The sequence below is a fragment of the Neoarius graeffei genome, chromosome 17, assembly GCF_027579695.1.
Source record: "Neoarius graeffei isolate fNeoGra1 chromosome 17, fNeoGra1.pri, whole genome shotgun sequence".
Classification (NCBI taxonomy): domain Eukaryota; kingdom Metazoa; phylum Chordata; class Actinopteri; order Siluriformes; family Ariidae; genus Neoarius; species Neoarius graeffei.
The window spans coordinates 1028849-1100937 of NC_083585.1; the positions used below are offsets into that span (position 1 = coordinate 1028849).

General features: G+C 42.5%; 5 protein-coding genes and 1 long non-coding RNA gene across 7 annotated transcripts; 3 read left to right on the plus strand and 3 right to left on the minus strand.

The window, feature by feature from the left end:
* The first annotated feature begins 12822 nt into the window (after positions 1-12822).
* LOC132901283 (histone H1-like) lies at positions 12823-13525 on the plus strand. The gene has a single exon (XM_060943594.1). The coding sequence runs from the start codon at positions 12868-12870 to the stop codon at positions 13471-13473; it is 606 nt and encodes a 201-aa protein (XP_060799577.1). The 5' UTR covers positions 12823-12867; the 3' UTR covers positions 13474-13525.
* Positions 13526-13599: 74 nt separating this feature from the next.
* LOC132901290 (histone H2A-like) lies at positions 13600-14443 on the plus strand. The gene has a single exon (XM_060943601.1). It carries the CDS (start codon positions 13965-13967, stop codon positions 14346-14348), a length of 384 nt encoding a protein of 127 aa, XP_060799584.1. The 5' UTR covers positions 13600-13964; the 3' UTR covers positions 14349-14443.
* A 373-nt stretch (positions 14444-14816) lies between these two features.
* Positions 14817-18953, plus strand: LOC132901287 (histone H3). 2 transcript variants are annotated; one of them, XM_060943598.1, is made up of 2 exons: positions 14817-15616; positions 18880-18953. In XM_060943598.1, the coding sequence occupies exon 1, from the start codon at positions 14909-14911 to the stop codon at positions 15317-15319; it is 411 nt and encodes a 136-aa protein (XP_060799581.1). In that variant the 5' UTR covers positions 14817-14908; the 3' UTR covers positions 15320-15616; positions 18880-18953. The 2 variants fall into 2 exon arrangements, with proteins under 2 accessions (XP_060799581.1, XP_060799580.1); XM_060943597.1 differs by having other exon boundaries at positions 18861-18929.
* Positions 15701-16445, minus strand: LOC132901295 (histone H2B-like). Its single transcript, XM_060943605.1, has one exon. It carries the CDS (start codon positions 16424-16426, stop codon positions 16052-16054), a length of 375 nt encoding a protein of 124 aa, XP_060799588.1. The 5' UTR covers positions 16427-16445; the 3' UTR covers positions 15701-16051.
* Positions 16790-17380, minus strand: LOC132901297 (histone H4). Its single transcript, XM_060943606.1, has one exon. The coding sequence runs from the start codon at positions 17351-17353 to the stop codon at positions 17042-17044; it is 312 nt and encodes a 103-aa protein (XP_060799589.1). The 5' UTR covers positions 17354-17380; the 3' UTR covers positions 16790-17041.
* A 15088-nt stretch (positions 18954-34041) lies between the features above and the next one.
* Positions 34042-47432, minus strand: LOC132901304 (uncharacterized). Its single transcript, XR_009656836.1, has 3 exons — positions 47351-47432; positions 35068-35207; positions 34042-34264 (listed from the first exon to the last, which is right to left on the minus strand). It is a non-coding gene; the product is annotated as an uncharacterized LOC132901304 (long non-coding RNA).
* Positions 47433-72089: the final 24657 nt, after the last annotated feature.

A 72089-nucleotide genomic window follows, 5' to 3' on the forward strand; every position in this document is an offset into this window, starting at 1 on the left:
ACATGAATCACTTTGTGCAGCTATCAAGCTAACATGAATCACTCGGTCCAGCTATGAAGCTGACATGAATCACTCTGTGCAGCTATGAAGCACTCGCTGCAGCTATGAAGCTAACATGAATCACTTTGTGCAGCTATCAAGCTAACATGAATCACTCTGTGCAGCTATGAAGTTAACATGAATCACTTTTTGCAGCTGTGAAGCTAACATGAATCACTTTGTGCAGCTATGAAGCTGACATGAATCACTTTCTGCAGCTATCAAGCTAACATGAATCACTTTGTGCAGCTATAAAGCTAACATGAATCACTTTGTGCAGCTATAAAGCTAACATGAATCACTTTGTGCCGCTATGAAGCTTACATGTTTCACTTTGGGCAGCTATGAAGCTTAAATGAATCACTTTTTGCAGCTATGATGCTAACATGAATCACTTTGTGCAGCTATGAAGCTGACATGAATCACTTTGTGCAGCCATGAAGCTGACATGAATCACTTTGTGCAGCTATGAAGCTGACATGAATCACTTTCTGCAGCTATCAAGCTAACATGAATCACTTTGTGCAGCTATCAAGCTAACATGAATCACTTTGTGCAGCTATGAAGCTAAGATGAATCACTTTGTGCAGCTATCAAGCTAACATAAATCATTCTGTGCAGCGATGAATTTAACATGAGTCACTTTGTGCAGCTATGAAGCTAACATGAGTCACTTTGTGCAGCTATGAAGCTAACATGAGTCACTTTGTGCAGCTATGAAGCTAACATGAATCACTATGTGCAGCTATGAAGCTAACATGAATCACTTTTTGCAGCTGTGAAGCTAACATGAGTCACTTTGTGCAGCTATGAAGCTAACATGAGTCACTTTGTGCAGCTATCAAGCTAAGATGAATCACTTTGTGCAGCTATCAAGCTAAGATGAATCACTTTGTGCAGCTATGAAGCTTACATGAATCACTTTGGGCAGCTATGAAGCTTAAATGAATCACTTTGTGCAGCTATGAAGCTGACATGAATCACTTTCTGCAGCGATGAAGCTAACATGAATCACTTTGTGCAGGTATGAAGCTAACATGAATCACTTTGTGCAGCTATGAAGCTAACATGAGTCACGTTGTGCAGCTTTGAAGCTAACATGAATCACTTTTTGCATCTATGAAGCTAACATGAGTCACTTTGTGCAGCTATGAAGCTAACATGAGTCACTTTGTGCATCTATGAAGCTAACATGAATCACTTTGTGCAGGTATGAAGCTAACATGAATCACTTTGTGCAGCTATGAAGCTAACATGAGTCATGTTGTGCAGCTATGAAGCTAACATGAATCACTTTGTGCAGCTATGAAGGTAACATGAATCACTTTGTGCAGCTATGAAGCTCACATGAATCACTTTGTGCAGCTATGAAGCTAACATGAATGACTCTGTCCAGCTATGAAGCTGACATGAATCACTCTGTACAGCTATGAAGCACTCGCTGCAGCTATCAAGATAACATGAATCACTTTGTGCAGCTATCAAGCTAACATGAATCACTCTGTGCAGCTATGAAGCACTCGCTGCAGCTATGAAGCTAACATGAATCACTTTGTGCAGCTATCAAGCTAACATGAATCACTCTGTCCAGATATGAAGTTAACATGAATCACTTTGTGCAGCTATCAAGCTAACATAAATCATTCTGTGCAGCGATGAAGCTAACATGAGTCACTTTGTGCAGCTATGAAGCTAACATGAGTCACTTTGTGCAGCTATGAAGCTAACATGAATCACTTTGTGCAGCTATGAAGCAAACATGAATCACTTTTTGCAGCTGTGAAGCTAACATGAGTCACTTTGTGCAGCTATGAAGCTAACATGAGTCACTTTGTGCAGCTATCAAGCTAACATGAATCACTTTGTGCAGCTATCAAGCTAACATGAATCACTTTGTGCAGCTATGAAGCTTACATGAATCACTTTGGGCATCTATGAAGCTTAAATGAATCACTTTGTGCAGCTATGAAGCTGACATGAATCACTTTCTGCAGCGAAGAAGCTAACATGAATCACTTTGTGCAGGTATGAAGCTAACATGAATCACTTTGTGCAGCTATGAAGCTAACATGTGTCACGTTGTGTAGCTTTGAAGCTAACATGAATCACTTTTTGCATCTAAGAAGCTAACATGATTCACTTTGTGCAGCTATGAAGCTAACATGAGTCACTTTGTGCAGCTATGAAGCTAACATGAGTCACTTTGTGCATCTATGAAGCTAACATGAATCACTTTGTGCAGGTATGAAGCTAACATGAATCACTTTGTGCAGCTATGAAGCTAACATGAGTCACGTTGTGCAGCTATGAAGCTAACATGAATCACTCTGTCCAGCTATGAAGCTCACATGAATCACTCTGTGCAGCTATGAAGCACTCGCTGCAGCTATGAAGCTAACATGAATCACTTTGTGCAGCTATCAAGCTAACATGAATCACTCTGTGCAGCTATGAAGTTAACATGAATCACTTTGTGCAGCTATGAAGCTAACATGAATCACTTTTTGCAGCTATGAAGCTAACATGAGTCACTTTGTGCAGCTATGAAGCTAACATGAGTCACTTTGTGCAGCTATCAAGCTAACATGAATCACTTTGTGCAGCTATCAAGCTAACATGAATCACTTTGTGCAGCTATGAAGCTAACATGAGTCACTTTGTGCAGCTATCAAGCTAACATGAATCACTTTGTGCAGCTATCAAGCTAACATGAATCACTTTGTGCAGCTATGAAGCTAACATGAATCACTTTTTGCAGCTGTGAAGCTAACATGAGTCACTTTGTGCAGCTATGAAGCTAACATGAATCACTTTGTGCAGCTATCAAGCTAACATGAATCACTTTGTGCAGCTATGGAGCTTAAATGAATCACTTTGTGCAGCTATGAAGCTAACATGAATCACTTTGTGCAGCAATGAAGCTAACATGAATCACTTTGTGCAGCTATGAAGCTGACATGAATCACTTTGTGTAGCTATGAAGCTGACATGAATCACTTTGTGTAGCTATGAAGCTGACATGAATCACTTTGTGTAGCTATGAAGCTGACATGAATCACTTTGTGCAGCTATGAAGCTAACATGAATCACTTTGTGTAGCTATGAAGCTGACATGAATCACTTTGTGTAGCTATGAAGCTGACATGAATCACTTTGTGCAGCTATGAAGCTGACATGAATCACTTTCTGCAGCTATCAAGCTAACATGAATCACTTTGTGCAGCTATGAAGCTGACATGAATCACTTTGTGCAGCTATGAAGCTGACATGAATCACTTTGTGTAGCTATGAAGCTGACATGAATCACTTTGTGCAGCTATGAAGCTGACATGAATCACTTTCTGCAGCTATCAAGCTAACATGAATCACTTTGTGCAGCTATCAAGCTCACATGAATCACTTTGTGCAGCTATGAAGCTGACATGAATCACTTTGTGCAGCTATTAAGCTGACATGAATCACTTTGTGTAGCTATGAAGCTGACATGAATCACTTTGTGCAGCTATGAAGCTGACATGAATCACTTTCTGCAGCTATCAAGCTAACATGAATCACTTTGTGCAGCTATCAAGCTCACATGAATCACTTTGTGCAGCTATGAAGCTAACATGAATCACTTTGTGCAGCTGTTAAGCTGACATGAATCATTTTCTGCAGCGATGAAGCTAACATGAATCACTTTGTGCAGCTATGAAGCTAACATGAATCACTTTTTGCAGCTATGAAGCTAACATGAGTGACTTTGTGCAGCTATGAAGCTTACATGAATCACTTTGTGCAGCTATGAAGCTTAAATGAATCACTTTGTGCTGCTATCAAGCTCACATGAATCACTTTCTGCTGCTATGAAGTTAAGATGAATCACTTTGTGCAGCTATGAAGCTAACATGAATCACTTTGTGCAGCTATGAAGCTAACATGAGTCACTTTGTGGATCTATGAAGCTAACATGAATCACTCTGTGAGGCTATCAAGCTAACATGAATCACTCTGTCCAGCTATGAAGCTGACATGAATCACTCTGTGCAGCAATGAAGCACTCGCTGCAGCTATGAAGCTAACATGAATCACTTTGTTCAGCTATGAAGCTAACATGAGTCACTTTGTGGATCTATGAAGCTAACATGAATCACTCTGTGAGGCTATCAAGCTAACATGAATCACTCTGTCCAGCTATGAAGCTGACATGAATCACTCTGTGCAGCAATGAAGCACTCGCTGCAGCTATGAAGCTAACATGAATCACTTTGTGCAGCTCTCAAGCTAACATGAATCACTCTGTGCAGATATGAAGTTAACATGAATCACTTTGTGCAGCTGTCAAGCTAACATAAATCATTCTGTGCAGCGATGAAGCTAACATGAGTCACTTTGTGCAGCTATGAAGCTAACATGAGTCACTTTGTGCAGCTATGAAGCTAACATGAGTCACTTTGTGCAGCTATCAAGCTAACATGAATCACTTTGTGCAGCTATCAAGCTTACATGAACCACTTTGGGCAGCTATGAAGCTTAAATGAATCACTTTGTGCAGCTATGAAGCTGACATGAATCACTTTGTGCAGCTGTCAAGCTAACATAAATCATTCTGTGCAGCGATGAAGCTAACATGAGTCACTTTGTGCAGCTATGAAGCTAACATGAGTCACTTTGTGCAGCTATGAAGCTAACATGAATCACTTTGTGCAGCTATGAAGCTAACATGAATCACTTTTTGCAGCTGTGAAGCTAACATGAGTCACTTTGTGCAGCTATCAAGCTTACATGAATCACTTTGTGCAGCTATGAAGCTTACATGAATCACTTTGGGCAGCTATGAAGCTGACATGAATCACTTTCTGCAGCGATGAAGCTAACATGAATCACTTTGTGCAGGTATGAAGCTAACATGAATCACTTTTTGCAGCTGTGAAGCTAACATGAGTCACTTTGTGCAGCTATCAAGCTTACATGAATCACTTTGTGCAGCTATGAAGCTTACATCAATCACTTTGTGCAGCTATGAAGCTGACATGAATCACTTTCTGCAGCGATGAAGCTAACATGAATCACTTTGTGCAGGTATGAAGCTAACATGAATCACTTTGTGCAGCTATGAAGCTAACATGAGTCACGTTGTGCAGCTTTGAAGCTAACATGAATCACTTTTTGCATCTATGAAGCTAACATGAATCACTTTGTGCAGCTATGAAGCTAACATGAGGCACTTTGTGCAGCTATGAAGCTAACATGAGTCACTTTGTGCAGGTATGAAGCTTACATGAATCACTTTGTGCAGCTATGAAGCTGACATGAATCACTTTCTGCAGCGATGAAGCTAACATGAATCACTTTGTGCAGGTATGAAGCTAACATGAATCACTTTGTGCAGCTATGAAGCTAACATGAGTCACGTTGTGCAGCTATGAAGCTAACAAGAATCACTTTGTGCAGCTATGAAGCTAACATGAGTCACTTTGTGCAGCTATGAAGCTAACATGAGTCACTTTGTGCATCTATGAAGCTAACATGAATCACTTTGTGCAGGTATGAAGCTAACATGAATCACTTTGTGCAGCTATGAAGCTAACATGAATCACTTTGTGCAGCTATGAAGCTAACATGAATGACTCTGTCCAGCTATGAAGCTAACATGAATCACTTTGTGCAGCTATCAAGCTAACATGAATCACTCTGTGCAGCTATGAAGCACTCGCTGCAGCTATGAAGCTAACATGAATCACTTTGTGCAGCTATCAAGCTAACATGAATCACTCTGTGCAGATATGAAGTTAACATGAATCACTTTGTGCAGCTATAAAGCTAACATAAATCATTCTGTGCAGCGATGAAGCTAACATGAGTCACTTTGTGCAGCTATGAAGCTAACATGAGTCACTTTGTGCAGCTATGAAGCTAACATGAATAACTTTGTGCAGCTATGAAGCTAACATGAATCACTTTTTGCAGCTGTGAAGCTTACATGAGTCACTTTGTGCAGCTATCAAGCTAACATGAATCACTTTGTGCAGCTATCAAGCTAACATGAATCACTTTGTGCAGCTATGAAGCTTACATGAATCACTTTGGGCAGCTATCAAGCTAACATGAATCACTTTGTGCAGCTATCAAGCTAACATGAGTCACTTTGTGCAGCTATGAAGCTAACATGAGTCACTTTGTGCAGCTATCAAGCTAACATGAATCACTTTGTGCAGCTATCAAGCTAACATGAATCACTTTGTGCAGCTATGAAGCTTACATGAATCACTTTGGGCAGCTATGAAGCTTAAATGAATCACTTTGTGCAGCTATGAAGCTGACATGAATCACTTTCTGCAGCGATGAAGCTAACATGAATCACTTTGTGCAGGTATGAAGCTAACATGAATCACTTTGTGCAGCTCTGAAGCTAACATGAGTCACATTGTGCAGCTTTGAAGCTAACATGAATCACTTTTTGCATCTATGAAGCTAACATGAATCACTTTGTGCAGCTATGAAGCTAACATGAGTCACTTTGTGCAGCTATGAAGCTAACATGAGTCACTTTGTGCAGCTATGAAGCTGACATGAATCACTTTCTGCAGCGATGAAGCTAACATGAATCACTTTGTGCAGGTATGAAGCTAACATGAATCACTGTGCAGCTCTGAAGCTAACATGAGTCACATTGTGCAGCTTTGAAGCTAACATGAATCACTTTGTGCAGGTATGAAGCTAACATGAATCACTTTGTGCAGCTCTGAAGCTAACATGAATCACTTTGTGCAGCTATGAAGCTAACATGAATCACTTTGTGCAGCTATGAAGGTAACATGATTGACTTTGTGCAGCTATGAAGCTCACATGAATCACTTTGTGCAGCTATGAAGTTAACATGAATCACTTTAAGTAGCTATGAAGCTAACATGGATCACTTTGTGCAGCTATGAAGCTAACATGAATCACTCTGTGCAGCTATGAAGGCAAGGCACGTTTATTTATATAGCACATTTCATACACAATGGCAGTTCAATGTGCTTTCCAGAAGTAAAAACAAAAACCGTAAACAATAGAGAAATAAAATTACATAAAATAATTTTATCTTTATTCTAAAAGAATTAATTCAAAGAATTAACAGAATTAAAAGAAAATAATAAGAATTAAACAATAGTAGAAATAAAATATTAAAATGCCAAAAAGAAAAAGGAGAAAAAGAAAGAGAAAGGGGAAAAAAAAACTAGCAGAATAAAATACAATAAAGTTGAAGTAAATTTAAAACATGCAGAGAAAGTAAAGATTATAAAAAATGTAAAAATATTAATTATTTAACAGAAAGCATCTGAAAACAGCTTCGTCTTTAACCTAGATTTGAAGCTGCCAACAGCAGGAGCATTTTTAATGTCCTCTGGCAGTTGGTTCCATAGCTGTACTGCATAGTAGCTAAAAGCTGCTTCACCACACTTTGTTTAAACAACTGGTTTTAATAGTAAATTTTTCTGTTTCGATCTGGTAGATCTGATTGGGTTAGGCCGCTGCAACATATCAGAGAGGTAATTGGGCCCTGTACCATTTAGAGATTTGTATACCAGCAGCAATACTTTAAAGTCAATTCTGTAGCTTACTGGAAGCCAGTGAAGGGACCTTAGAATTGGAGTAATGTGCTCTGTTCTTTTTGTTCGTGTGAGAACCCTCGCCGCTGCATTTTGAACCAGCTGAAATCGTTTGATGGTCTTTTTTGGCAAGCCTGTGAAAAGGCCATTGCAGTAATCAACCCTACTAGAGATGAAGGCATGTATAAGTTTTTCCAGATCATTTTTTGACATAAGTCCTCTTAGTTTGGAAATCTTTTTTAGGTGATAAAATGCCGTTTTAGTGATTGCTTTCATGTGACTGTCAAAGTTTAGCTCGCTGTCAATGAAAACACCAAGATTTTTAACCATTTCTTTAGTTTTAATCCCTTTTGTGTCAAGAATAGTGGTAATCCTGAGTCTTTCATCTTTTTTTCCAAATAGAATTACTTCTGTTTTATCTGTGTTCAGCTGAAGAAAATTTTGTGACATCCAGTTGTTGATTTGATCGATACACTGGTAGAGACATTCAAGGGGGGCATAATCATTTGGTGATAGAGCAAAATAAATTTGGGTATCATCTGCATAGCAGTGATACAAAATTGAATTTTTATGGATAATTTGCCCAAGTGGGAGCATATAAAGGTTGAAAAGTAATGGTCCAAGAATCGACCCCTGGGGGACACCACAGGTCAAGGGCATTGACGTTGAGGAACAATTTCCCAGGGTAACAAAGAAGCTTCTATCTTTTAAGTATGATTTTAACCAATTGATAACTTTACCAGTCAATCCAACCCAGTGTTCAAGTCGATATAGCAGTATGTTGTGATCAACAGTATCAAAAGCTGCACTGAGGTCCAGTAATACCAGGACCGATGTTTTGCCTGCATCAGTATTAAGACGTATGTCATTTATAACTTTAATCAGCGCTGTTTCAGTGCTATGATTGGCACGAAATCCTGACTGAAAATTATCAAAACGGCTGTTTGATATCAAGAAGGCAGTTAATTGATTGAAGACAATTTTTCCAGGATTTTCCCGATGAATGGTAGATTTGATATTGGCCTGTAATTATTTAACACTGAAGGATCCAGATTATTTTTTTTTAAGAAGGGGCTTTACAACAGCTTTTTTTAGGGACACAGGAACAACACCAGTCTCCAAGGATGTATTTATAATTTGAAGCACATCTGTAATTATAAGATGAAGAACAGACTTAAAAAAGTTGGTGGGCAGAATGTCCAGTTCAGATGTCGAGGAACTGAGATTTTGTACAGTTTTTTCAAGAGTCTCATAATCAATTAAACAAAATTCTGACATTGTGTTAAAGTTATCTATCTGTGTCATTGGTGATTGCAGTTTTTCAATTTTTTGCAACTGAGATATATTATGAGAAATATTCTGCCGTAGTTTATCAATTTTACCTTTGAAGAAAGATGCAAACTCATTGCATTTATTAACTGAGAGAAGTTCAGGTGCTAATTGTGGTGGGGGATTAGTTACCGTATTTTCCGGACTATACGTCACTCCGGAGTTTAAGCCGCATCAGCCAAAAAATGCATTATGAAGACGAAAAAAACATATATACGTCGCACCGGACTATAAGTCGCACTTTTTTGAAGGGTTATTCTATCCATAGAATCTGTGATTCTGTCTGATAAGCGGCGCGTGGTTACTGCGCGACTGCATTGTTTATTTAATAAACGAACAGCTGAGCAGTGATCACGTGCCCTTTGCCCTGTAAGTAGCCTCGTCTGATTATTTTAAATATCTACTACTATCTTTAATACTATCACTATCGTTATTACTAATAGCCTATATTATTATTATAACTAATATTAGTAGCCTATTACTGATGCATTAATCAGTTTGCTTTTAGAATATTTTTACCAGTAGGGCTTATTATCGCCCCATGGCTCTTTCATCTTTGTTATTAAAGCTGTAGTCATCATCGAGGAGAGTCATTCTTCATTTTTGTCGAATTTTATTTAATCAAATCAGAGGTCAAGTAGGCTATAGGTATATCATCTCCAAAGACAGGTACGGTAGTAAAAACAACCGTCTAGTGAAAAAAAAAACAACAACCGCTTTTAAATCCCCTACTTAAATCCTTAAAATGAGTCATTTAACTCTTGTCTTGTGTGATCTGATCTCCAATGGTGAAATAAACCGGTTGTGATGAGTACAGTCTGTTATTTTAGAAGATAAATGTAATATATAATTTAATATATAGACTAATAAAAATTAATATTTTATAATATAATATCACGACATATTACTGTCTGTAACTGTTTGTCACTAAAGCATTTTCTAAGATCATAATGTCTGATATTATTATTATTATTATTATTATTATTATTATTTTACACACACAATAAGCGCATGTGCTTTAAGTTATAGTAAACCATCCCCCGCCTTTTTTTTTTTTTTTTTTTTGAGTCGCCGGACCCACCCACCTCCTGGGTTCCAGGACCTCCCACTTCACAAATTAAGCACTGCCTAAAATCACTACATAACTTATTTAAATAACTATAGGCCTATCATTAATAATAAAACACAGGTCAATCAAGTTTATCAAGCTGATGATTTCACTCCAAATCAGCAAATCCATTGAATTCCTCATCCTCGGTGTCGCTTCTGAACAACTCTGCCAACTCCAGCGGCAGATGAAGCGCCGTTTCCTCTTCTTCTGCGTGGCTGTCGTCAGACTCAGCATCAGCTCCAGTTATTCCGCGGTGAAAAAAACAAAACAAAACATATATACGTCGCACCGGAGTATAAGTCGCATTGCCAGCTGAACCATGAAAAAAAGTGCGACTTATAGTCTGAAAAATACGGTAGCTTCTCTACTGTTGAAAATAGCACACGGGCATTGTTCATATTCCTGCTGATGATATTGGAGAAGAAAGACTGTCTTGCTTTACGAATTTCATAATTATAATTACAAAGCATCTCTTTATGGATTTGATAATGGATGTGAAGTTTAGATTTGCGCCATTTTCTTTCAGTCTTTCTACATTCTCTCTTTAGCAGTTTAACAGCCGGGTACTGCTTCCATGGTGCTTTCTGCTTATCATTGACTCATTTTAATTTGAATGGAGCAATATCATCCATAATTTGGGTCATATTTAAATTAAAAAATTCCAGTAAATCATCTACAGAGTCTGACATTTTGGTTGAGTTCTGAGAGAGAGCTTGCTTAAAAAGAGCACGTGTTGTCGTTTATGACTCTCCTGCCTATAGTCGTTGAGCTATTCTGAATGTGAGGAGACATAGAAACTTCAAAGAAAACACAGAAATGGTCAGATAAGGCCAGGTCAACAACAGTATAAGAAACAGTAAGACCCTTTGTGATGACGAGGTCAAGAGTATGACCACGAGAGTGGGTCGGTCCCTGTACATGTTGTACCAGGTTAAAGTTATCAATAATTGCAAATAGTTCTTTGGCATAAATGTTGTCAGTATTATCTACATGCAAGTTAAAATCCCCAGATATAATAAGACAATCAAACTCTAAGCAAATGACTGATAACAATTCACCAAACTCTTCAAGTAAGACTTTGGCTGAATGTCTCGGAGGCCTGTAAATAGTTAATAATAATAATAATATGTTAGGAGAGCATGTAACAAGTGCACATAAGTGTTCAAAGGACGTAAAATCACCAAGTGAGGATTGTTTACATTGAAAAGAGACTTTGAATATATTTGCGATATTTGAAGCACTCGCTGCAGCTATGAAGCTAACATGAATCACTTTGTGCAGCTATCAAGCTAACATGAATCACTTTTTGCAGCAATGAAGCTAACATGAGTCACTTTGTGCAGCTATGAAGCTTACATGAATCACTTTTTGCAGCAATGAAGCTAACATGAATCACTTTGTGCAGCTATGAAGCTAACATGAATCACTTTTTGCAGCTATGAAGCTAACATAAGTGACTTTGTGCAGCTATGAAGCTAACATGAATCACTTTGTGCAGCTATGAAGCTAACATGAGTCACTTTGTGCAGCTATGAAGCTAACATGAGTCACTTTGTGCAGCTATGAAGCTAACATGAATCACTTTGTGCAGCTATCAAGCTAACATGAGTCACTTTGTGCAGCTATGAAGCTAACATGAATCACTTTGTGCAGCTATCAAGCTAACATGAATCACTTTGTGCAGCTATGAAGCTAACATGACTCACTTTGTGCAGCTATCAAACTAACATGACTCACTTTGTGCAGCTATGAAGCTAACATGACTCACTTTGTGCAGCTATGAAGCTAACATGACTCACTTTGTGCAGCTATGAAGCTAACATGACTCACTTTGTGCAGCTATGAAGCTAACATGACTCACTTTGTGCAGCTATCACCCAAATACGAATCACTTTGTGCAGCTATGAAGCTCGCAGGACTCACTTTGGGCAGCTCTGAAGCTAACATGAATCACTTTGTGCTGCTATGAAGCTGAACGATGAAACAACATGAATAATCAGAGTGATTATTTTTAGGGTTGTAGCTGCGCAAAGTGATTCGTGTTAGGATTATAGCATCAGGAAGGAATTCCACAGTAGGGTTCACATCTGTTTTGATGTCGTCCGAGTAGAGCTCCAGGAGTGTGGAATAAAATAACCAAAAGGCTGCAGCAGTCTCCGCCTGGCCTAGTCTTCCTGTTGGCACATCAAATTCCACCAAATCCAACACCACAACTCAGCCACATAGACACACACACACACACACACACCTGACACACACACACACACACACACCTGACCCCCAGGCGCGCGCACACTCACTCCAAAGCTGTGCTTTCCACAGCACAAAAGCGGCTCCGTTTCCAAAACTGCACACTACACTCGGACAGTGGAAATCCATCAGGGTCATTGACAGGGCTCTCCTTCCTTCCACTCAGCCCAGAGCGCTTACAGCGGCCACGCCGTTTCTCAGCCCGTTTTTACACACGGCATCGCACAAAGCGCGCAGCCCGCCGGCTCGAGCCGCACCGTGCTGTTTTATGGCCACTGCGCGACACGCTCGGTCTGTACCTGGGCCTGCTGGAGCTCGGGAGGAACGAGAAAGCCCGTTCTCGCTAAACGTGTGCTCGATCGCTTTGGATCTTGTCTTCCGAGTCTTATTTTCGCCGAGAAACGCCGTGAGAAAACACAAGTGCGAGTGTGTGACGGCAGCGCGCTCACTCAGCGGCAGCGCGGTTGAGTCGCAAACGTTCTCATGAGCGCTTTTAAGCCCCGCCCGCGGCCTCCGTTTCCCACACAGCGTTTCACTCGCTTCCGCTCCGGAGCTCCGAGACAGATGGCAGAAGTCGCTCCCGCCGCCGCGCCGGCCAAAGCGCCCAAGAAGAAAGCAGCTTCAAAGAGCAAGAAATCAGGCCCGAGCGTCGGCGAGCTCATCATCAAAGCGGTTTCTGCGTCGCAGGAGAGGAGCGGCGTGTCCCTCTCCGCCTTGAAGAAAGCTTTACAGGCCGCCGGATACGATGTGGAGAAGAACAACTCCCGCGTTAAAATCGCCGTCAAGAACCTTGTGAGGAAAAGCGTCCTGGTGCAGACCAAAGGGACCGGTGCGTCTGGCTCTTTCAAGCTGAACAAGACGCAGACCGAAGGCAAGAAGCCCGCCAAGAAAGCCGCGCCCAAAGCCAGAAAGGCGGCCGCCGAAAAGCCAACCGCCGCTAAGAAGCCCAAGAAGATAGCGGCCAAGAAACCCGCCGCCAAGAAGTCTCCTAAGAAGGCGAAGAAGCCCCCTGCCGCCGCCAAGAAATCCACCAAGAGCCCGAAGAAGGCGAAAAAACCGTCGACCCCCAAAAAGGCTGCCAAGAGCGCGAAGAAGACAAAAACTGCCAAGCCCAAAGCCGTAAAGCCCAAAACGGCCAAGGCGAAAAAGGCGGCCCCCAAAAAGAAGTAAACATGATTGTTTGACTGTTTTCTTTCCCTAAACGGGTCTTTTAAGAGCCACCCATGTCCTCGTTGAAAGAGCAGTATTCCATATTCACTCAGGATATCAGATGCTGCTGATTGTTGTGGTGGAGTTGATTCCTGCTTTACTAAACGGTGACAGGAGGGCGCTGGGAGAACATGAACTGAGTCAGGGCTGATGGAACTAATAACAATTTACATGTCTTTACATCGATATATAAATTTTATAATATATATGCCTATATTCCCTTCTTTCCTTTTTCATCTCTCTCTCTCACACACACACACACACACACACACACCCGTGGGATGGTTGTCACGCAGACTGACGCTGGAATTTGACGGCATGTTTGTGATTGGTTTTTCAGCTACAACGATCTTAACCAATCAGAGAAGAGCCGTGTTGTCTTTATCACAGAGGGCACGAGCTGTAGCGCTTTTTATTTCAGAGTTGTTCCTGTAACAGATCTGAGCAGCAGAATGAGCGGAAGAGGAAAGACCGGCAAGGCTCGAGCCAAGGCCAAGAGTCGTTCATCCAGAGCCGGACTCCAGTTTCCCGTGGGCCGTGTCCACAGGCTCCTGCGGAAAGGCAACTATGCCGAGCGTGTCGGCGCCGGCGCTCCAGTTTATCTGGCCGCCGTGCTGGAGTACCTGACTGCTGAGATCCTGGAGTTGGCCGGTAACGCCGCTCGTGATAACAAGAAGACTCGCATCATTCCCCGCCACTTACAGCTCGCTGTGCGCAACGATGAGGAGCTGAGCAAACTGCTCGGCGGAGTGACCATCGCTCAGGGTGGTGTGCTGCCGAACATTCAGGCGGTGCTTTTGCCCAAAAAGACTGAGAAGGCCGTCAAGACTAAATAAACTCACCCACTGCTGCGTTCGTCAGTCCCAAAGGCTCTTTTAAGAGCCACCCATCTATGCTGAAAAAGTGCAGTTTTTTTAACCCTTTCACAGGTTTTGGGGTATTTCATAGCTCTAGCACAAAAGGAGTTCATAAACAATATAATCAAGTGTTGTTAGTAGTAATGATGCATTTTATTTATAACGCATTTTAGTCGTAAAAGTATAACACTAATAATAGTAGTGTGCTGGCGATAAAGGAAGGCTGATGGGTGAAAATAGATTATGACGGCGCTGTCCGTGCGGCGATTGAACCTACAAAACGCGCTAAGCTGCGCTGTTGGCTCTGCGGAGCTGCGCGAGCGGCAATAAATTAGGGACGGGTGTGGCTGTGTTTCAAACTGTGTCGGCGGGAAAAGACGGTCCAATAGCGAATAGGTGACGCAGCGCGTTCTCTCCAATGACAGGCGAACGCGTTCAAGACGCCCAATGAGCGCAGGGCGCTGTTAGAGTTGAAAAAGCCAGCGTCCACCGGCGCTGTTTATTCTGTTTCTCAACTGTGAAGTGCAGAGCTCTCCGCCATGGCAAGAACCAAGCAGACGGCCCGTAAATCCACTGGTGGCAAGGCGCCCAGGAAGCAACTCGCCACGAAGGCTGCCCGCAAGAGCGCCCCCGCTACCGGCGGCGTGAAGAAGCCTCACCGTTACAGGCCCGGCACCGTGGCTCTGAGGGAGATCCGCCGTTATCAGAAATCTACTGAGCTGCTCATCCGTAAACTGCCCTTCCAGCGCCTGGTAAGAGAAATCGCTCAGGACTTTAAGACCGATTTGCGCTTCCAGAGCTCGGCTGTCATGGCACTGCAGGAGGCGAGCGAGGCATACTTGGTCGGCCTGTTCGAGGACACTAACCTGTGTGCCATCCACGCCAAGAGAGTGACCATCATGCCCAAGGACATTCAGCTGGCACGCCGTATTCGCGGAGAGCGCGCTTAAACGCGGACTCCGTCTAACGCACACAAAGGCTCTTTTAAGAGCCACCTCACTGTCTCACAGAAACGAGCCCGTCTCCATCCCCTGCACGGAACACCGTTCTGTTTGAGCTCACGGTTCGAGTGGAGTCGGAGCAGTGAAACAGAACAGCTGTTAGGACACAGTGGCCAGAGTTCTAGAACTCCTCGCGGTTTGACTGACAGGTTTTTGTCCTTTTAGATATTGTGGTGTCTGAGCGCCGCTTCAGTAATCAGAAGAGAGAAGCAGAAAGTTTTCTCCGCTGCTTGGAAATGAGCAAAGGTAATGCTGTATTTAATAATTGGTCTATATGTATCAAGGACAAAAGGTGTATCAAGGTGCGTATTTCAATACATTTATCACTTCACACGTTGTGTTTTTAACAATGGACATTGTCACAAGGTAGATTTCCATTTATCCGCACAGACAAAACGTTTTAAATAACTCGGTGCAGCACCCATATAATTTTTACTCGGTTATTTTCGCTTTGTAAGTAAAATAGCTCCTTTATTTACTCATTGATGGAGGTCGGTTTTCTTGATGTGGCAATTTTTCTCGCTGTATCTCCCGTAAATAAATTTTTATTCAATTCCTCATTTATTATAAAACAAGGGAACAACACGAAGAGAGAGACATGAATTTGCTCTTCTATGAGAAAGTGAGTGGCTCTTAAAAGAGCCGTTGGGTTGCTGAAGGCGGCCGCAGCAGCAGCGCGCTTTACTTGGAGCTGGTGTACTTGGTGACGGCCTTTGTGCCCTCGGACACGGCGTGCTTGGCCAGCTCGCCAGGCAGTAAAAGGCGCACAGCGGTCTGGATCTCTCTGGAGGTGATGGTAGAGCGCTTGTTGTAGTGAGCCAGACGAGAGGACTCACCGGCGATACGCTCGAAAATGTCATTGACGAAGGAGTTCATGATGCCCATAGCCTTAGACGAGATGCCGGTGTCGGGATGAACCTGCTTCAGGACCTTGTACACGTAGATAGCGTAGCTCTCCCTCCTGGACTTTCTGCGCTTCTTGCCTCCTTTACCAGCCGCCTTGGTCACGGCTTTCTTGGAGCCCTTCTTGGGCGCGCTTTTAGGTGGCTCGGGCATGGCGCTGCTCCTCGGCTAAACTGTAAGAGAATGAATAAGGCCCGCCTCGCGGCCGCTCTATTTACAGGTCCGCAGTGTAATTAGACACGAGGCAGGAACATATTTTATTGGCCAGAGTTCCAAACCTCCTCATACGGGGCGCCTCCTACCGCTCCGCCCACTTCCTTCCCCTCCGCCTCGCTTTGTCTCCCTTCCCGCCGTTTTATATTCACAGCACTGATGGAAGAATTTTATAGATAAGAATTCATTCCATTCTTATATTTCTATTACCACCATCTGAAGCGTTTCTCTCTCACACAGCTTTCATATAGAAGCGGTTAAGTATTACTGATGTTACTCGTGTCTGCAGTTTCCTGTTCTCTGCTTCATTTTAAATAGACTTTATTTTCATTCAGATTTGCATCAAACAATACACATTAGAACGAGATTTCGTTGCTGTGGCTCAATGTAGTGCAGAACGAAACAGCAAGCATATTACCTGAGAATAAAAAAAATACACAGGCTGCTTTTCTCTTCCCTCTCTCACACACACACTCATGGAGAAAGAGCTCTTTGTGGATGTTTGGGTGGCTCTTAAAAGAGCCGTTGTGTTGGTGCGGTTCAGTGTCGGAGCGTTTAACCGCCGAAGCCGTACAGAGTGCGTCCCTGGCGTTTCAGGGCGTACACCACATCCATAGCGGTGACGGTCTTTCTCTTGGCATGCTCCGTGTAAGTGACGGCGTCGCGGATCACGTTCTCCAGGAACACTTTCAGCACACCGCGGGTCTCTTCGTAGATCAGGCCGGAAATGCGCTTCACACCGCCACGGCGAGCCAGACGGCGAATAGCCGGCTTGGTGATTCCCTGGATGTTGTCGCGAAGAACTTTCCGGTGCCGCTTAGCGCCTCCTTTCCCGAGCCCCTTGCCGCCCTTTCCTCTGCCAGACATCGCGCTGCTCTCTCCAAGTCAAGCTGCTCAGTTCATGTCACTGCGCAGCGCCCACAGCCTTTATACACTCTCTACAGGACCGAGTTGAGACCCGGAGTGGGCGGGCCTCAGGCCTAAGAACAACGGTCCCGCAGTAAAACACATTCAAAAAGAAACAGAACGCCACAGCTTTTCACTGGCGAGCGCATTCTTCATCCTTTCTGTGCACAGAAACATTATCATTCACATTATTTTTTACGCCGTTTTGATCGGCTGAGCGAACTGCAAACAACTGCCGACAGATCATGGTCTGCTCATGCGCAGTTACTCCCTGTCAACAAACAAACAAACAAACAGCCATCACTGTAATGAGGTTAGTAAAAGCACTCTGTGTTTGTGCAACATTGGCGTTCCCTTTTGAGCCCGTCTGTGGCTTCAAGGCCCGGATTCTAAACTCCTCGGTCCACTACAGCTACAGGTCACAGAACGCAGAACATCGCCTTATTACTCGGCCCGGCACTCAGCTCTGATCCACACCGATGTCTGTGTACACTGTTAACAGAGCCGACGCTTCACCACACAAGCACCCTCGAAGAAACGCTGCCTTGTTTTTCTTCCTCCCCCAACCTAAACGCTGGGTCGAGGCTGTGGGGTCATATTCTTGGGTTATTTTAACTCATTCTGAGTTGCTTTCTATAACCCAGCTGCTGGCTTAGTGGTTGAGGACAGTCAGATATGATGCAGTCTACCCAGCAGCTGCGTCCATTTAAATCGGTTGTTATAGTATTTGCGCTACATTACAATTAAAAAAAAAATCTATTCTTCCAACTGTCCTGTCCAGTATCTTTCAAAATGCACTGGAAAAGGGCTGATTTTGGAGGGCAATAAACAAAGTGGTTTCAGCGGATCAGCAGAGTGGCGATCCACAGGCAGAAGGGAACCGACAGGGAAGGGAATGGACAGTCAATGGGACAAGGAGCCGCAAGCCATAACCCGCTGTTTCTAAGCTCCTTCCCCTGCTGATTTTCAGCGATGATTGTGAATGATCTGATTAATTAACGTAAACAAATAATGGTTTGTTTGTGACGACCATGTTGTGTAGTTTTGTGTAGTTTTAACAGCTAGGCATTGTCAAGTGTGCTCAGGCACGGTCACTTCTAACCTTGCACAGCTGTTGGGCTGCTGTTGAGTCGAAACACCCCAGCCGCTGGGTCACACTACATTTAAAAGCACTGTTTTTCCCCCAATGAACAGTCTTTGTGCCCGGGAAGATGACAACTGGCAAGGGGGCAGTTTAAAGCTACACAGATTAAGGGTTGTAATATTATGATGTGCTTATACAAACTCTCCCTGCTGTAAAGGCAGCAAAATTACATGGAAAAATTTATTCACAGTTAGCCAGTTTGCATGGTGATAGAGGTGGTGAATGTCAATCCTTATTCGTATTGACACAGATATCATCAAATGTTATGACATGTTGCTGCTGCTTTTCTTCATTGAGACAGACATGTTGATTTTGTTTTGACAGATGTGTGTTTTTCCTGCAGCCTTTGTATGCATATAAACGGACAGCTGTGTCAAAAACAAACTTGCAAAATAGGAGCTTCACGAGCTCACAGATGGTTTTGGAGGTAAGCGTGTAATTGCTGGAAGTTTCTGCAATGGAAAACTACAATACTTACATTTAATAACAATAGTATACCATATAATACACAGTAAAATGTGTACTGTGTGTCTGTGGATAAGGGCTGGGATGGCAGTGGGTTAGCTGTATAATTTGTCCCATTATAAGACCCACAACGTACAACTACTGTTTTCTGTGTTTCAGGTGAGGCAGTCGATGAGGAGAGTTTTCTTCTTTTAGATGAGGGCCTCATTGCGAGTCTCATTCCCAAAATTGGCCTCCAATCACAATTTCTAAAACACTACAGAGAATTAGTCAGTAACTAATGTCACCACAGCAAATAGCTCTACTGAATATGTGAATAAAACAGCATGTGTTGGTTTTCGCTGCAAAACACGGATGTGCGGTGCACAGTGCCAATTAGGCATCTGAATATTTTCAGTGTTGTGAAAATGGCTGTACCAGAACTTTTACATTGATTAGGTTGTCCAGAAGACACCTTCTTAAGCATCATTCTCAAACTGAACACTGTCTTCATAGGATATCAAATGATCCAGTATCGCCATTTCAGCTCCATGATACTGAGGGTATATACTCCTGTGTTTAGCCAAGATGGGGGAGGGGGTGTCCCTGACACAGATGACCTGGTACAAGGGATTGCACTCGGCTATTCAACCCTGCACATGTGACGTAGTCAGACGGCAATCATAACATGCCAATTTCAATTTCCAAGTGGTGCCGTCCCGCCTGGGACTCGATGCAGCATGCGTTATATGAAATGGAGAGAGCTGTTTCTCCAGCGGTTACAATCCTGCATGCGTCCCTACAGGCCTGTACAAACCAGCCATCAAAAAAAAATTGGAAAGGTCCATTTGTATGTGTTTAATATTCTGTTATTGATTTTAATGTACTTTTTGAAACTGTACTTTTAATATACTCTTCTGTTTTATCTAAATGTTCTGTTGTGAATCTGGTACAATAAAATTAATATCCTGCACAATGTGGTCAGATCATTAGGGGATTTTGGCACAGGCCAGAGTCTCCAATATAGCTGTAAACACATACAGATTGAACACGTTTCATTTGCTAGTGACTGTTAATAATGTATTATTTATTATTAATGATTGTTTAATTATGATTAATCAATAAACAGTGAGAAGAAAATAAGCCAATAATAAATAACTCATTAATTGGCTAATTTTAACTCAGTACTGCAGTCAATATAACCAACATATTGGGTTGAAACAAGAACCCAACCAGGATGTAAATTTAACCTAATGGTCTTTGTTCAAGTAACCCGACATTTCGGTTAAATCTTTAACGCAGCCTGACGGGTTAAATGCATAACACAGCATTGTGTCGGTACAGTATTTATCCAGTGGCTGCGGTAAAACCAGGGTTGTTGTTTTTTTAAATGTGTGTTTTGTGTGTTTTTTTTTTTTTTTTTTTAGTACATGTCACTCAGAAATGCTACTGCCTTGTCTAAGGTACAAGCTGGTGTATCTGTATCAAAGACAAAATATTACCCTTTCTTTATTTTGGTACATTTTTCTCATATATTTATTTTATTTATTTGTTTGGCATTTATGACATTGTTATAAGGGACATTTATATCAAAATATTCAAACATTTTTATGTAATAATGATGATAATAATAATAATAATAATAATAGGTCAATTAAATAAATCATTGGAGGAAGATTAAAAATAATGAATTAAATAAATCTTTTTTTGTTTTGTTTTGTTTTGTTTTTGGGAGTTTACAAGGAATTTGCTTTGGTGGTTGGTGCTTGAACGGTTAAGATAAAATAATTTAAAAATAGACAAAATAGTTATATAAATGTCAGTGAACATGCCACTAATTTATCTAAGTTACCAGCAGCAGCACAGAAAGGAATGCAATAACAAATATCAGACCTTACTTTATCAGCTCTCACAAATGCAACATTTAATACAGAATCTATAAAGTTCTAAATTCGCTGCATTTTCACCAACACTAACCTCATTCTTACACTCCAAGTTTCATTTACAGGGAAATCTTATTCATTTCACCAGTTGGGCAAAATAAACCGACATGCAGAACATCAAACCCATCTGTCAAAATAAAGCCAGCGCTCTAATGAACACACTCAGCACTGTCTACTCCCAGGCCTTTTCTTCTCTATAAACACAATGCTCACAATAAATGGGGGTTTAAGGCCCATCATCTTCCCAATCTGGGTTACAGTAAATGTATATACATCTACACTCTGTTTTGACCAGATCGATGTATTTATTTAGTTTTGTGATTATTTATTTTGATTATTTTTGATCTAACTACTTAATGTATTACATGTCTACAGTATTCCTCAATTCACACTCCAGTGTTGATCAAACTGCCATGCAGTACAGTGGGTTGAACACAGGCATTAATACACAATGGTGACAAATAAACCCACGCTCTTCACATCTCTCATGGATGAATGGGATGGGAGCGGCATGCATCCATATCCTACATTACAATTATTGGATCATTTCATTATTTCAACTGATTTATTGACTGAAAATGCAGCGAGTCAAGTTTCCAAATGTGGCCACATGAGGGAAACCAACAGCCATCCAGTACAAAATCAGTTATTATTATTATTATTATTATTAAATACATTTTCTAACAGGCAACAAGCCTCGCACTGATAAGCCCCCCCCCCCCCCCCCCCCCCGCTGTTTCCTACAGATTTATTGATGAAACGCTGACTTTAATCAACAAAGGGAACGTGCACTTCCTAAACTTGGCCACATGATGGCAGTCAAGAGCCACACAAACAAACAGCGCTAACACACCCATTATTATTTACATTATTCATCAACCTTTAGGGGGCGGCACGGTGGTGTAGTGGTTAGCGCTGTCGCCTCACAGCAAGAAGGTCCTGGGTTCGAGCCCCGGGGCCGGCGAGGGCCTTTCTGTGTGGAGTTTGCATGTTCTCCCCGTGTCCGCGTGGGTTTCCTCCGGGTGCTCCGGTTTCCCCCACAGTCCAAAGACATGCAGGTTAGGTTAACTGGTGACTCTAAATTGACCGTAGGTGTGAATGTGAGTGTGAATGGTTGTCTGTGTCTATGTGTCAGCCCTGTGATGACCTGGCGACTTGTCCAGGGTGTACCCCGCCTTTCGCCCGTAGTCAGCTGGGATAGGCTCCAGCTTGCCTGTGACCCTGTAGAACAGGATAAAGCAGCTAGAGATAATGAGATGAATGAATAATCAATCTTTAGTATTTCCCTACTTAGTTAATTTATTATTATTATTGTTATTATAATTATTATTAGATGTGTTTCTACATTTCTCAGTAAATAGATGTTAAACCAGATTTGTCCTCAGGAGCGAGCTACAACTAGTAGCCGAAGGTCCAAAATAATTTAATTGTTTCTTCATAAGCATCATTTTCATTTTTCCAAAACTTTCCGCAATATTCTCGCTGTTCCTAACAAGGCAGTCTTTTGGAGATGTTCTATTTTAATACTCATGTCGATATTTTTAATCCATTGTCCTAACTTATTCAGTTCATTCTATAAGTAGGGGTACGTCATGTCCACAGGTTGTATTTATCAATTTTATGAAGTATTCACTTCAAAAAATTATCTATTTTACATTGGTACACATTCTTTTTTAATTTATTATAAAACGTCAGCAAGTTCCACTGTTTATTTTGCAGAAATTGCGTACACTACATTGGAATTTTTTTTTGTGCTGTCCGATTTGTTAAAGGTGAAGGTTTGCTCTCCAAATTAACAGTAGGATGCATGTTTTTGTATATTATTTTCATCATTTTTTGTTGAAAATAACCATTAAAACATGATAAAGGTGTATTTGACTCATGACTATATATTCAATTTGCATGTGTCTGAGAAATCTCTGTCAACTGTGTTAGCCACTGGCAAGACCCCTTTAACTCAGCAATGGTTTGCTCCAAAGTCACCTGTCCAACAGCACGTGATGTCACTTCCTTCAGTGGAGGAAATTTTAACTTTGTGTGGTCCGTCTTTTCTCCTCCTCCTCAATATTTCATCAATATTATTGTCTGAACATAGAGTGGGTTAATTGCTCATCAACTGTGTTATCAACATGTTCATGTGCACTTCTTTTAGATATTATATTTACAACACTGTAGAGAAAGATTGTATAAACAGATGTTGATCAAGGTCATGAGGTGACATGTTAGCACGGGCGCAGATAGAGGGTGGGACGGGTGGGATTCGTCCCACCCAGATTTAAATTCACCTCATTCGGTCCCCCCCACTTATAGGGAGGAAAAAACGTCTATGCTGTCTTTCTTTGCATACGGTAAACCTCACGGAAAAATCAAAAGACTAATTAATTACCATTCAGTTTATTGAGGTGCACAGCAGTACATACATAGTTGCAACAACTCACATAAAACAAAACAAAGACTGATATTCAGTTGGTTGAGCTGCGCAGACTGCACAGGTTGCGAGCTCGAGCTTGGTTGCTATGGTTACCCACAACAAGTTTGACAGGCATATCGGGGACAGCTCCTAGTTCAGGACCCCAACACGGCATGATGAAGGGTGCCAAACCAAAAAGGCAGAAAATTATTGCATCGTTTTTTCAAAAAGCAACGACTGTAAGTAAACTGTGCCTTACTTTATCATATCACCTTGCAATTTTTTGATAGTCTGTTCAAAGTAATGTCATAGTGAAAGTAAAATCGTACGGAGTATAGATGCCTTTCTGGTAGCCTCCTCCTTTCGGTGGTAGCCTGTAGATACAGTGCTCAGAAGGCAGTTTTAAGGGCATCAGAGAATATTCCTCGCCCAACACATGTTGGGGTTGGGGGTGGGGTTGGGGTTGGTTTGCTGGCAGCTTTGTCCCCCCCAGTTCAAAAAACGTATCTGCGCCCCTGCACGTTAGCACCTAGCAGCTAGCACAAGGGCCTAAAATGAAAGAAATGTCGTGTTACCCATCAAGTGTCGGTGGAGTGGAAGAACATGTCTGCTTTGGCACAATCAGCTCATCAAAAGAAAAGGGCCCCACAGCCATATGGACCCATCTATCCCCAATACTTGACCTGGTCAAGGCTTCTTCTCCCAATGGGACTGTGGTATACAGTCAGTTTTTCACAGATTACTTAGTTTCGTTGAACTGCTATTTATTTTACTACACGAACTATGTTCAGAACACTCGTGTTTTTTCTGCTTGATTGGGGACTTCTGTTCGTGCTCACATTGGGGCAGCCAGCATATAGCCATGGGGATATTGTTTACACCAGGGAACCGCTGCTAGCACTCAGTAACACCGGATGCTCTTACATGCACAAAAAAAACGCACACCAACATCTGGCTCATAGACACTCCTGCTCTGCAGCTCAGCATTTAATCCACTGTTTGTTTTGGGGTTTTTTGTGGCTACTGCCTCAAAAAGGCGAAGCGAGGCAGTAGCCACTATGTCATCGTGCTGTAAGAATGAGTGTAACAATAGCAAAACTTCGTAACCAATCAGCACTTATCCTGATCAAGTTCGATTACCCGTTCTACTTCTTGATAAACTTAAGAACCAATCAGAACCAGAAACGGAATAAGAGAAACCTCATTATAACTTCATAGTGTCATAAGATAATCGGCAGATAAAAAGATAAACAAAATTCACCTCGTGGTTCACCAAGGCTACTGATTCAATATCGAGTAAGTGGTGTTCATTTTAAGAAAATTTACCTTTTTGATTAACACGGCTTTTGTTTGGTCCTTCTGAAAGGTCAAATGAAAGGTTTTGTAAGTTTTTTTGAGCTTTTTGGCAGATAGATTGAGAAGGCGATATCAAACTTCTGCTATTTGCTTTAATTTGTTAATTGTATTTTTTATTTCAGAGTCTTTACACTCCACTTGTGAAACAAAATGTGCTCAATAGTTCTAAATAATGCTTTGAAGACAATTCATGAACAAGTGCTTTCGTACTATTTTGAAAATAGATCAAGTTCACAGCACTGTATTTAGAACAAAATACACTAAACAAAATTGGTAACCAAAACACTCCAAGCCCTGATGCTGCTCACAGCTTGGTGATGCTTTCAAGAGATGAGGCGAGTAGAATTGATAACATGTATTGAGGTTTTTCACCCACGTGACCAAGTCATGTGATGCAGCCATTTTGGACGGCACGCTTAAGTCCTTCAGTGCAAGGTGGTATGAGATTGTGGAGACCTTTGCACATTTTAACAAGAAAGTGAGCTGTGATTCATGTTAAATTGGATCTGTCTTTTATCACAAACACTGTACCCAGCCTTGGTATGGAGCCAAGGTTGTCGACAGAAGTCAACAGTTTGATGAAGGATGACCCCAGCAGTTTGAAATGGTACAAGGTAGGCTATGTTCACAACACTGTCTTCTTACTCGGGGGATCCGAGATCCCCTGAAACAGACATGAGATCCCTTGAAAACATGATTTGGGAAATGTTGGGGGGTTCTCTAAAATATTGGCAAAATTATGTTTATTGACATAGCAATCGTGTGTAACAGGAAGCATTTGCATATCCGAAATGTTGTGTTTACATGACAACAACTGCTGCTGCCAGGTTGGTTGTTGAGTAGCCTGACTGTTTTTTTTTTCTTGCGTGTGGTATCATTGTTGACACGAGGTTGTTTTTTGAACATGCCAATGCGGACACGATTTCCCCTGATGAGTTATGACTTCAGACGCAATGCGTGTGTGGAGGTGTGGAGTCCGCATGATATGTGCATAAGACAGGCTTCTTATGTGTTTGGAGATCCGCGCTCTGAGACAAGTGCAAGCACCCCCCCCCCAAGGGAAAAAAAGGGACCCCCTGAAAATATCGGCTTAGTTCGAACAGGGTAAACAGAGAAAACAGGAAAAATTAAATGATTTATTTTAGGGGCGGGCGGCACGGTGGTGTAGTGGTTAGCGCTGTCGCCTCACAGCAAGAAGGTCCGTTTTCGAGCCCCGTGGCCGGCAAGGGCCTTTCTGTGTGGAGTTTGCATGTTCTCCCCGTGTCCGCGTGGGTTTCCTCCGGGTGCTCCGGTTTCCCCCACAGTCCAAAGACATGCAGGTTAGGTTAACTGGTGACTCTAAATTGACCGTAGGTGTGAATGTGAGTGTGAATGGTTGTCTGTGTCTATGTGTCAGCCCTGTGATGACCTGGCGACTTGTCCAGGGTGTACCCCGCCTTTCGCCCGTAGTCAGCTGGGATAGGCTCCAGCTTGCCTGCAACCCTGTAGAAGGATAAAGTGGCTAGAGATAATGAGATGAGATTTTAGGGGGCTCATTTGTCATAAAAAAGATACAATATTTTGTTTTTCAATTTACTGGTGATTTCTGGTGCATTACTGAATTCATCTGCAGTATATTATTTACATTCTTAACAAGAAATTGTACTTGAAAAAAATTGGTACAACAGGGAGAATGCAGAGAATTTTTTTTAAAAAGTTGTTTGGACACCATGCAGTAGGTGAGTGTGGGTGTGGGGGTTGTTGGTTAGAGACATATAATTTCCAGTGTACTTTAATGTCTAATTAATCATAATATTTTAAGGGCACCATTTATTCTTCTGTAATGTTATTTTATGTTGTAGGAGAAGTTGAGAGAGTTGGGAATTGATGACCCCTACCTCTTTCCTCCCGGAATCTTCACTGATATGCTGAAGTGTAAACAGGTGCCTGACTTTCAGTACCATGATTTATACCACTATGTGGTTTTCAACCCTTCACCATATTCAGGCCAGGCCATGAAAGCATACAGAAGCCTGGATGCCTACAGTTATTTTGTAGCTGGCTGGGTTACAGGACTCCAGCAGTGGATTGTGCCTGGGAATGGAGTACACCTTGTTCATGCCAAAGTAAGTGACAAGTACTTGTATACTATCTATCTCTTGTCTTGGGTTAAATGTGTAATGTTTTATTGTTTTTTATACTGTTTTAGTGGATGGATGATGGATGGATATTGAATGTGTTTGTTTTTTTCTGGAATTTTAAATTACAACACTTGCTGCTTTGCCTTATTATTCTAGATCAGGCCCTAGTTATCAATAATTGAAATATTTGAAAATAATTTCTAAAGTTTGTCATGATTCATGTGTGTCTATTTAATTAACTGATAAATTGCTATGAAATATTTTACATTTATAGGTGACTCATTCACAAAGACTATCAGAACCACCTCTTCTTCCATGGATTGCCATGCAGAATGATGGGCAGGCTATCTTTGGCCACTGCGCATGTAAAGCAGGACTTGGAGAAGTTTGTTCTCATGTCGCAGCCACCCTGTTTGCATTGGAATCAGCTGTCAAACACCTGAAGAGCAGAACCTGCACTGATGGTCCCAGACAATGGGGACAATCTTCAGATGTCACAGGTGGGAGAGCGATATTCAGTTCAGGATGTAATATTGACTTCACCAGTCCTGAGAGGAAGCAGAAACAGGCCTGTATGGAGTTATGCAATTCCGGACCACCACCCCCTTCATAGTCTCAGAAGACATCTTCCATCCCACTCATGACACAGGATGAGAAGGAGATCTTTTTAAAGAGGTTGTCCAAGTCTGGTACCAAGAGTGCTAGACTGTCACTGGAGGCAGGCTTTAATGACAGTTTCATACCAAGGACACTACAGCTCAATCTTCCCAAACCCCTATCTGAGCTGTATGATCCAGTCTGTCTAGGCCTGTCATATCTTGATCTGTTGTTGGAATGTGAGGCAGCATTTCAAGTGCTGAACATAGATGAAAATCAGGTATGTTTAACATAAAATTTGTAAATATGTGTATCTGGAATTTAACAGTCCAGTTATTATTTATAAGGTGGGAGGTATGAGATTTCCAAACTACATTGCATTGGTTAATACCTTCCCCCTCCCCTCCACATGCACACCAGCATCAAAATGGATGGATAATACCCCCACCCTTTTAAAGTTATGAATAATTATGTCCAAAATGATTTTGACAAGGGATAATAAAGTGTCAATTAATTCTATATCAAATAATATGTATAATATGATACTATTTTGGGGCGGCACGGTGGTGTAGTGGTTAGCGCTGTCGCCTCACAGCAAGAAGGTCCTGGGTTCGAGCCCCGGGGCCAGCGAGGGCCTTTCTGTGTGGAGTTTGCATGTTCTCCCCGTGTCCGCGTGGGTTTCCTCCGGGTGCTCCGGTTTCCCCCACAGTCCAAAGACATGCAGGTTAGGTTCACTGGTGACTCTAAATTGACCGTAGGTGTGAATGTGAGTGTGAATGGTTGTCTGTGTCTATGTGTCAGCCCTGTGATGACCTGGCGACTTGTCCAGGGTGTACCCCGCCTTTCGCCCGTAGTCAGCTGGGATAGGCTCCAGCTTGCCTGCGACCCTGTAGAAGGATAAAGCGGCTACAGATAATGAGATGAGATGATACTATTTTCAGGCATTTTCCGTTGAAGAAGAGACTAGAAAACAAGCCAAATCCAAGCTGTGGTTCCAAATGCGTGCTGGCCGAGTTACAGCTTCCAGGTTCAAGGCAGCTGCAAGAACAGATCCAGCCAACCCATCCAAGTCTCTCATCAAGCAAATCTGCTATCCACAGGCCTACAAGTTCACTTCTGCAGCAACTGAGTATGTTTTAGTATTTTCTATTTTATTTTTGTCTAATTACTTTTAATGTTTGAAATTGTTTGAAGATGCTAAATACAAATGTATAGGTTTTTGTTCTGTTTTACAGAATAACAAATGCAATGGATTATGAATGGGACACAGGAAAAAAGGTTCTATTGTATACTGTTTTGGTGATAGTGGATATTTCAGTTTTAAATGTTTGTATTCCCAGTATAAATATGGTTGGCGTGGGCATAGACCAGATGATTTTTTTTCCCCTCACAATCAGTATAAATGTATTTTGACCAAAAATTTTCAATATTTTGGACTCTCTTCCCTTCTGTAAAAATAGGAACTGGTTTGCACCCCCACACCATGCATATTTGTAGAAATACCTTTAGAGCTTGCAATTATTCTGTGTAGTGGCTAATTTTTGTTGTTAGTTATTCTACGGCCATGCTCAATCAATTGTATGTTTATATACAGGTATTTTTGTTCCATGTTTAATAGAGAGTGGCCTATATATCTTTTAACATTAGAATGTGCTTATGCTTTGCTTAAAAAGCCAGTCCTTTCTGTTTTCTGCTTTTGTCCATTTAATCTGAATATAGCTCATTAAACATGTAGCCTAAGAAATTGTATTAAACAAATTGTACATATAATGCAAATATATCTAAATTACTGATGTAATATGCATTCATTCATGCTCCTAGTTTTTGTGTGAAATGAATTAAACCATATCACTTTCATAACATGGCTCTTCATATTGCCTGAGAGAATTATGGTGGGACTGAACTAAAATTTGATTCATATTGTTACAGATGGGGATGCCAGCATGAAAACGAGGCCAGGAATGTGTACAAAGCACATGTAGCCATGCAGCACAGAGACTTCATGGTGGAAGACTCAGGACTCATCATCAATCCTGATTATCCTCACCTTGGTGCCTCTCCAGATGGGAAGATAAAGTGTTCCTGCTGTGGGATGGGGATTTTAGAAATAAAATGCCCTTATTGCAAACGTGGTGACACGCTTGAACAAGCAGCAGAGGACAAGGATTTTTGCCTTCAAAATATGGGTGGACAGATATCTCTAAAGAGAAACCACACGTATTTTTACCAAGTTCAGGCTCAACTTAATATCAGTAGCAGTGAATATTGAGACTTTGTGGTTTTGACACAAGACAATACATTATTTATAGAAAGAATTGTGAAGGATGCTGATTTTTTCCAACAGGCTTTAGAGAATGTCACTTCTTTTTTCAAATTGGGAGTATTGCCAGAATTACTGGCAAAATGGTACACCAGGTCCACTGATCTCCCTGCCCCCACACCTGGTCCTAGCAATGCCACCAAGCATGTGTGTTATTGCCAAGAACCTGAACAGGGTACAATGCTGAAGTGTCAGTCAGGATATTGTAATGTAGAAGTTTTCCACTTAAAGTGTTTGGGGTTAAAAGGCCTTCCCAAACGAAAATGGTTGTGTCCACACTGTAGAAAGGTAGCAAAAGTCAGTAAGCCCAAGGCACTGAGATAAATCAAATTCATAGGAAATGTAATGTCTGTATTATTTTCTAATTTAATATGAATAAATTGACTTGTTTATATAATATTCATGCCAATAAGCATAATCTGCTATTAATCTAAACAAACATTGATTTTATTTCTGAGCCTGAAGAACATGAATTTGAGACTTGTAGTGCATACACTATTCACAGACTTTGAAACTGTCACAAGACAGCTGGTGTCTGTCTTGATCCTGTCAGCTGTGACATATGATAGCTACAACTGTGGTTTCTTATCTTTCTTGTATACATAAACTCTGACATGAAATACCAGTAGTTAAATGTGATAAGTTAACTAAGAACAGATTTATTTTAGGTCTATTAAGGCAAAGGTGTAGTATTATGATTCCTATGAACCACATTAATTATTAATATACTGTACAGTTATATACAAAACTAATGGTTATTTACATCTCAGGAATAAATTAACATTTCATTGCCAATGCAGGTTTATATACAAAACCAGTCTATTCACAACTGAAGTGTTTTACATGAATAATTATACATTTTTTTACAAATGCATTCAATTTTATATTAATATGTGTATATACAACAAATTTTCACTACATATAATTTAAACCATATTTATTTGAACATTAGCCACACACCCTTATGACCAGTCTTAGTTTCTAGTGCAGGACATATATACAGTAGATATAAATTTCAGCAAACGTTTGTATTTTTTACATAAGTGACTAATTACATACAGGATGTACAGTCTTAAAATACTTGGTCTAGAATGTGTTCCAACCACTGACAGTGCTACATGTATCTGGAGATATAATTAATTTTCCTTTGTTGAAAGATACAATCACACATAATGGGTTGGGATATATTACACAACATTTAACATTAATTTTAAGAAATTTAATGAAATTTTTATAACAATACTGAAAACATGGCGTGTACTGTCATAATACCACTGTAACTGTTCTTTAAATGGCACCATTACATTTTTCTGCCTAATCAAAGGGAACTACAGATTCACTGCCATTTACTATAGCATAGGCTACCCTAACTATTTTGTCCAACGTTGTTAGGTTTACCTCTGGGTCATTCTGAAGAAGTGTTATGGGAATAGTTCCCTGCAACATGGTATACTTTTGTCAGGCAACACCAATAACTCTCTCTACATGAATACGAACTGCAGCTAATCCCCTAGTTTTCTCAAGGTCCACAGATGCTAACTGTTTTTTACCACTGGTAAAAGCTGGAATCTCCAGTTTAGCACAATACAACCCCACCTGATCCTCAACATCAAACCCCCTGTCTGCTAGCACTAAATCTCCAGGTAACAAATTCTGTAGAAACTCACTATTGCCAGTAATCTGGGATGTAGTGGTGCGTAAACGCACATAAACGCCGTTTACCCACCTCCAGATTTTAGGAAATAGCATTTATGAACCTCTAAATATAGTTTACGCACGTCCAAGCATAGTTTACCCACCTCTAAATATAGTTTACGCACGTATGTCTCTTGTTTTATACAGATATTAAAACAGCTTTTCCGTTATTTTTCAATTGCCTACACCTAGTAGATCCTGCACAAGTTCTTGTGGGTTTTATCAACACTGCGTAGCCTACGCGTAGTAATTGTCTGTCTACTGCTCGCCCTCTTGCGGGAGCCAGCAGACTGCGAGATTCATTAGTCACTGATTACGTGTGTGAAGAAATGGTGAAGAAATGGATATTAGGCGATTTCTGAAGCGTCGGAGCATCACCCTTCCAGCTGATACCAGCAAAACGTCTCGACACAGTGAGTCCAAAAAGAATCCTGAACTTCACGTTTTTAGGATAAACTCCCCATCGTTTTGGTTTGTGAACCATGCTACTAACTAACGTTAGGTTGTTAACTTGTGCCATCAAATTATCCTACCTTTCTGGCAGACAAATGATGTTGTTAGTGCAGTCTAAAGTTTTTGGTAATTATTATATCAACATAAATTCAGTATTTGTAGCGCATTGTAAGACAAATAGTTATTTCATGTTAATCTCGAAGTCATGATGACAGCATGCTAGCTTCATGTCACAGACATAATATAGAGAACTTAGCCTAAAGTAACGTTAGGCAAGTCACTCCTCCCCGCCCTTCTCGGTGTGTGGGTGTGTGTGTTTATTTTTTAAAGAAGGCTATAGCATTCAGATTGGGCAGAAATACTTGTCCACATGATTGGTGTACTTAGCCGTTTTAATTTAATTTTACAGATAGTGGTGGAGAGACAGACAGTGTTGCGGGGCCAGGAGAAACAGCAGGAGGAGAGACAGAAGGAGGAGAGAGTGAGAGGAGGAAAATAGGGCAAAGAGAGGATGAAACAGGATCAACTACAAGAGGAGAAAAGGGAGGAAAAGAGAGAAGGCAAATGGATGGAGAATCAGATAGGCCTTTAAGAGAAACTTTGATAGAGGAAACTGAGGGAGAAACAGAGAGAGGAGAAAATGAGGGAAGAAAAACAGAAATAGACGGAACAGAAGGAAGAGAAAATGAGGGAGGAGAATCAGACAGAGAAGATGCAGAGACAGACGAAATGGAGGCAGAGGAAACTGAGACAGTATCAGAAAGCATCAGATGCCATCCACACATCTGGACTGAAAGTATGTGTAATTTGCCATTCTTACACAGTCTTTATTTTTCTCTCTTTATTGATTATTTAGATTTCATAAACACCACTCTACTTGGTGTCACACACACACACACACACACACAAATGCTTGGACTCACTCACACATGCACACAAGTAAACACACATGCACATTCACACTCACACACAAACACTTTCATACACACACATACAAAAGTTAACATTCTTCTAGTGCAAGGTCTACTGCTGTGATATATCTGTCAGCTTATGGATTTCATATGGCCTACTGTTGGTATGTGTAATTTGCCATTCTTTCACACTGACATTATATTTCTCTTTATTAAGATTTAATAAACCTCAAACATACTTATTGTGTATCTTGTTTTATGAATGATATAGAGTAGAGACCTCAGGGAACCCTTGTCTCACACATACATACATGCACTCACACACAAGTACACACATGCACATTCACAAACACTCTGTCATATACACACACACATGCACTGTCATGCACACACACACACACTCCTATGTGTCAGAAAAGTTGTATCATACAATACGCATTGTAGCATCCTTGCGTCATGCTTGCGTCGACTATGAATTGGCCCTTACAACGTCGTGGTTCCCCGATCCCAAAATTTATAGTTTACCCACCTCTTTTTTTACCACTACACCCCTGCCAGTAATATGTACATCTGATGTACGCCCACCCCAACCCTTTGATATAAATGTAATAGCCCCTTGTGGTGCAATAGCTATAAGATATTTCATTGTATTGTGTGACTTGTATGAGGAATATGTTTGTGCCCTTGCCTTTAAATCCCTTGGTTGTTCAATAAAAACTTCAAAACAATCAATAATACATACACAGTGCTTAAAAGTTTGACGAAATGTCATTGGAAGGGTTTTGCGCAGTTGCTCACGTTCAGGCCATGATACCATTAATGGGACTAACCTCACATTCATAATATTAATAACATTCATGAACACACGAGATACAGTTGAGGTGCTGACACCAAACATGTAACCTAAAAACTGTACTGTTAAGTTTAACCTGAGCCGCATGCATGCAAGAAGAAATTGTTGAAAACACATCATTGTAGGGATATCTTTTAAACAAACTTTGACAACATCATAAAATATCATTAGAACAGTGAAAGAAGGCAACCCTGTAAACACCCTGACTTTCTCATCATTGTTTTCAAAGGAAGACTTTTGTAGAAACTGTCTTGACTTGTCGGCCATTATGTCTCTAGTTTCATCCCTCAAGTTTTGGAGCTCAAGTTCCATAGCAGAAATATGGTCCATGGACAAGTCAGTCTGTGTGCATACACTGTTTGAGGTTTCAAATGTTCGTTCAACATCTGCCTCAGTAGTATTCTCTAATTCCAAGTCCTTTACTGGAATGTTCAGGCCTGAGGTTAGATCCAGGAGAGCTTGTGCAGCTGATCTACGGGATTCTTCCTCTCTCTTTCTGGACTTCATGGCCTGTCGATGCTGAAATGACTCCAGAGACTGCTGCCCTTTTCGCTTCACAGGTGATGAGGTGTGTTGGAAGACACTGGGAACAAAATCTGGGGAGAGGGGGTGGTTACTCCTTGCTCCTAAAATTAACAAAATAAATCTTAAACATAAGATTACCATAAAATAAAAACATATTTTTCATTCAAGATCAATGCTGGAATAATTCAAGTGAATTCCAAAATAATTATAATGTACTTAAAATGAGTAATTGTAATGATTGTTTTCTCTACAAATAATTTCTTTGCATGTGAGTAAATATACAAACAAGATAAAGCTGACATTTAAACAACATATTACTTTATATGTTTCTCCCTGAATACTTTTACTCTACTCTTGTTCAAAATTTGGAGAAATTTGCCTATTTTCATTTTTTGGGGGGAATGTTGATTTTCTTCCAGTTATGAATAAATTGACAAGTCTTACAGTTTTTTCCACCTGTGCATATTAATATTTCTTTCAACTTAACATGTATTTGCATTTATATGCATGCCTTATTATCAGTGAAATATATATATTTTTTAAATATAAAAAAATTCAACTAAGATAAAATATTTCTTCCCTTCCTAATGATTTTATTCAACAGGTCATGTTATGAAAAACTTTTTGTAAGGCTGGCTTAATTAAAGGATTACAAGACAAACAAGTTGGGCTGCTTTTTGAATTTATCAAAACTTTCAAAAGTAAGTGATATAAGTAGTATTTATAAACTTTATTCATCAAAAGGAAAATAATACATGACAAACAGGAGAACAAAATGTCTGCTACATGCAACCCTAGACAAATTAACACTGCCTTGTTTCACTGCTCAGATGGGTTAACAAACACTGACCCATTTACTTTTTGCTATATATTTTATCAAAATTGCGTTGACTGATAAACTAACCTGAAATGAAATGATCACTGCAAAGTCTGGAGTACTCTGTTGGCTCCCAATCCTGTCTCTTCACAGCTGCAATCCATTTGGCCCTCTTGTCTGGGTCAGTAGGAAACCGGTAAAAGGAGCGTCCTGCACGCTGTCCCTGTCTGTTGTGGCAGCCCACAGCACAACAGGCAAACACCATGGTTATTTATAGAGTGCTTACTGACAAATTAATCTATTCTAGGTGTCTGTAACACATTTTTTTCCAAGCTGGTTCTCCCTCTCTGTCTGTAGCGTTAGTATGTAGCTTGACCTCCAAAATGGCGGACAACGGGGCGTCACGTGACCCTGTGACATCAGGTGAAAAACCTCAATATATGCTATATTTACTGTATGGACATGGGATCAGAAAACTATTTTATTTGTAAGCAGTAGCCACATGGACCTATAGGGTACCTATTTTTTTCTTCCCCATTACGGTTTGCAATGTGTTTCCTTGTCGAAACACATCACAATGAGTCATGTTATTGGTCACATTTGAAGCAGGAAATTTTACACCCAATCACAATAACGATGTTAACACATAAATCAGACAGTGCACAGGAATTTTAGTGAAATCCCCAGAGTTGTGGTCTTGACCAGTCTTGAGATAACATCTCGAGTCCTCTGTGTCTGAGACCAAGACAAGATTGAGTAAAAATGTGGTCAATTCCGAGATGTGACCGAAACCTTCAAAAAGTGGTCTTGAGATCAGTCTCGAGTTCTACAACACTAGATTAAACCATAGGTTCATAAAATGTTTCTAAATCTTCGGTGTTGCATTTATATTTTTGTTCACTGGAGAAACAGAAAGTTCTTTGAAACTGTTTCCATCTCTCCTGGTAATTGTAGAGCATTGTGTAACCAACAGATGGAGTTGGGTAGAGAAAATAGATTGAATATAAGATCAAGTCCCTCTTTAAATGATTGAGGAGAGAAACATAACATGACTGCACTTTCAGTGGCCACTGGGATAGAAAACAACTGTGTGCTTGCATTAGTGCAACAACACGATGGGTTTAATATGATTCCCAGTTCGGTAAGACGATTGGTTTTTGGGGACAGGGGAAAAAATACCAGAAGGTTTGTCAGGTTCTCGGTTGTTCCAAAAGTCACAGACAGAGCAGTGACGACAGCTCAATGTTTATTTACTTCTCAGTCCAAGAAATCAAGCACTGTTTCTGCCTGGTTTCAAACAGGACCCTTTCACGTGTGAGACAAATGTGATAACCACTGCACTACAGTAACTGCAGCAAGCATGCTGATTTGCTGTTGCCTGGGCCACAACACTAGAAGCAATCCCACTTAAGCACTTGTCCCCAGTGTAAGTGTTGGCTGGATTGTGATTAGTGTAGCCGCCTTCCAAGCGGGTAACCTGGGTTTGATTCCTGGCCAAGGCATGTCCTTTCATGCCAATATTTCATTGCTGCAATGAAAGTCACTGGGACAAAACACTGGGAAGGAATCAGTTGTCTGTCACTACCTTGTTTGGATGTGACTGAGGGTTGCTCCTTCTGCTTTCCACTAGCAGTGTCAGTAGCTGTTCACAGGGCTGAATGATGTCAGTTTTCACCTGGGCCAACTTGTCCTGTGAAAAAACATGAAGTCCACGAGCATGATTTTCTTTTGTTGGCGACATGCTACTTTTTCCACAAACGGGAAACTGTACAGTCACTGTTTTAGATTTAACAAGCAAAAGTGTCTACATGTTGGATGGTCTAAAGCAAATACTTGTTGATACATGATCAAAAGTCAGTGCCATTTTGCTGAGTTCTGATGCTGTGTGCAGCCCTGTTGATTTGACACCACTCCCTAAACGAGGAAGGACGTTGTATTTGAGAATACCACCTCCTTATGATGAATTGCAATTTCCATGCTTCCGCAGCCAGCGGAAATGTAGAGAATGCTTGTTTGTTTGTTTTTTACAGCAGCTGTTATCTCCCTTGAAGGAAAACCAGAAAGGCAGGGAAATCATTCCAACCAGGTTTTGTCCTGATGACCGTTTGCACGGAGGAGAACATGACAACTGCTAATCTACCAAAAGTTGTCCAGTCCTGACAAGGGTCGGTCTTTCTGGCTGTTTCGAGAGTACCCGATTTCAAGACACCTGGACATTTATGAAAGCAAAGCACGGACCTGCCAGGTTTCTCAGGCGCCTCCGTTCGCTTGTTAGGGGAAAAGGATAACCACAACAGAGCAGAAAATACCTGAAGGTTTTTCAGGTTGTTCTAAAAGTCACGGGCTGAGCGGAGATGACAGCTCGATGTTTATTCACTTCTCAGTCCAAGAAAACAAGCACTGGTTTTGCCCCAGGGACCTTTTGCATGTTCGCCAAACGTGATATCCACTACGCTACAGAAACCACAAAAGGAGTGCTTAGCTCCTGTTGCCTGGGCCTCGAGAAAAGCAAAGCTCACGCTTAAACGTTTGGCACCAGGACGGGGGCATGGCGGCAAACAGATAGTCGAGCATAACAATGACGAGGTTCAGCATTGAAAAGCACTGGAGCAACCGTCGGAATGTCTTCACCATCTATCCTGAATCTGAAGCAGTCCTGAACTTTGTCTTTCTTTAAAACCAGGCTGCTAGACGGATGGCTTAAACTTCATCTTCAACCATGTCATCAGTCTGCCAATGTCCTCCAGCATCCATCTTCCTTCAGGAACAGACTTTGTTGTAATAGTCATGTCATCCATGAAGGCTCTGAAGTCATCCATGAAAAACATAATTCAAATTCAAGTCCTTGAATTACAAAATAATTCATTTCTTTGTGTTGAGATCAAAAAAGAAAAAAATAATTTAAATTCTAAACTGTTTATGAGGTTCAGTGTGGTGAATAGGCAGTTGTACACAAATAGGCCAGCAATGTCATGCTCAGGCCATGATTTACGACTACTGAAATAATTCAATTTACTATATTCTACAAAAATCAAACACATGCTCAAAACATTTAGAAAAAAAATGGGGAAATAAAATACCCTCAAAAATAATTTTTGATGTGTCCAGCCTTATCCTTCCCGACCTGACCACATACATTTGCATAAAGCAAGCATATTTGTACACTCCCACTTCCCAAAGTGTTTATCCAACAATACATCATTAAAATCATCTTTTCTCAGAACATATTCACTGGGATTAATTTGCACTGAATAATATGATGTGTAGTCATTTTTCATAGTCATTGAATTCTATTGCCCCTTCGTTTTATAAGTAGTGTTGAAAACAATGAAAAAGTGGTAGTAAGTTGCCTTTTATGAGTTATACAGAGACAACTGTTGGTTTGTATCCTTGAATTGTGCTGTTGAACAAAAAATAGGGGACAAATGCCCTATTGTTTATTTTGGAAGCAAAAAATATGAATAAGTTTTCAACGGCTGCAATTCCAAGACGAGATGTCTGATCCAATGCAGAGAACAAAATCTGTCATTTCAGCATTTCTTTAAACTGAATGAAATTTGATTGTTTTACTGAATTCTTCAGTCAAGAGCTGAGGTTACTTGGTGCTGATTAATTTTCTATAACAGCAGCTCTGACAACTGCAAGGCAAATCACAGGTTTCTGTACAACCCTGGTACCAAAAACTTGGAACGCTGTGTAAAATGTTCATAAAAACAGGATGCAAAATTTTGCAAATCACAGAAACAATGTAATTCATTGAAAATAGTACAAAGACAACATGTCTCATCTCATTATCTCTAGCCGCTTTATCCTTCTACAGGGTTGCAGGCAAGCTGGAGCCTATCCCAGCTGACTACAGGCGAAAGGCGGGGTATACCCTGGACAAATCGCCAGGTCATCACAGGGCTGACACATAGACACAGACAACCATTCACACTCACATTCACACCTACGGTCAATTTAGAGTCACCAGTTAACCTAACCTGCATGTCTTTGGACTGTGGGGGAAACCGGAGCACCCGGAGGAAACCCATGCAGACACGGGGAGAACATGCAAACTCCACACAGAAAGGCCCTCGCTGGCCACGGGGCTCAAACCCAGACCTTCTTGCTGCAAGACGACAGCGCTAACCACTACACCACTGTGCCGCCCTCAAAGGCAACATGTAAAATATTGAAATTGTATTATTGTATTTTTTTTAAAATCATGATCATTTTGAATGGAAAGTCAACAACGCAATTCAAACAAAGTTGAGATTGTGTAAAAAAAGAATGGAAAAATTGTGTAATGCTAAAAAAAAACTGCTGGCACATCTCACAACTAATTAGGTTAACTGGAAACAGGTGGGTATTAAAGTGGGTATTAAAAGAGCATACCAGAAAGGCGGAGTCTCTCAGAAGTAAAGATGGGGAGGGGTTCGCCAGTCTGTGAAAGACAAATAGTGCTACAATAACTTTCAATATAAAATTGCAAAGAATTTAGGGACCACATCATTTACTGGACATAATGTCATTAAAAGATTCAGAGAATCCAAAGTAATCTCTGTATGCACGGGACAAGGACAATAACTAATCATGGATGCTCCATGATCCTTGAGCCCTCAGGTGGCACTGCATTAAAAACAGACACGATTCTGTAGTGAAAATCACTACATGGGCTCAGGAACACTTCTGAAAACCACTGTCTGTGAACATAGTTCATCAATGCATCCATGAATGGAAGTTAAAACCATATACAGTGGGGCAAAAAAGTATTTAGTCAGTCACCAATTGTGCAAGTTCTCCCACTTAAAAAGATGAGAGAGGCCTGTAACTTTCATCATAGGTATACCTCAACTATGAGAGACAAAATGAAAAAAAAAAATCTAGAAAATCACATTGTCTGATTTTTAAAGAATTTATTTGCAAATTATGGCGGAAAATATGTATTTGGTCAATAACAAAAGTTCATCTCAATACTTTGTTATATACCCTTTGTTGGCAATGACAGAGGTCAAACGTTTTCTGTAAGTCTTCACAAGGTTTTCACACACTGTTGCTGGTATTTTGGCCCATTCCTCCATGCAGATCTCCTCTAGAGCAGTGATGTTTTGGGGCCGTTGCTAGGCAACACAGACATTCAACTCCCTCCAAAGATTTTCTATGGGGTTGAGAACTGGAGACTGGCTAGGCCACTCCAGGACCTTGAAATGCTTCTTACGAAGCCACTCCTTCGTTGCCCAGGCAGTGTGTTTGGGATCATTGTCATGCTGAAAGACCCAGCCACGTTTCATCTTCAATGCCCTTGCTGATGGAAGGAGGTTTTCACTCAAAACCTCACGATGCATGGCCCCATTCATTCTTTCCTTTACACGGATCAGTCGTCCTGGTCCCTTTGCAGAAAAACAGCCCCAAAGCATGATGTTTCCACCCCCATGCTTCACAGTAGGTATGGTGTTCTTTGGATGCAACTCAGCATTCTTTCTCCTCCAAACACGACAAGTTGAGTTTTTACCAAAATGTTCTATTTTGGTTTCATCTGACCATATGACATTCTCCCAATCCTCTTCTGGATCATCCAAATGCTCTCTAGCAAACTTCAGATGGGCCTGGACATGTACTGGCTTAAGCAGGGGGACACGTCTGGCACTGCAGGATTTGAGTCCCTGGCGGCGTAGTGTGTTACTGATGGTAGCCTTTGTTACTTTGGTCCCAGCTCTCTGCAGGTCATTCACTAGGTCCCCCCCGTGTGGTTCTGGGATTTTTGCTCACCGTTCTTGTGATCATTTTGACCCCACAGGGTGAGCTCTTGCGTGGAGCCCCAGATCGAGGGAGATTATCAGTGGTCTTGTATGTCTTCCATTTTCTAATAATTGCTCCCACAGTTGATTTCTTCACACCAAGCTGCTTACCTATTGCAGATTCAGTCTCCCCAGCCTGGTGCAGGTCTACCGTTTTGTTTCTGGTGTCCTTTGACAGCTCTTTGGTCTTGGCCATAGTGGAGTTTGGAGTGTGACTGTTTGAGGTTGTGGACAGGTGTCTTTTATACTGATAACCAGTTCAAACAGGTGTCATTAATACAGGTAACAAGTGAGGGACAGAGGAGCCTCTTAAAGAAGAAGTTACAGGTCTGTGAGAGCCAGAAATCTTGCTTGTTTGTAGGTGACCAAATACTTATTTTACCGAGGAATTTACCAATTAATTCATTAAAAATCCTACAATGTGATTTCCTGGATTCTTTCCCCCCATTCTGTCTCTCATAGTTGAAGTGTACCTACAGGTATGATGAAAATTACAAGCCTCTCTCATCTTTTTAAGTGGGAGAACTTGCACAATTGGTGGCTGACTAAATACTTTTTTGCCCCACTGTATAAACAATATTCAGACCCACCACCACCTTCTCTGTACCTGAGCTCATTTACAATGGACTGAGGCGAAGTGGAAAACTGTCCTGTGGTCTGATGAATCAAAATGCAAAATTATTTTTGCTGCATCCTCCAGGCTAAAGATGAGATGGACCATCTATCCAGTTTGTTAATAGCACAAAGTTCAATAGGCAGCATCTGTGATGGTGGGGGGGGGCACATTCATGCACATGGCATAGGTAGCTTGCACATCTGGGAAGGCAGCATTAACACTGAATGACACATACAGGTTTTAGGGCAACACACTACCAATGTCTTGTTCAGGGAAGGCCTTACTTATTTTAGCAAGACAATGTCAAACTGCATTCTGCACACATTACAACTATATGGCTCTGTAATAAAAGAGTCGTGGTGCTAAACTGGCCTGCCTGCAGTCCAGACCTGTCTCCCAATGAAAACAGTTGGTGCATTATGAAATGCAAAATATGATAAAGGAGACTCCAAACTCTTGAGCAACTGAAATCCTATAATCAGGCAAGAATGGGACAACATTTCTCTTTCAAAACTATAGCACTTGGTCTCCTCAGTTCTCAAACATTTACAGAGTGTTTTTAAAAGTAGAGGTGATGCAGCACAGTGGTAAACATGCCTGTCCCAACTTTTTGAAATGTGTTCCTGGCATTGAATTTAAAATTAGCATATATTTTTCAAACAACAATAAAATTTCTCAGTTTCAACATTTGATATGTTGTCTTTGGACTGTTTTCAATGAAAGAGAGGGTTTCCATGATTTAAAAACCAACACATTCTATTATTATTTATATTTTACACAGTGTCCTCACCAGAATTATTATAGATTTGAAATTTTCATTATTTTTTTGTTTTTTAGTTGTTAAGTTTTTTTTTAAATTTCAGCTGAGTTTCTCATTCATTTACAAGTGTATCAGTAGGTTTAGCTTCATTTTATGGAATTTTGGTTTAGTTTTTAAATTAGCTTTAGTTTTTCAGGTACAGTCACAGATATCCCATAATAACTAGATAAGCCACAAGCTATTTACTGTTTAGCTGCTACTTACATTGTGTTCTCGACTACATCAATGAAAATAGGAATGAAATGAAAGTAGGTGTTTTAACACTGAAATAATGCTTAGCAGTAATGAAAAATATGTGACAGAGAGTTTGTGATCACACTCAATATGTCAAACGGGAGTGTCGATGAGCATATACAGTATATATATCACTGGCGGCTCGTTAATAGGGGCGATTTGGGCAACACACTCCCAAACAGGGAGGGAGATTTTTTTTTTTATCTACTCCTACTACCACGGCAACAGTAATGTCATTGTCCAATCAGGCTAAGGTCGCGCCTGGTGTAGCCATGCCCTTTTGGGGCGATTTCTGTCAGGTTCAGATTTGCCCCAAAATCTCCCATTGACACCAAGGGTACGTACGTTTTTTTCGAAAATCATGCTCCCAATGCATTTTCTATTAGGTTTTATGTGCTTGCACAAGCAGCGTGCTTACATCATACGCCTGTTGCACCGCACAAGTGTTGCCAGATTGGGCAGTTTTAAGTGCTTTTTGGTGGGTTTTGAACATAATTTTGGGCTGGAAAACGCAACTTGTGCAGGAAATGTGTGAACATTCTATGAAGATGGCGAGTGTTGAGTGCAACAATACAATAGCGTCTCTGAAAGAAGTTCCCTTTAGTCGTCGTACCAATGAGGAGAAAACGGCAATCAAACAGCTAGGACCTCCTAGACCGAATTTAAACATCAAGCAAGTGTCTACGAAGGGGGAGAAGACCTACTCAAGAGGTTTTAACAAGAACTGGTACCACCAGAAAACTTGGCTAGCTGGCTGTGATGTAGTCAATGCTCTTTTTTGCTACCCTTGCGTTCTCTTCCACCCTGGAAGTAGCACAGCAGACGGTACAGTGATATCTGATATTTGAATTTACTAGGCAAAAGTTTGTGTGTGTGTGTATGTTACCAATGGCAGTTGTTTTACCAATGGCAGTTTAACATTGCCATGCTTAGAATATTTCAGTAGCCTCAAGTTCTCTCTGATTTGGTGTAAATTAAGCATATTTTCAGTTTTTATATATTGTACAGTATGTGTTCAGTGGAGCCAGCAGCACCTTACCTTTTTTCCAACTTGTTAAGCCAAGTTGCACTGACTACAAAACCTTGTGTAACAGTGTGTACCGGTATATAGCTAAATAACTAAAGCCTTTTGTGTTCATTGGCATGCTTGTAATACTTTAAATTTCCTTTTAAGGCATGGCTTTCTGGAGGAATTCTTGGGGAAAAAAACTGCAGAATTTATTTAGAATTATTATTTGTTGTTAAAATGGTGCAATTCCATATAAAAAAAAAACACATAATTAAGCTGCACGTTTGTTTGATGGTTATGCTTTTCTTCATCTTTTTCAAAACTTAAATAAACACTTGTTTTGGATTTATATCCTGCCACTTTAATTGCATTCTTTAGAATGAAGAAATTAGAATATGTTTATAATTAAGAATTTGTGTCTACTTATTATAGAATACTGGAAAAATATGAGAAAATAAATGAGTAATGTAATATTAATTGATTGTGATGCCAAATGTTTTGCTTTGAAGGCTTCACAATGAATCTTCCTTAGTTTTAGCCTGGCAAGCCAGACTAAATGTGAATATTTGCCACTCGTAGGCAAAAATATTTTTGGCCGCTAGGCGGGTGGGTCTAGTTTACTAGGCTACCTTAGTTTGCCACCTTTAACTTGTTTAGTGTTGCCACCTAGTGGAGAGAAGAGATATTGTCTATATTGATATCTGAATTTACCAGGCAAAAACAAGTTCGGCCAATTGATTTGCTACCTAGGTCAATTTACTTCAGTCCTGTGGACATTTATGGTCCGTGTAGACATAACGGGGGAAAATTGCCCCCCCCCCGAAAAAAAATTCAGGAGCCGCCACTGATTTTATATAAATTTTTTTTTTTTTAGAGACAACATGAAAGAAATCTGTGTTTGTCCAACTCAATGAAACTGGATATCATGACAGATCAGCCTGTCATGTGTTTTACTGTCGGTCTTTCTGATCCATAATTCTCCTTTGTTCCTCACAAATCTAAGCTTTATTTATATTTTTAAATGTCACTACGTATTGCTCAATTTAAAATAATTATAAATAAATGGTGTTTGCATTTCGCAGTAATAGACCCGAACTGGTCTTGGCCATCATGTGGGTGCCCACGAAAGAAAGAAATGATAAAGGTATAACTTGTTCAAAGATTCCACGTAAGACACATAGACGTAGAAAAGTTTGAGATCGGTATTGAAAGGATGACTAACAGTGAATTTGCGGACATTTTGCTGCAAAGAGAGCTAGCATGTAGTGATCATCTGCTTTCAAAATAAAACAATACAACAACAAATTGGATTTTGGGAAGAGTGAGCTGGCCCCTTTAATCATTTCCTTTAAACAGATCAATAAAATTAAGTAGAGTCTACTTCTTTCAGCTGCCCCCATTAGGGGTCACCCCAGTAGATCAGTTTAGGAGCCTCATATTTCATTCAGCATAGCTTCCCCCCCAACACCAGATGCAACCCTCCTCATTATACCCAGGGTTGGGACTAGCACTAAATATGCACTGGCTTATGCAACACCATCGGCTGATTATTATTACCTCATCTGCATGTCTTTGAACTGTGGAAGGAAACTGAAGCACCCAGAGGAATTCCACACAGACAACATGCAAACTTCACACAAAGTCCCCCGCTAGCCATGAAGTTCGAATCTGGAACCATTTTGCTGTGTGGCAACAGTGCTCACTACTACACCACCACACAACTCTCAAAGCTGCTTATATATCATAGTGCTGCTCAGAATGTAGTACTTCATTTTTGATAGTAACAGCTCTGACAGTATTTCCAGCTGCAAAGCCAAAAGTACTGGAACAGCAAGGCCAATTCTGTTGCTTTTTTGCCACACACTGAAGACATTTGTGTTTGAGGTCAAAAGATGAAGATATGATAGGTCAAAATTTCAGCTTTTGTTTCCTGATATTTATGGTACATCTAGATGTGTTAACAGAATGGTGTTGGGCTTTTTGCACAGTCAAATGCAGGGACTTTCAGGTGGATGATGACTATCCAGGATTTTGACAAGCTCCTGCAAAACATGAGATTGCTCTGCTAACAATTCTTTCACCGAATTCCCCTTTATAACTTAACAAGCTAGCATAATAGGGGATGTCATGGCCCAATGGTTAGAGAGGCAACTTTTGAATGAAAAGGTTGCTGGTTTGGGTCTCTGTATCAGCAGGAATGGCTGAAGTACCCTTAAGCAAGGCACCAAACCCCCAGCTGCTTTCCTGGATCTGTTATATGTCACCCTGGATAAAAGTGGCTCTTTCATGTAATATGTTTTCAAAATTTGTCCATTGGGATTGTTGAAAATAAAATGCCTCAAAATACTGCTGGAAAAGTTTTCAGAACACAGGTTTCAGTGGGCTGGCTGAATCATGTCCTAAATTGGGAATGTTTGAACCATAGACTATTTTGTTGAAGTATTGTAATTGCATTCTTTTCAAAGAAGAACACTTTTGACCATGCCATCAAAATCGAACCAATTTTCTAACCTTTCCTCAAAACAGACTCTCTGTACTTGAGCATGTCACAACGAAAGGATGAGTTGAAGCAGCGGCTGGATCAGAGAAGGTGAATGCCTTCTAATCGGGTTTTCATCCAAGTTTTTACATTTCCATCCAAGAAGGCAATGGATGAGAAGTCTAATGCTCTCCTGACTGAACTATTCAGACGCTAAACTTTACTTTAAAAAAAAGAAAAAACACTATTGAAGATAAATCAGTCACCATGAACCCTTTTTGGCTGTGTTGTTTCCAGTACAATATAGTAAATGGAATTATTGCAGTAGTATTGCAGTAATCATGGCCTGAGTATGACATTGCTGGCCTATATGTGTACAACTGCTTCTTCACCACACTGAACCTCATACAGTTTAGAATTTAAATTATTATTATTTTAATTTTGATCACAACACAAAGAAATGAAAACTCACTTGGGAATTTTCGGATCCAGCTGGATCCTTTTTCAGCTGTGATGAACTGGGCTAAGTAGTGATGTCAGTGCACACATGCGCTCTGACAAGCTTAGTGTAGATCTCCGGAAGTTGGTATCTCCTCCCCCTCTCTACTGAGGGTCAGCTGCAGGACATGGATGTAGAGTGCCTTCTTAACACCACGCTCAAACCACCTGGGGTCCGTGTCTAGCACTTTAACGTCCTCAATGTTGACGCTGTGGTCAGGACAAGCCTTGTGTATGTGGTATGACACCTCAGAGGAGTTGACTGAGCTAGGATGCCTATGCTCCCTGAACCCCTGTTTGAGGTGCCATACTACATACTCAAGGCCTGTACTGACCACAGTGTCAACATTGAGGACGTTAAAGTGCTAGACAGAGACCCCAGGTGGTTTGAGTGTGGTGTTAAGGAGGCAATCTACATCCGTGCCCTGCAGCCTACATTTTATATAAATCCTTTATGTCACTATTTGTGTCACATGATGGGCAATCAGTGGAAAAGTTGGTTTTTGAGGGTGCCCTGTTTTGAGGGTTCAAAGGAAAGGTATATTAAGACATTTTTGAATGTGACAAACACCAGACGGTATGAGCAGGGCATTAATTGAATCAAAGGAACCTGTTGAAAATGTGTGTCCAAAGTCCTGACATGCTTTGACTCTTAAAGAAACAGAAGAGTGGAGCCTGGAAAGCTCAGACAGGAGCACATCAGTGTTTTAATCTGATGGTCCAATGATGAATTCTGTCTTTGTCAGAGGAACAGACTTGTTTATTAGTCAATTGGTCTCCTTGTTCCAATACTGCCTCGCTTCGCCTCTTTGAGGCAGTGGCCACAAAAAACCCAAAAACAAACAGTGGATTATACGCTGAGCTGCAGAGCAGGACTGTGTATGAGCCAGATGTTGGTGTGTGTTTTTTATGCGTGTATGAGTATGAAACTCACGCGCCATCTGGACTTGTTCATCTACAGGACATGATTCCAACATGTAGATGGTCAGCCTTTTCCCAGCAGATGGTGATGTGGGTCCATCCTGGACACAGAGGAACTCATTCTTCTTCTTCTTTTATTATTATTATTACGACTCATTACTCGTGTTTTCTTCTTACTGTCGTGTCCTTGTCTGGCTGAACTTCACTCACAGGTGAGACAGCTGTAGGAGGCACTGCATCAGTTGTAGCTGGAAGTTCTTTTGCAGCTGAAACTGGAACCACAACTGGACTGCTGTCCCCAACTGCAGCTGTCTCAACAGCTGGGACGCTTTCCAGTGCTCGCTCAGCTGAAGGAACAAAAACACATCACAGCTCATTCATTTCAGTGAAAAAAACATTATCGGTATCAATTATACTATGTGCATGCAGTCAGATTCAGAAGTATTGGCATCCTTGGTAAAGATGGGTCAGAAAGGTTATGAAAATTTGAGATATATATATATATATATATATACACACACACACACACATATATATATACACACATATACAGCACACACAGTATATATCTGGCTTTACATTAACTTTTTTGCTCACCGGCCACTGTGGCTAGTGGTTTTCCTGAGTCACTAGCCATTCAGCCTTTTCACTAGCCACAATTTTGTTGCCAGGAAATCGAAGTTTTTTATTCACCATGATATGTTAAAGTTCAGAAGATCTAGATTTAATTATGAATGGCAGCGTATAATGTATCTCTACAGTAGCACTCAAGTATTCAGTGCTGTTAAGGTCGCTCCCTATATGAAAACATGCAACCAGTTCAGACAAAAATATAAACAGAGTATTCTGTTTATTGAACTCAAATTCAAGCCCCTTACAATATGAAATATCGTATGATATGAAAAATAACATTCAGTACAACTGAACTGATTCTAATATTAAAAGTCCAATTCAAAACATTTATCATTGAAAAACATTTGATGTTTTGATATGTATATTATGTACTATCTATTAATAGTGTGTGTGTGTGTGTGTGTGTGTGAGAGAACATGTGTAGAGAGAAACATTAAATGTCCTTATTACATTCATCATCAGATGAGTCTGAATGGTCCATGAAAAATGGTCTTCGTGACCTGAGGCTTCCAGCAGGCCATAAGTTGATAGCTAGGGTGTAGGGGTTGACCGATAATCAGCCTGGCCGATATATCGGGCCGATATTCTGCATTTTTAGGGTTATCGGTATCGGCCATAATTTCCACCGATATGCCGATAACATGCCTTTTTGCAGCCATTTCGTTCCTAACGTGACTGTCACTGCACGTCCTTTCCTGCACTCACCTCTCTGAGTTCAAGAACACGGTCCCGCCCACCACAACATCTGATTTGTTGTGAACTGTTTCAAGGCGGCCATACGGGCACTCGGGATACAGCCAATCAACACGCGTAGCTAACCGCTGTGAACCGTTTCAAGGCGGCCGTATGGGCACTCGGGCAGAAGCAGATCCCACTTCAAGGTAAGGACACTCTGCTTTTGCCGCAATAAGTCACAAACACACAAGTTGCAAAAGCACAACATCATTATATGTTTACATTCTTCATCTACTACTCGTTAAAATTGTCCATTTGCATCTGTGTAGCCAGGCAAACTTAGCTTACGGAAGGAAGCACTTGAATTAGCCTACAACCAACTAGTCTCGCTGAAACTACATGTAATGTCCATAGTAAGCAGTCCCCAGCATAACGTAGGCTGCAGTCATTTTTAAATCCCCGTCTGGAAACGTTGTGAATGTGTCAGTAGTTCTACTCGAACAGTAGAATGACAGCCATACAGAGAGGTGGTCAAGGGAAGACGAAATAAAACGTAGTGTTTGTGTTCTGTAGGCTAGCGCAAGCCTACTGGCTGTTTGTTATGGTGATGAGTAAACTTCATGACGTGACTCGTGCTCAGAAAGCGCATTGCACTTGTATATGTTGGGTAACTTTATAAAGCGCTATTTGAACATTTAAACAAGCCAGGTGTGATATGGTGCTAGTAGGCTATGTAATACTATAGGGAGTTTGTCAGGACGCTTGTTGTGGGCTCAGTAATTAATTGTGTCGTGGATGCACACTTGCTTGAAAAAACGGTAATGAACGAAATACATCAATTAAACTCGACTTAAATGTTCTTATGCTACTTCACATTGCGCTGTAATGTGAGTATTTATAATTCTTGCGCAAGTGATTCTCCTCGCTAGCGCTTCTGATTCGGAAAGTGATATACTCTTAAAGGAGCAGAGCCGTAGATGGTTACTTGTTAAGTTGTTACATAATAGGGAGTGATAGCCGACTTTATGTTTGATTTTACTTTTTAAAAAATGCTGCAGGCAGCTTCCTACACTTAATTTGTTATTTAAAAACTACTTGAAGTTGGTAAGTCTTACTTAGTTCTTAGTGTAAAAGAATCCAGAGTGTATTTTCATTTATTTTCCACTGAAAATGGTGAGCTGTAATATAGTAGGGAGTGATTTATTTTTTATTGGTGAATGTTTATTTTATTTCTCATTTTATTCTAACTAATGTTTGACTTTATTGTACAAATGCTGCTGGCATCTCCCTGCACAAAATTTCATGTTCAATTTTACAATAAAACATACATTTCATGGATATGAAGGTCTGTGTCAGTGTGTGCTATGTTTAATTTCATGTGAATTATAATGTTTACATTTATCGGTTGCACATATCGGTTATCAGCATCCCAATTCCATAATAATCGGTATTGGTATCGGCCCTGAAAAAAACATATCGGTCGATCCCTACTAGGGTGAGATCAACTTCTTTCCAATCGCGTGAACGTTTCTAAACAGCAGCTCCATCCTCTCCAGCTCAGCCGACTTCATGACAGCCAGGGACTGAAAGCAATGCTGTCCTGTAGTGACCAGCCGTCTTCGCTTGTTTTGATGTTATAGTACCGATGTGTGCATTTGACTTTTCGTGGTCCTTTATAGTTTCGAGTTTAAAATTACTGGTGCCTGTCTTTGCCAGACTTTCTACAGTCTTCGCAGTACATGGTATTTTCGGTTTTGCTATGAACTAGCCAATCTCACCCGAACTTCCATTTGTCATTGAACTGTCTTATCTTCCTATTAGCGTCTTGTTCATCTCCATGGCCGCAGCCAGCTCTGAGGCCCCCGCGGTCCAGACCTCGGTCATTTTTAAGAGATGAAAATACATTGGTACACTAAATATTCAACTGGATAAAAAATAAAGAATAACATTAAAACGTCTCCATAAAAAGTGCATTGTTAATGATGTCAAACGTTGATTCTGTCTCTGTTTGGTGCGCGCGGCTCTGAGACCAAGAACACAAAAGCGAATGAGCGCATGCGTGACTCAGGGGAGGAACACAGTGCAGGAGACACGGGGTTTCCATGGTAACCATCAACGCACTTTCATGAAGCTGTTACATTTACATTTCGAACTTCGTAGTCAGCTGGGATAGGCTCCAGCTTGCCTGCGACCCTGTAGAACAGGATAAAGCGGCAAGAGATAATGAGATGAAAAAATAAATATATTATTTCCCAGCTTAAGGTCGGTCCGTATCGTGAAATACTGTGACCTTGGCCCAGAGGCCTCGGTCAGTATTTTCAAGACCTCGGTCACGGTATTTCACAATATGGACCCCCCCAGCTGGTAAATAATACACACACACACACGACGGTACTGTTTCATCCCGGGTTATGAGAGATGTGTTACACTCAGTGCGTTTACATGCACATAGAGAGAATCGAATTTCTGCCGTTGCTCGACTGAAATCGAAGTTCAAAATGCCATGTATACACCTTAATTCGGCTGAAATTGAACCGAATTTGATTTCTCGGAATCGAGCTACACGACCTAGATTATGCGATTTCTGCCGAACTACTTAGTGCATGTATACCCTATTGAGCTACGTATTCGAGCTACTTACTTCAGCACTGCCCCTTCCGGAAGTGACGAGTGACGAGACCACAAGGGAAACACAACAGCCTCGGTCGGCATGACAACGAATCATGACAACGGCATGAATCTTTTCTTTTTGTGGCTGTAGCGCGTATCGAGTGTGGGTGGAGCACAGAGGACGGCAGGACAACGTTTGGAGGCAGACAAGGCAATTTATTTTTACAACTTTTCAGTGTAAGTAAATTCATTCACACACACACACTCGTCTGATCCCGGGTTGCGCTCCCTCTCCTCTCTCTCTGCCTCCTTAAATAGGGAGCAGTTACTGGGAAAACACACAAACACAGGTTAATTACAGTCAGGTGAAGCGATTCTGCCACTCACCTTCCCTGGCTCCACCCTCCTGTCACAGACCGGCGCTTGACCACGCCCCCGCTGCCACATACCCCCACCGCCCGACTCAGGCCGGGCGCCCTTCCAGCCCGCAGCTGACTCCCCCCCCCCCCCTTGACGGGAGAGGAAGTCCGCCACGACCATCTGCGCCCCCGGCCTGTGGACCACCTTGAAGTTGAAGGGTTGGAGTGCCAGATACCAACGGGTGATCCGCGCATTGGCATCCTTCATGCGGTGGAGCCACTGGAGGGGCGCGTGGTCCAAACAGAGGGTGAAAGAGCGCCCCAGCAGGTAGTAATGGAGGGCGAGGACCGCCCACTTGATCGCCAGGCACTCCTTCTCAATTGTGCTGTATCGCCCCTCACGCACTGACAGCTTCCGGCTGATGTACAAGACTGGGCGGTCCTCCCCCTCCACCTGCTGGGACAAAACGGACCCCAGCCCTCTGTCCGATGCATCAGTCTGCAACAAAAAAGGGAGAGAGAAGTCAGGGGAGTGTAAAAGTGGCCCCCCACACAGTGCAGCCTTTACCTCAGAGAAAGCCCGCTGGCACTGCTCCGTCCACTGGACCGGATCTGGCGCCCCCTTTTTAGTGAGGTCAGTCAGCGGGATGGTGACGTCCGAATAATTAGGTATAAACCTACGATAGTAGCCAGCCAGCCCCAGGAACTGTCTCACCCCCTTTTTGGTCTTGGGCCTCGGGCAGGCCGCAATCGCTGCTGTCTTATTAATTTGGGGACGCACCTGCCCGTTGCCCAAGTGGAAGCCCAGATACCGTACTTCCACCCGGCCAATCGCACACTTCTTCGGGTTGGCAGTGAGTCCTGCCCGCCTCAGCGACCTAAGGACGGCCCTCAGGTGTTGTAGGTGCCGCTGCCAATCATTACTATAAATGATATCGTCTAGGTAAGCGGCCGCATAGGTGGCGTGGGGCCGGAGGACCCGGTCCATCAGCCGCTGAAACGTAGCGGGCGCCCCAAACAGCCCAAACGGAAGTGTGACGAACTGGTGTAAGCCGAACGGTGTGGAAAAGGCCGTTTTTTCCTGGGATAATGGAGTCAAGGGGATCTGCCAATATCCCTTCGTCAAATCCAGTGTCGAGTAAAAGCGAGCCGTGCCTAGTCGATCGAGCAGTTCATCAATACGAGGCATTGGGTACGCGTCGAATTTAGACACCGCGTTGACTTTTCTATAGTCCACACAGAACCGGACCGAGCCGTCGGCCTTGGGAACCAAGACCACCGGGCTGCTCCAGTCACTGTGGGACTCCTCGACGATGCCCATTTCGAGCATGGCCTGAAGTTCTTCCCGAACCACCTTTTTTTTGTGTTCGGGTAGTCTATAAGGGCGGCTACGCACTACCACCCCCGGGGGCGTCTCTATGTGGTGTTCTATGAGGTTAGTGCGACCGGGCAGGGGCGAGAACACATCCGAAAACTCGGCCTGCAACTGGGCAACCTCCGTGAGTTGGGTCGGGGAGAGGTGGTCTCCACAGGGGACCGGAGAGGTACGTGATGCCAATGACCCTTTTTGGACCTCCGGCCCCAGCTCCGCCTTCTCCGGAACTACCGACACCAACGCCATGGGGACCTCCTCGTTCCAGAGTTTCAGCCGATTGAGGTGGTATATCCGTAGTGCCCCCTCCCTGTCCGTTCGCCTAACCTCATAGTCGACGTCCCCGACTCGCCATGTGACCTCAAAGGGTCCTTGCCACCTGGCGATTAATTTCGAGCTCGACGTGGGCAACAGGACGAGTACCTTATCTCCCGGAGTGAACTCTCTAAGGCACGTGCCCTTGTTGTACAGGCGGGCTTGCCGTTCCTGGGCCTGCCACAAATTCTCCTGAGTTAGGGGGGTGAGTGTGTGGAGTTTTGCACGCAGATCCATAACGTACTGAATTTCGTTTTTGCTCGGTGAAGGTCCCTCCTCCCAATTTTCCCGCAGTACATCTAAGATGCCGCGCGGCTTACGCCCATATAATAATTCAAACGGGGAGAACCCCGTGGAGGCTTGGGGGACCTCTCGCACTGCAAACAACAAGGGTTCGAGCCACTTATCCCAGTTACGTGCGTCCTCACTTACGAATTTTTTGATAATATTCTTGAGGGTGCGATTGAACCATTCAACTAAACTGTCCGTCTGTGGGTGATAAACGCTGGTGCGGATCGGCTTAATACCCAGTAGCCCATACAGTTCGCTCAGTGTTCGTGACATAAACGAGGTGCCTTCGTCAGTCAGAATCTCTTTCGGGATTCCAAACCGGGAGATGACATGGAAGAGGGCCTCCGCAATACTGCGTGCTGAGATATTGCGAAGAGGCACCGCTTCCGGGTATCGCGTTGCATAGTCCACCAGAACCAATATAAAGCGGTACCCTCGTGTTGACCGATCTAATGGCCCGACAAGATCCATCCCAATTCTTTCAAACGGGGTCTCGATTAATGGTAGGGGGCGCAAGGGCGCTTTTGGAATGGCCGCTGGATTTACTAACTGGCATTCGCGGCACGCCGTACACCACTTACGGACGTCGCCGCGAATCCCCGGCCAATAGAATCGGGCCATTATCCGGGCGAGTGTCGTATCCTGCCCGAGGTGTCCAGCCATGGGATTAAAGTGAGCCGCCTGAAATACCAATTCCCGGCGGCTCTTTGGAATTAACAATTGGGTGACTCGCTCTTTTGTCGGAGTGTCTTGCGTCACTCGGTATAACCTATCCTTCAAAATGGAAAAATAGGGGAAGGACGGGGTGGCGCCTGGCTGGAGAGTCTGACCATCGATTACTCTCACTTGGTCAAACGCGTGTCGCAGAGTCTCGTCTCATGATTGTTCCAGTGGGAAATCCGCGAGGGATTCCCCAATAGAAAGAGGAGGGGCCGGTGGCTCCTCACTCTGTCGCGGAGATGACGTAGACGGCTCTGCGACCGCAGCTCCAGCCAAAGCGACACCGGGACCTTCCCCTGTTAACCGGCAGGACCCACTCTTTACTAGGCGTGCCATTAAACCCCGAAATCCCGGCCAATCAGTCCCCAAAATCAAAGAGTGGGTAAGGCGAGGATTAACCGCCGCCTTCACTATCGATTTCTCCCCTCTGAAATGTATGTGGACCGACACCAATGGGTAGCTGTGAATATCCCCGTGCACACACAACACCTTCACCCCTTGTGCTCCCCCCAATGCCTCGTCTTGCACCAGGCTTTGGCGGCCCGAGGTCTGATTGCAACCTGAATCCACCAACGCCTGATATGTAGCCCCTTGTACACTTACCGGTATGCGATACGCTCTGGCCCGATCGAGGGCAGCCTCTGGCGCGTCGGGGATCCGCACCACCGCCCCCACTTCCATCGCTGCACACTGTTGCTGCAGGTGGCCCGGTTCCCCGCAGCGCCAGCAAACCGGCCCGGGCCTTCCCTCTGCAGCTGTGTTCTGGGGCTCACTCACCTGAGGGGGGGGAGAGACAGACACAGAAGGGAGAAACGGGAGGGCACCACGGGTGTGGCGGGCCGGCTGGGGTGGAGCCGGCCCCCGCCTCCGCGGTGGGGGAATGGGGCGAGGACGGGACACGGGAGGAGGGGGGGAGAAAGAGAGAGAGAAGAGGAGAAAGAAGATGATGTCGTCCGCTGTCCTGCCGCCGGAACAGCCACCAGATGATCCTCCGCCAGTCCTACGGCCTGATCCAGCGACACCGGGAGGTGGCACTGGACCCACTCCGCAGTTCCAGCTGGTAAGCGGGCGATAAACTGTTCCAGCGCCACCTGGTCGATGATTCCCTCGGCGTCGCGATCTTTGGCCCTCAGCCACCGCCAGCAGGCGTCCCGGAGCTGCTGGCCGAACGCGAACGGGCTGCCGACTTCCTCCATCCGCAGCGCACGGAAGCGCTGGCACTGCTGCTCCGGCGTGCCCCCCACGCGCTGGAGGACAGCCCTGCGAAGGTCGGCGTAGGCCAGCCTGCGGTCGGCGGGGAGCTGTAGTGCGGCCAGCTGCGCCTCTCCCGTCAGGAGGGGGAGGAGGCGCGCCGCGCACTGCTCCATCGGCCACCCCGAGGCATCGGCGACCTGCTCAAACAATGTGATGAAAGCCTCGGGGTCATCCTGCAGGCCCATCTTGGTCAAGGTGAGGGGAGATGGGCCCGTGGCCGGGGCACTGGTGGACCCCGCCGACGCGAGGAGATGCAGGAACGCCTCTCGATCTTCCTGCTGGGCCAGCACCAGGGCTTCAAAGCGGCGCTCCTGCTCCTTTCGGAGCATGACAAGTGCCTGGTGCTGGCTCTGCTGAGCCGTGGCGAGGGCGTGGACCAAGTCCGCGAACGGGGAGGATTCCATGGGGCTGCTGTGTTGGTGCTCCACCTTAATCCCGGGTTTCAGCACCACTGTAGCGCGTATCGAGTGTGGGTGGAGCACAGAGGATGGCAGGACAACGTTTGGAGGCAGACAAGGCGATTTATTTTTACAACTTTTCAGTGTAAGTAAATTCATTCACACACACACACACTCGTCTGATCCCGGGTTGCGCTCCCTCTCCTCTCTCTCTGCCTCCTTAAATAGGGAGCGGTTACTGGGAAAACACACAAACACAGGTTAATTACAGTCAGGTGAAGCGATTCTGCCACTCACCTTCCCTGGCTCCACCCTCCTGTCACAGACCAGCGCTTGACCACGCCCCCGCTACCACAGTGGCATTGTTTGCACTGTTAAAATTTAGCTCACTTACTGTATCACCAAATACATCTGTACAGCTGTTGCATAGCTGTGAATTGTGTACATAAACAAGTCATTGTATTTGTGTGTGTATATATATATGTCCAAAATCTGAAGAATGTCAATAAAAACAAAACAATTGAACTTGTGTGTTTATTAAGACACAAGTTAAATTGTAAGCAAAAAAAATATTTTTTTGTAAGCAAAAAATGGACTTTAGAAAAATATTATTGTGCAAAATAAGTTGTCTTACAAAACAGTGGTCTGCGCCGGACAGTTTGTAGCCATACAGTCTGTTAGAGCAAGCCTAACAGCTTGAACACGGAACTGCCAGTGTTGCCAGATTGGGGGTTTTAAGTGCATTTTAGCAGATTTGAACATGTTTTGGGCTGGAATACGTCAGCAGTATCTGGCAACACTATAGCTCTTCTTCATGACGACAACCGTAAGTGTACCAACACGATGGGGCGTGTAGCGCCACGTGTGGCTTGGGTGCACAATGCACCTTGCACAATAGCCCGATTTCACTTGTGCATGTAGGTTTGGATTTCTCTGGCACCCCTGCTGGGACCCTTTGCTCGATTACCGACAGCAGCTCGATTTGGGCGTGCATGTAAACGTACTGAGTGATTCTGACAACATGATGACATTGTGGCAACAGCCGACCAAAAAAAAAAAACCTTATGAATGAGTAGGTATGCCTTTTCGACCAACAGGGAACAGGTTCTTGAACCAATTCCATTCAGGATTCTTTGAACAAGAACAGAATCCGTTCTCTGTGGGTCGAAAAGGGGTAACGTCCCAGTTCGGTTATACTAAACATAGGCACAAATGGAACGCTGCTCAGCCAATCAAATTAATGAGTCTGTATATTACTGAACTGTTGTATAATTAGTTAATTAGCTGATTATAGCTGAACCAGGGGAAAATGGTGCATTCCAGGACCACATTCAGGAACCTGTGGTGTAATGTGAACATGGCCATGTTTTGCCTCTAGTGGCTTTCCATATAGGATGCGCCATCAAAGCCCGATAGACACTTTTCACTCACGTGACCTTCGTAAACGCAACCGCCATTTTGGACATGAAGAAATAACGGTTTATGGCACAGACCCTTTCAGTTCTCGCTCATCTAGCTGCTACAATGACTGCTTAGACTGCAACAATAATACCTAACACACATTTAAATATCCGTCGTAAAGACGTGAAACTCATCGAGTGATGAGTGTGTTCATTGATAAGCGAACACAATCTAAAAGTAGACATACCATCACACTGTCCTGGGGCTGTGTACAGTTTACCTTCTATGGTTTGTGCACTCACTATTTGCCATTACTTTCTCCAACCCAGTGTTCGAACTATGCCGATATTTTCGGGGGGTCCCCTTTTTTTCCCTTGGGGGGGGTGCTTGTGCTTGTCTCAGAGCGCGGATCTCCAAACACATGAGAAGCCTATCTTACGCACATATCACACGGACTCCACACCTCTACACACGCATCACGTCTGAAGTCATAACTCATCAGGGGAAATCGTGTCCGCATTGGCATGTTCAAAAAACAACCTCGTGTCAACAATGATACCACACGCAAGAAAAAAAAAAAAACAGTCAGGCTACTCAACACATCTGATCCACAGCAGCACCAAAGCATCACTGGAAATCATGTCAACAACCAATGTTCCATTTCAACACGCGTCAAACAAATGGCACCACAAACATGAACGAATCGGTCAGGCTACCGATTCCAAACCCACAGCAGACGAATAATTAAATACATCTTACCTTAAAGCAGAATCGACCACAAAGGAAGTGTGTTGGCACTGTTGGCACACTTCCTTTCTACTAGTTTGTGTCCCCAACCTGGCAGCAGCAGTCGTCATATCGGTTTATTTTATCTTTGATGTAAACACAACACTTCGGATATGCAAATGCTTCCCGTTACACACGATTGCTATGTCAATAAGCATCATTTTGTCAATATTTTAGAGACCATCCATCTTCTCCGTCGGTCAGCATCTGTCGGGATCCGATAAAATGATAAATCTTGCCTTGTGTGTTGATGGTTACTACATCCAGGTGCACAACAATATAATGGCATGATGGAAGTCTTGCTGAAAGTAAAAACTTTCTTTGATGGCTATATTCCTTTCGATGCTTCACCGTCGTTCCTCGTTGTTGGCTGTGGTAGACTACTGGTAGTTCATGTCCAAAATGGCGGCCGCGTTTGTCGTGACGTCACGTGGGAAGGGTCTATATTCAACATCTTGAAAGAGGCTAAAAAGGAGCTCAAGAGGAGCTCATATGAGACTCTGAGCAGATCAGGTTTACTTTTCAGGTTTACTCCGTACTACATGTGCAGCAGTGCAGTTGTAGCCTGCCTTGTTTGTGATTTTAAAAATACAGTAAATCATTCGATAAGCCAAAGCAATAGAGTGGAAAGTTTCAACTTATGTTTGCCTTGGATAACTTTGCCTAAAACATGGTGGTGTATACTGATTTTTTTCCCCAGAATGTTTTTTTTTTTTTTGTGTGTCGGTGTAACGGATGCCAGATTGTTAATGTATCTCAGTTCCATAGGCTACATGGTTAGGGGATCTTTTGTCCTCATTGCTTGGGCCAGATCAAACCATTAAACAAGCTTAAACTATTCTTACTCTTGCCACATACATGATTTTTTTTTTCAAAACTGATGATATTCAGTTCAAACACTTAAAAGTAATTTCAGGAATAGATCTTGTGTGATGTGTAATTCACCCTCTCATTTAAATATGGCGGAAATGTTTCGGCGCGCGCTTTGCACATCACGGACCTCGGTGATTTTAAAATGCTGCTCCGGCCCTGATCATCTCTGCCCCTTTTTCCCTGAGCAGCAGGGTTTGAAATTCCAGCTATATGCCGCCACATAGTGCGCTTGTCAGTCGTCAGCAACTTTGTTGCTTCGTTCATTAACCACAGATTACCGTATCACTGATTTTACCTGAGGCGTTAAAGTACGTTCTAAACAATTCTAACATGTTGTCAGAATGTTTATGCAGGTGCTCATGGGAGTTGTAGGCGTGTAATGTTACATTGCAATGCGTTTATTATATCAGATGCCTTCAGAGAGGCGGCACGGTGGTGTAGTGGTTAGCGCTGTCGCCTCACAGCAAGAAGGTCCTGGGTTCGAGCCCTGGGGCCGGCGAGGGCCTTTCTGTGTGGAGTTTGCATGTTCTCCCCGTGTCCGTGTGGGTTTCCTCCGGGTGCTCCGGTTTCCCCCACAGTCCAAAAACATGCAGGTTAGGATAACTGGTGACTCTAAATTGACTGTGAGTGTGAATGGTTGTCTGTGTCTATTGCCGCTTTTCCACTACAAACGCGGCTGAGCCGTGCCGTGCCGAGCTGAGTCAAGCTGAGCGGGGCTGTTAGAGTTGCATTTCGACTACAACCGCGCTGAACCGTGCTGGCTGGAAGTGGGTGGACACATTGGGTGGAGTTAGCGAAAGTGGGTGGACGTCACGTGATGTCGTTAAGCAGCGCAAACAGTGACATCAGTGACAGTGGCGGAACAAGTCAGAGCCGGGCCGGGGGCGGGGCAAATGACCGGGCCCTTTATTAAAGCTTATCATAACATCATTTTAGGCTACAAAATGTCCGCAACTGCGGTGTTTACCAATTTCAACACTACCGGGTGCAACTATGTTATTTAGTACATCAAGTCCTTCAAACGAACATGTAACTCAGAAACAAAAAACATTAGGATACTGTACATGGCTCATAATAAAACATCAATAGCCTATACTGCGCACATTATTTGAAGGGCATACGAATGAGCGCTCAGAGGTTGCAGCGGTGACAGGAAGAGTCAGAAATAAAAGGAGGGCGGTGCAAACCTCACTGAATGCACTGTGTTTACCAATTTCAACACTACGGGGTGCAACTATGTTATTTTGTACATTAAGTCCTTCAGACGAACATGTAACTCAGAAACAAAAAAACATTAGGCGACATACTGTACATGGCTCATAATAAAACATCAATAGCCTACTGCGCGCATTATTTGAAGGGCATACGACGAGCCTTGCGCTCCGCGAACTCGTCCACGATGCTCTGTATGTCACTGATTCAGTGATCTTTTAAGCGGTAGTCTCACGACCCGGATAGTAAACAAACATGGAGGACATGGAGTCGTTAGTGTTGCTGGTCTTGGTGCTGTGGCTTGTTGTCACCGACAACGCGGACAGATACTGGCAAGAGCGTATAGATGAGGCGAGGCGCATAAGGCTTCAGAAATTCTCGTAATTCGTAATTATTCTTCTTCTGGGTTTGCGGTGTTTACAGATCCCAGCGCGCTCGCGGGGCGTGTGTGGGCATGTGAGGACACGCCTCCTCACCAATCAGTGCACAGGGGAGTGTCTGCTCACGCCCCCAACCTCAGTCGGCACGGTTTGGCTCGCTTCAGCCCCACTCCAAAACGGTGCGAGTTTTAGGGGCTAAGCAGGGCTGAAACGAGCTGAGTCGCTGAGTCGTGCCGGTTTTTGGTAGTCGAAACGCGAGCCGTGTCGGGCTGAAGTGAGCTGAAGCGAGCTGAAGTGAGCTGAAAAAGGGTAGTGGAAAAGGGCCATATGTGTCAGCCCTGTGATGACCTGGCGACTTGTCCAGGGTGTACCCCGCCTTTCGCCCGTAGTCAGCTGGGACAGGCTCCAGCTTGCCTGCGACCCTGTAGAACAGGATAAAAGCGGCTAGAGATAATGAGAGGAGATGCCTTCAGTGAAAACTACAATTAAAATATATTGTCATACCACAGAATAAACCACCCGCCAAAGTGGCTAGTGAGACTAAAGTCATTACCTGCCAAAGCCCAATTTTACCCGCATTTGGCGGGTGCTAATGTAAAGCCCTGATTTTATATATATTCTAAGAGAATTTAAAAAACTTCAAAAAAATTAAGCTTTTTAGAGGCACAGATTTTAACTTATCCATGTATGAAAGCAGTAAATCATACATAAGTCACACATGGATCCTTGAGCAGGCTATAAACTGGTATTAAAAATGCAGAAATAGTGCTGGGAACAGCGTTCTCCTGTCTTTTATATGGTTTGTACTGTCTTACCATCAGCTCGATGCAGAAAGTTGACTAAAGTGTAGCCGCGTGAGGAGAAGGTCTTCTTGTCCCTGCACATGTGGACAGAGTGAATAGGTCCTGCACGGCTCACCATCTCCAACATCATCTCGGTGACATCAGGGTGCAGATCACCCACATACAGTGAGGTCATTGTGGAGTTTGAGTTCATTTTACCTAGAGAGAGAAAAATCAGACTTTCAGTGGTGGAGAAAAGCAAGGAGACCAACTGAATGATGGACAGAACATTGTCAGCATCGACACAGTAGCCCCCTGTTTTAAACAGACAAAGCTGAGGATAAGTACACTAAAATGCATTTCTCGATGGAGACTGGAGGAATCGTAAAACGTAAGGACCTATGTAAAGGCTGAAGGTGGGTTTCCCAAAAGCATCGCAGCAAAAAGATTATCGTTAAATGGTAGAGCAAGCAGCGCAATGCACTCTCTCTCTCTCCTAGTGAAGAATGTCTTAGCGTTAAGAGGCTTTTGGGAAACCCAGCCCTGATCAGTATGAAGGTAAAGAAGAAGGAATGAGAATACACAGTTATGAGATTAGTGTATGTCGTGTTAGTAAACTATTAAAACTTAAAAAATACAAATCACTCAGTTAGTACAAGGTGACTTACTACGAAGGAGAAGATTAAACCGCTGATAGTCACTGATAAATTGCTGATAATCGCTGTTACTCGCTCTGAAGGTTTGTGTCGCTCTGAAGCGCTGTGTGGATGTGTGGCTCTTGTATAGCTGCAGATTTTGAAACATAACTAATTAAACTGTTTTCATTTAAACTAATTAAACTGTCCGAAGCATGTGAGCTGGGTTTTCTCCTAAACTTTAGGGGAAAACCCAGGTCACGTGACCAGGTGCCATCAGCTCCCTGAGAGAGAGCATCCTGATCGCTCTCTCTTGTTCAGTAGCCCATTCAGTGTTCTGTGTGGGCGGCTTTGCATCTTCTCTCCCGGACCGAGAGCTCATAGGCTCGTCAGAGTGAAGCCATCTGGCCGCCGTCTTACCCCTCACATCGCGTGGATTTGGTTTGTGTGTTAAACCGTCATATCTGATCAAACTGGCCCCAAGACAAGTTTCTCCTGACTTTTTTCCCCACTGCTATAATTATTTTTACGGAAATTATTTCAGTTTATCTTTCTCTTACAGTCAGGTCTGAACAGTATTCATTTGTCACATAATTCACTGTCACAATATTCATGCAGCTTGTGACCAATAAATGCTGTTAAGACCTGACTGTGAGAATGAAGTGAAAATGGCAAATAACATGAGAAAATAATCCTGCTTCAACAACTGTCCTAAACAGAAAGGAAGGATAACCTTTGTGTTGGTATTTAGATAGATAGATAGACTATACAAAACAGAAAAATAAGCTGAAATAATTGAGTTTATTTGCAACAAAGAGATAAACAAACTAAAAATTTACAAGTGCATAAAGCATAAAAACAGCAAAAATACAAATGAAACTTAATAGAATGTAACTGATATTTTAAAATATAGTTGCAGGATAAAAACGCAATAAAGAGAAAACAGTCTCTTATGGCATTTCCATTGTGGTCCTACAGTATATATTGTTAGTCACTAGATGTGATTTGTCGACGACAAAATTAAAATATTTAAAATCACAGAATCATCAAAATATTATAATAACTGATTAAATTGAGTATAATGAATATATAAAAGTTGCAAAAATTATAAGATGACATAACTCAATCAATATTATTTAAAAATTAAAAATACATTTAAGGTGTGTCAAACAGTAGAAAAAATATGAACAATCAGAATCAGAAGCACTTTATTGCCAGGTATGTTACACACACGAGGAATTTGACTCTGCTTCGACTTAGCTTTCATAGTACAGACAGAAAAAAGTACGAGAGCGCAAAGTCCCGTGGCAGCCATCTGCGGCGCCATCTTGGATGGAAAACAGGAACAAACAGGAAAGTCAGAAATAAAACATTAAGAACATAAGCATATCAACTGAATATAATTACAACTAAAAAGTAAAAAAAAATAAATGTGCATAAAAAAACAAATAAGCAAGTTAGCATAAGATTGTGCAACACAGATTAGAATATAATATCACATGTCTAGCATTGTTAAGTATAAATTAAATACAATGGACTAAAAGAGATATCACATATAAACTGACAAATATCAAATAAAATTAAATACAAAGTGAGTGTAAATAAACTCTTGTAAACAAGGATAAAATGAAAAAGGGTAGAAAATGAAAGGTATCAAATGCCAAGGGGAAGAGAAATTTGGGCAAGAAGACCTGGAAAAATGAAAAGATTAATAAAAAATGAAGACACTATTTTCACTATTTTCAATTTCCTGTAAAAAGTACTCCTTGACCTTAAATTTGAACAATTTTGAATCAATAATTTGGGTCAAGGAGGTAGAAAGTGCATTCCAAAGGGTTTTTGCAACATGACCAAAAGAAACTTTACCATTTGAATTTACTCTGTTTATAACAAAATTTGATGCACTTCTCCTTGTCTGGTAATGGTGATGCTGGTTTACCAGAGTAAAGCCCTTGTACATATAGCTAGCAGCATTGCCCAGAACAATTTTGTGAGTGTGTGAGAGTATAATTTGATCTACCCTTTTTTCAACTGGAAGCCAATTTATCTGTCTAAATTCTGAAGCAGCAATATGAGAATGAGGAGAGAGGCCAAGAACAAATCTTATAATTTTGCTTTGCAAAATTTGAATTTGTCTCTAGAAGTGAGACTTTTATACCACCAACAACAAGAGTAATCGAAGTGACACTGAATCAAAGCCAAGAGTTTTCTCATAGACCCAGTGAGAAATTTGCTTTGCCTGAACAAAATTTTAGTCTAGATGTACCTTTTTTGATCCAATTTGCAGCCATTAGATGACCAGTAAGACACTGGTCAATTTCAGCCCCTAGATATTTAACAGAAGATTTAGTTTGAATTTGGACCCCATTGCAAGTTATACAAAGTGCTGAATTTTGAATTTTTTTTTTTAATGTTTTTGTACTGTATGCCATATTGATTAAAATTAAAATAGAAAAATGCTTGAAACATTTTAGTTTATGTGTAATGAGTCTATAATATATAACTTTCACTTTCTTACATAACTGATGGAAAATATTGAACTTTTTCACAATATTCTAATTTTTTGAGATGCACTAGTATATCTTGAGGAAACTCCGCCGGTTAAATTTTCAGCAGTCCTGAAATAAATCCACATATATAGTAGTCTGTACACAAAAAAACTGGTAATTTAAGTGTTGTTTAGTAAAAATAAATAAATAAATAAACAAACACTTCAGGACGATTCTGAAGGAGAGTGGTTACCCACTCTCCAGAACAGGTTTATTTCTAAAACAAAGCTGTATTTCTCTGAGAAAGGTGAGTTTTGTGCGGGAAAAACTGGAGCTAGCTTGTTGGCTAATCCGTCAGAGGGTGCGCTTGCGCTTCAGCTGGGAAACAGAAACACGGCGCGTGAGGCAGAGCTTCTCTCAAAACTGCAACGTTTTTTTTTTTTTCCTGAATAAGCGTCCATTATGTTTTCCTCAGGAAAAAAAAAAAAGTTTTATACCGAAAATACTCCCATGTTCCCGCAGATGCTTCCTTCAAATGATAAACTTTCCCTTGTCCGGGTGATGATGAAAATTCGTCTTCAGATTAGCGTCTTCACCACTCATTTCCTCAGGCACTGCCACGGAACGGATGGGACAGATCGCTCGGGCGACAGGTCAGTAAAATTAATTATAGTTTTAAAAGAGCCATTCATGAGTTCAAAAAACGATCAGAGACTGAACTGGAAAAAAAAACCAATAACAGTGAAGAGGAGCGCGATAAAGATATGCAAGGAACAGGGTGGCTGGACGGTCCGGCTTTTGAATGCCCTGTCCGGCATCCGGCGCAGCATCAAGCTGGACGCGTGTTGCCCTCCATTTTGAGGCACTCGGCTTGAAGAGCGGAGTTCTAAAATCTTTGCTGGGACACAATACAACGTAACGTATCTGGTCTAACAAATGATTGGCTAAGAGCGGTGTCAGATAAATATCTGCTATATCATTGGTTAAAAACATAAACAAGGCTCCATGTGCTGCTACGTCATATGTATGCCGGCTTCATTGACAGAAAGTTAGCATCATGCCAAAACGTTCAATCCATCTCATTATCTGTAGCCGCTTTATCCTGTTCTACAGGATCGCGAGCAAGCTGGAGCCTATCCCAGCTGACTACGGGCGAAAGGCGGGGTACACCCTGGACAAGTCGCCAGGTCATCGCAGGGCTGACACATAGACACAGACAACCATTCACACTCACACCTACGGTCAATTTAGAGTCACCAGTTAACCTAACCTGCATGTCTTTGGACTGTGGGGGAAACTGGAGCACCCGGAGGAAACCCACGCGGACAACATGCAAACTCCGCACAGAAAGGCCCTCGCCGGCCATGGGGCTCGAACCCGGACCTTCTTGCTGTGAGGCGACAGCACTAACCACTACACCACCGTGCCGTCACATTCAATTCAGAATGGACGAAAGAGCATGAGTTTATGTCAAAAAGCAGTCAAGACTCATTCCATGGCTTCTGCAAACTTTGTCGATGTGATGATGTAAGCAGTAAGGGGAAAGCGGCCATTGAACGGCCTGCAGATACGCAGAAACATAAAAGCAATAGACGTGCAGCAGGTGCCTCCTCAATGAGGACATTTTTTCGTGAAGCTTCGTCGCCCTTGGATAATAAAATAACTGCTGCTGAGCTGTGTAAGGTTTACCATGCTGTAAAGCATCACCAGTCGTACAGAAGTGTAGACTGCGGCGTGAAAGTGGACCGGGAGATTTTCAGTGACTCGCCCACAGCAAAAGGGATCACTTGTGGCCGATCAAAAGCCAAGGCATTGTGCGAGAACGTCCTCGAGCCCTATTCTGTACAGTTACATACCGACTACATAAAAGAAAACAACCTACCCTTCTCTGTGGCAACCGACCAAGGACGCGTTATCCTAATGGGCTTCCTGGGCAGCTGCCCAGGGCCTCGGCCACTAGGGGGCCTCGGAGGTAGCAAGATCAGAAAATATGTGTAGCAACCCTTGGATCCCAAAGAGAGTCTCGACTGATGCTCAAGGTGTATTTTATTTTACTTGCAGCAAAGTCAGTCCAACATCACCCATAGCACCGTGAAAACTGTATCATGATATATAAAACAGCAAACAAACAGCAAATCACCATACCGTTCTCACAGGTACAACATTTCTTAGTTGAGACATCAATATTAAAACAAAGGCATTCACATTTGGTTCCAACACTTAATGCAAAGTTACAAAAACTTCAAACAAAACATACCTCACTGCGCTCACCAAGGATGCAACATATAATCATTTCTCTTCTGTTGTAAAACAGGCGTCAAAATATCCTTTTCCTTTGCAGTGAAGCTTGAGTTGTGGAGCATGGACGTCAAGCCTTCTTAACTCAAGCTCAAACAAAGCAGCTTCTTAATTGATCACACCTGGTTACTACCTTTATAAATCTCCCTCTTATGGAGCTACGGTGTCACTTAAAGGACAAACAGCACCCCAAGTCCACACAAATCCCCACACACACACACACACCCACTCAACCTCACAGCCCAACCACCCCAAGCACAAACAGAAATTCAATCAAATCTCACATTCGTAAACAACATAAAATACAAATGAAAACACATTTATGTAAGCTTCACTCAAGAAAACAACAAAACACTTACAAGGACTAGTGTGGTCCTTTACACTCCCACCAATCATGTCATGTTGCCACAAATCACACATGATTCTCAAATTCCAAAGGACCAATCACCACACCAATATGTACAAAAAAATATAAAACATGTTCACAAAATACAGTAAGCTATGTATATTCCAACCGTTTGTGTGGTATATGTTTGTGTATGTGTATATGTGTGTACACTCTTCATAACTATTCACTCTCAAGTAACAGAACCAGCTTTTGTATTGGTCTTTCTATGATGGAGGGTCTAGATGGAGAACTAGTTTTAATTGACCTCTGGGCCCCTAGTTGCACTTTGACTCTTCGCACCAAGCCATCACTATCAACAGTCGTTTCCACCACTCGTCCTAACTGCCACTGGTTCCTTGGAAGGGTTTCCTCTGACAATGACCACATCATTCACTTTCAGATTGCGTCGGGGGACATGCCACTTCTGCCTTATGGAGATATTAGACAGGTACTCCCTTTTCCATCGGCTCCAGAACTGCTCAATCAGATACTGAATCCTGCGCCATCTTTTGGTGCCATATACATCCTCTTTTACAAAATTTCCCAGGAGGTGGAAGAGCCAACTTTGATTTCATTAGAATAAGATGGTTAGGGTCATTTATTCCATCTGTGCTCAGAGGGTGGCTGTTGACAATAGCCATGGCCTCATAGAACAATGTTCTCAGAGAGGCATCATCAAGCCTACCTGCACTTTGGGCCAATGTAGCATTCAGGACATTTCGAATGGTGCAATTTGACGCTCCCAAACCCCACCAGCATTGCTTGCTGAGGGAGCGTTGAACACAAATTCACACTGCTTCTCAGCCAGGAAGTTTTCCAGGGCCTGGTTGTTGCACTGTTTGAGTGATTCTCTTAATTCATTCTTGGCACCTATGAAATTTCTGCCCTGATCACTGTGGAGTTGGCGCACAGCTCCTCTTAAACTGATGAAACACCGAAGAGCATTGATGAATGAATCCGTGGACAGGTATTCCAACATCTCTATGTGCACAGCTCGGGAATAAAGACAGGTAAGTATCAAGCCATACCTCTTATGCTCCTTGCGACTTCTTTTAATGATAAATGGGCCAAAACAGTCCATACCACAATTTGTAAATGGAGCAGATTCTTCAACGCGTTCTTTGGGCAGCTCAGCCATCCGCTGTTCAACAGGACGCCTCAGCTTCCTGCACGGCACACACTTGTGAATGAGCTTAGAGACCAACTTACTGCAGCCAAGGATCCAGAATCCATTTGCTCTGAGCTCCATTTGAGTTTGATTTCTGCCCTGATGGCATACTTTAGAGTGATAATGTGACAGAATGAGCTGTGTAATGTGACCCTTATTGGGCAAGATGATTGGGTGACTAAACTCTTCACTGAGAGCTGCATGTTTCAGTCTCCCGCCAACACGGAGTATGCCCTCCTTCAAGATTGGGTCGAGCCTAAAGAGAGGACTGGAACTTGGGAGACTGTGCCCCATTTCAAGTGCTTTGATCTCTTGGCTGAATGACTGCTGTTGGACAAAGCTAATCAAGATTTTGACTGCACCTTCACGTTCTTTAACAGTCACCGTATCTGAGAGACACTTTTGTACAGAGGTAAGTCTTTTAATTCTTCCCACTACCTTTAGGAGTGTTGTCCAGGATGAAATTCTAGACAGGCGCTCGAGCACGTCTGTGCACTTGCTCATCTTTGATGTAAACACTTGGACAGCCTTCACCTCTAGGTCGCCAACCATGAGATTGTTTAATGCACAGGGTTCAGATTGAAACTCTTCTTTCCACAAGAACTCAGGGCCAGATAGCCAGTTATTTAATGGAATCTCCGATGCTCTAAGCCCCCTAGAGGCGTGATCCACTGGGTTCTCTGCAGTATCAACATAATGCCATTGGTTTGGGTTAGTATTCTGCCTTATAAACTGGACACGATTTGCAACGAACACATGAAATCTCCGTGCCTCATTGTTGATATATGCTAAAGTGACTTTAGAATCTGTCCAGAAGAACTCATCATCAATGTTCATATTCAATTCTGATTTCAGCAAGACACTCAGTCGAGCTGCAAGCACGGCAGCTGAAAGTTCCAGACGGGGAATACTGGTGACCTTTGAAGGAGCAACCCTAGCCTTGGCCATGACGAGGCTGCAGTGGACTTTGTTGTGGTCATTTTTATATCGAAGGTAAGAGCATGCACCATATCCCACAGTACTAGCATCTGAAAAGTGGTGCAGTTCAACCCTCACGATCTTACCAAAGTGTGGTGGATAGTAACATCTAGAGATTGAAACTTCTCTCAGCCTTTCGAGGCCAGTTTTCCATTCCTCCCACCGTGGACGCAAATCATCAGGAAGTGGATCATCCCATTGGACACTCCTGCGACACAGCTCCTGAAGAATGCACTTTCCACTCAGAATAAATGGGGCCACAAACCCCATAGGGTCATACAAAGAGGCAACTACTGACAGAATGCCACGATGGGTGTCAGGCTTATCCTTCATATTTACATTGAAAGTGAAGTGGTCACTTTGGACTGACCACTGAAAGCCCAAGGCGTGTTCCAGCAACGCAGAATCTTGACTGAGATCCAGGCATTCAACACCTGCTGCCCTCTCGGATGGATCCAGACAGCTGAGAACTTCTCTCTCATTTGAGTTGAATTTGTGGAACCTTAAACCCCCTTTTTTGCATAACTGCTGGGCTTCAATAATCAATTCAGAGGCCTCCTTGATTGATGGGCTGTTGAGTGTCCCCTCATCAACATAAAAACTGTTTGTGACAAAGGCAGCTGCGGAAGGATAGTCAGACTCGTACTGTTGCGCCAAATACTTCAAGCTGAAGTTGGCGCAGCCTGGGGAAGACGCAGCGCCAAAAATATGGACAGCCATCTGGTATTCTTTGGGCTCATGTTCAAGGTCTCCATGCTCCCACCATAGAAACCTCAAATAACTACGGTTCTCAGGTGTGACAAAGAATTGGTGGAACATCCTTTCAATGTCGCAGATGATAGCGACAGCTTCCTTTCTGAAGCGACAGAGAACTCCCACCAAGGAGTTAATGAGATCTGGGCCAGTCAGTAAGGTGTCATTGAGGGAAATGCCATGAAATTTAGCTGAACAATCGAAGACCACCCTTAGCTTGCCGGGTTTCTTAGGATGGTATACCCCATGATGAGGTATAAACCAACAGACCTCTTCAACTACTGCCTCTGGGACCGGCTCTGCATCGCCATTGCTAATCACTTCCTCCATAAAGACTTTATAATGATCATGGAATTGCTGATTGGCTTTTAATTTCCTTTTCAAATGCTGAAGACGAATTATGGCCAGTTTTTTATTATTTGGCAGTAGAGGAGGGCTTTGGCCTTTAAACGGAAGAGGCATCTCTAAATGACCATCTGGTCTCTGTCGTATTGTTTTACTAAGGTGCTGAATGAAGTGCACATCATCTTGTGAAACAAGTTTGCTTTCAGAATTTCTGTCACTGAAGTCTAACTCCAGAACTCTCAGAATATCTGCAGAAGATGGCACAGCAATCTCCTTCACCAGAACTCTGTGCACGAACCTCTGGCTTCCTTGTCTGTCCAGATGTGGATTTGCTGCACCTATGATGCTCCACCCCAGCTCAGTCTTCTGCGCGAATGGCTCATTTTCATGCCCAATGATGACCTCTAAAGGCGCCAGAGCTAAAGGACAATCATAGCCTATCAGCAGGCCCACATCACAATCTTGAAGTGATGGCAACTCGTGTGCCAGATGTTTAAGATGAGACCATTGCAATGCTGTAAATTTAGTTGGTATACAAGATTTATCAACAGGAATAAAGTCACGTGTATATGCTTGCTGTAACAGAATATGATTGTCATTGTGGAAGCTTCTAACTTGCAGGCCAACCACACTTTGACTGGGGATAACTATATCTACAGCAATCATTGTGCTGAGTTTCAATTGCAACGGTTGAGTGACTACATTCAGCTCTCTGGCAAGATCTTCCAAGACAAAGGTTGAATCACTCTGTGTATCAAGAAGAGCATATGTGAGAATTTCTTTTTTAGGTTCATTCACAGATGACAGGTAAACAGGAACAATACTTGAAGTGGCAGATGCCTCTCTAATGACGGCATGGGAGTTAACTTTATGGATGTCCTGAGTTACTTGCCCCTCTGTTGAAATGGAATCTTTCACCATAGTTTCTCCAGGTTTTCTCCTTCTCTCATCATGCAAACAGGTTGGATGGCGGCGGCCACACACCCCACAGATATGTCTTGTCCTGCAATCTTTTGTGATATGACCTTTACGCAAACATCCAAAGCAAAGATGATTCTGATGTACAAATGTCTGTTTATCTGCCATGGACTTTGCAGCGAAGACTGGACACTTGGCTATGCCATGTGATTCTTCTTTGCAGATGAGGCAAGGCAACCTGGGTCTTAAAAATGATACACGTTCTGAGACCTTTGTGTAATCTTTTGATTGGGCACTTGTGCTAAGAGCCTTTGCTCTTTTAGATGGCTTCTCTTCTGGGGTTCTAGAATTCAGAAAGAAGGGAGAGGCTATGGGATTACAGGCTATTCGTGCCTCTTTTAACACAAACTCTGTGAAGTGATTGAAAGCTGGATATTCCCCTGATGTATCAAGCTCTTCTACAGTAATTCTGCTCCATTTGCGCACAATCCAATCTGGCAGTTTTTTCAGAAGTTTATGATTTTCCTCACAGTCATTCAGAATGGCCAGTCCTTTAACATGGGGCATTGCTTCTACACAACTTTTTAAGAAATCTGCAAACTCTCTTAATGCAGAAGAATCATTTGAATTAATCTTAGGCCATTTCATAAGTTTGTCTCTGAATGCTTTCTGTACAACAAATGGATTTCCATAGCGTTCCTCTAAAACTGCCCAGGCAC

Coding starts and splice junctions, on each gene's coding strand:
- LOC132901287 (XM_060943598.1), top strand. CDS start 14,909: ATGGCAAGAACCAAGCAGACGGCCCGTAAATCCACTGGTGGCAAGGCG.
- LOC132901295 (XM_060943605.1), bottom strand. CDS start 16,426: ATGCCCGAGCCACCTAAAAGCGCGCCCAAGAAGGGCTCCAAGAAAGCC.
- LOC132901283 (XM_060943594.1), top strand. CDS start 12,868: ATGGCAGAAGTCGCTCCCGCCGCCGCGCCGGCCAAAGCGCCCAAGAAG.
- LOC132901290 (XM_060943601.1), top strand. CDS start 13,965: ATGAGCGGAAGAGGAAAGACCGGCAAGGCTCGAGCCAAGGCCAAGAGT.
- LOC132901297 (XM_060943606.1), bottom strand. CDS start 17,353: ATGTCTGGCAGAGGAAAGGGCGGCAAGGGGCTCGGGAAAGGAGGCGCT.